Source organism: Quercus lobata, chromosome 2, assembly GCF_001633185.2.
Source record: "Quercus lobata isolate SW786 chromosome 2, ValleyOak3.0 Primary Assembly, whole genome shotgun sequence".
NCBI lineage: Eukaryota > Viridiplantae > Streptophyta > Magnoliopsida > Fagales > Fagaceae > Quercus > Quercus lobata.
Genome location: NC_044905.1, coordinates 78,958,911 through 79,029,358, shown reverse-complemented (window position 1 = coordinate 79,029,358; position 70,448 = coordinate 78,958,911). Strand labels below are relative to the sequence as shown.

Below are 70,448 nucleotides of genomic sequence, written 5' to 3'. Positions count from 1 at the left end.
GCTCTGTTAACCATAAGACGAAATAGGGGAACCAATGGTTCCCCTGGGATGCTAGAATTTCACTATAAAATGAGGGGTAGGTTACGAAGAAAAGGCAGAGATTTTTGGAGAGAAAAAACTATCAGTAGAGTTTTGTAAAAGAAGGGAAAACTGAGGGAAAGTTAATAATATTGCTTTCCGGTATCCTGTAAAAAGCCACTATTGTACATACTCGGATTCAAAGAGAATCAAACTTTGCAAGTTTTGAAGGCTGAAATAGCCACTCAAGATTATAATTTTTGAACTTGATTGAACCTTGTATCACGTCTTAGTGAGCATTCTGTAACCATAACAAAGAACATATTAATGAAATATGTCTCAGTGATTCAAAGATCCTTATAACATTATTTTGTGCTCCTTTGTTGATCCTATTCTTTGAATTTACCTTGTTGTTTTGATATGTCTTTCAATACGAATATCCTTGCTTGTCATTTTACGTATATTGTAGGAAGTATCCCCTGTGCATCACTTGATTCTTAAACAGCCTGTTAGCTGCGGTGAGTCAAGGCCCGGTCCACCAAACCACTTATTAGGCCTGGGATCCTTGGGCCTGAGTGTCACAAAAAAAGGCACCCTCATAGACTCTTTCCTTCTAAAAAATAAATAAATAAATAAATAAAAATTCTAGACTCTTTGATTTTTGTATGTAATAACTCACTTGAATGAATATTTATGATGTGGTCCCACATTTAACTTCAAAATTAAGAAATAAAACTCTCTCTAAAAATAAATAATTTAGGACACGTGGTGCAAAATTAGACTTCAATTGTAGAATCTAATTGAATTTTCTCTAAAAGCTTTGCATATATATATATATATATATATATATATGGGCTAATTACAACTTACCCATATGTGGTTTAGTCGAAATTTAAGTTGTCTACCTGTGGTTTGAAATTGTTAATTTGCCCATCTAAAGTTAGCTCAGTTAGGGTTCCATAATTCATTTCTGTTAAAAATGAGCCTAATTATGTATTTTTACTCTCTTTTATGTCTCTCTCCTCTCAAAACATAAAAGATTAAAAGAAAACAAGATAAAAAAGTTAGGGTTTTGTAAAAATTAAGAACAAACATTGCCAACACCATAGAAGACCTTTCCAATATTTTCTTCAACGTTTGGTTTAACGATGTCAACCACATAAATGATATCTTTAATTTATGACTAAACGTATAAGTTAGAACTCATTAATACATAATTCTTTTGGCCGATAATCTTGTTGTGGTGGTTGGATCTGGATGTTAAAATTTTCAATATAATTCGTAGTATTTTTTTTAACTCTTTAAAAAGTCTTGTGAGAATATTATTAGGTAGAAAATATAAATTGTCCATTTTTTAAATTTTTTTTCTATTCATTAATTATAGACTCTTTCCTTCTCAAAAAAAAAAAAAAAATTCTAGACTCTTTGATTTTTGTATGTAATAACTCACTTGAATGGATATTTATGACGTGGTCCCACATTTAACTTCAAAATTAAGAAATAAAACTCTCTCTAAAAATAAATAATTTAGAACACGTGGTGCAAAATTAGACTTCAATTGTATAATCTAATTGAATTTTCTCTAAAAGCCTTGCATATATATATATATATATATATATATATACTAGTATTATGCCCGTGCGATGCACGGTTTAATAAAAAAAATCACATGTGAATTAAATGTCTTAGATAAAAAATCATATATATATTTTGATGTTAAATATAGATCATAAAAAATGAAAACTTATTTTAATTAGAATTGAATGTAAAAAAATGGGGTTTATTTATGAAATACTCTACTAATTAAGTAGTGAGAAACTTGAAACTCTAAATTAATTATCCTAATACATAATAAATATAGTGTGTTTGAATAAATTATATTGTACATCATTAGGTATCCACCACAACATGTGAGTATTTCTCTCTCTCTCTCTCTCTCTCTCTCTATATATATATATATATATGAGAATTATTTATCAAAAGAGAATAACTCATGATTTAGAAAGTAAGCCAACATATGAATCTACATTTCTTAAAAGAGTTTAAAAATTTGTCCTTCCAAATTCATAAAATGCAAATTCTAGGTCTCTAGCTCATAATAAGAGTAAGACAATACAAAGTATAGAAAACAAAAGGTCCTATAAACAATATAAGACGCAATATATATGTATACACGTACCAAAGACATACACCCATAGAAAATAACATTTATAGATTTACCAAAATGCTCTATTTATTATTATCATTGAATTTATTGCTCCTTACTCATGAATTAGAATGCAGCTTTGTGAAAAAAAAAATGGAAAAGAAAAGAAAAGAAATACATACTTTTGTAGCTAGAGGAAGAGGCGTTTCCTTGGGGATTCGGGGATTCACAATTTGGCATGATTTTTATTTCACAAAGAAGAAGATATATTACAAAAGGAGAAGATAAGAATAAAGAAAAACCTAAAAAATTTCATATCTACAATTAAGCTTTTGTATTTATCTAAAAAATTAATAAAACAATAGAGAAAAAGTTGATAAGAATAACTATATAATTTTTTTTGAGAAAGTTGATAAAAATAATTAGGTTGTGTTGTTTCTATCTAAAAAAATATATTTTTTGATAATATAATAAAATCTATTAAAAAAAATAGTAAAAATATTTTAAAAAATTAAGTTGCATGGAAAATGTATATTATGTAACTTTTTTTTTTTGGCAAAAAAGATATTATAAAATATTTTTAAAAATTATGATAAGTTTTAAATTTCTAAAAGCTCTTAGTAGTAAAATTGTAATTATATATATATATATATATATATATAGCACTTGAAAATATTTCCATTATACTTGCTAACATGTATGCATAGTAGCAGAAGTGCTAATCATATATAAATTTCTTGTATAAATGACCAAAAACAAATTCCATAAATTACAAAAATGTAAGTATTTAGATTGCAATGTAAATGTTTATCTATAAATTACCAATTATAGTCATTTTAATGTGGCCATAAGTGAGGAAATAATCTGCCTAGTCAATTAAGAACACCAAATCAAAAAATTATATCAATAATCAAGTTGAATTGCATTATCTAAATTTTTTTTTAAAAATCATATAATTTAAGAAATTATTAAATAGATACTAAAAAAAAAAAAATGAAGATATACCTTCTCACATAAATCTCCTAATTTCATATGGTAGATGAGTTCCATCTCAAATAGATTCAATGAAAAAATTTTGACCAAAATAAAAATTCCATAAATTAAAAGATATTCATCATTATTGATGCCAGGAGATAGCATACTGGATGTTGCTTTCTGTGGAAGTACTGCAAATCTAAAAGAATCTAATATACATTACCATGAGACGATGACATACTCTCTAATGACAGCCAAAAATCAAGCTTCAAATCATTTACAAAAACACCTCCAGTACTATAGATGCGTGTGACTAAAGATTTCAAAAGTAAATACATCATCCACTGGGGCTTCCGTTTAACAAATACAAATAATACTAATAATTAATTCTTAAATAGTAGAGTAGAGTAGACTTAGTAGAGTTTTAGTTTAACTTAATTTCTCTTGGATTCAAACTTAATTTGTGGAGGTATAAAAATAATCATGTTAACTCAATTAAATATCACGTTGCTGTTTAGTTATTTATTTATTTATATATACGTGTAGCAATAGATGTAGTAATTTAAAAGAAAAAAAAGGATTAGATGAAGATGAAGATTTTGGATTGTAATCAAATTAAAAGAAATAGAGATAAAGAAAAGAATTTGGATTGTAGTTAAATTAAGATTTTTATCAACTTAGAAATAATAAGAGAAAAAGATAAGGAAAAAAAATTATATCCATTTAGTAGACTTAGAGTTTTAGTTTATCTCAATTTCTCTTGGATTTAACTTTTCAATATCACGTTTTTGTTTTTGTTTCTTTTTTTTTTTTTACGTGTAGCAAATAGGTGTATTAATTTAAATGAAAAAAAAAAAAAAAAAAAAAAATTAGATGAAGATAAAGATTTTGGATTGTAATCAAATTAAGAAGATTTTCAATATCACTTTGTGGAGGTATAAAAATAATCATGTTAACTCAATTAAATATCACGTTTCTGTTTTAGTTATTTATTTATTTATATATACGTGTAGCAATAGATGTAGTAATTTAAAAGAAAAAAAAGGATAGATGAAGATGAAGATTTTGGATTGTAATCAAATTAAAAGAAATAGAGATAAAGAAAAGAATTTGGATTGTAGTTAAATTAAGATTTTTATCAACTTAGAAATAATAGGAGAAAGAAGATAAGAAAAAAAATATCCATTTAGTAGACTTAGGCTCTAATTCTCTTGGATTCAACTTTTTCAATATCACGTTTTTGTTTTTTGTTTTTGTTTTTTTTTTTTTTGTTTACGTGTAGCAAATTAGGTGTAGTAATTTTAAAAAAAAAAAAGGATTAGAAATGAAGATAAAGATTTGGATTGTAATCAAATTAAGAAGCCTTCTTCATATCACTTTTTTTTTTTTACGTGTAGCAATAGGTATAGAATTTAAAAAAAAATAAATTAAGATGAAGATGAAGATTTTGGATTGTAATCAAATTAAGAAGAAATAGATGAAGAAAAGAATTTGGTTTGTAATTAAATTAAGATTTTTATCAACTTAGAAATTTTAGAATAAGAAGATAAGAAAAAAAAAATTATATCCATTTTTTCTTTTTAAAATCAAAAAATCTAACAAAATTTCTTCAGTTTGGTGCTGCCACTTGGTGCAACCACGGGGTCTAAGCCCAATTTTTATTATATATGATATGATATGATATGATATGATATGATATGATATATATAGTTATATATATATATGGGTTAATTACAACTTACCCATATGTGGTTTAGTCGAAATTTAAGTTGTCTACCTGTGGTTTGAAATTGTCAATTTGCCCATCTAAAGTTAGCTCAGTTAGGGTTCCATAATTCATTTCTGTTAAAAATGAGCCTAATTATGTATTTTTACTCTCTTTTATGTCTCTCTCCTCTCAAAACATAAAAGATTAAAAGAAAACAAAATCAAAAAGTTAGGGATTTGTAAAAATTAAGAACAAACATTACCAACACCATAGAAGACCTTTCCAATATTTTCTTCAACTTTTGGTTTAACAATGTCAACCACATAAATGATATCTTTAATTTATGACTGAACGTATAAGTTAGAATTCATTAATACATAATTTTTTTGGCCGATAATCTTGTTGTGGTTGGATCTGGATGTTAAAATTTTCAATATAATCCTGTCTATTTGAATTTATTTACCCAATTCATTGTGAAGTCTATAATCCTCTAGAAGAATGTAATATATAATAATAATTCAAAGGCAAACCAAAAAATCCAAAAAAAAATACCCATCAATAAGTTCAGACTTCAAATTTGTTGCACCTCCATAGCTCATATGAGAAGAAACAAAACGGAGCTGTGCGGTGAGCACAGAGCGAACTATTCTTTCGCCTTTTACAAAAGAGAAGAAACAGAAGATGGCTGGGTTTGTAATTGGCTTTTGGGGTTCGTTAAAGGTGGGTTTGGGTGAGAAGTTTTTACTGAAGGAAGACTTGGGCAGTTTGGCGCAGTTGGATTTGTACTTATATACAGTCATGGAACTTGGCAAAAACACAATACTGATCAACTTTAGATTTTTGCCGTATTCATGGGATGATGCCCAAGTCTGTTGACATTAGCATTGTAGAGCCTAAGATTGCAAGAAAAATAGTTCTTGACAACAATAATTAGACTAATTGAGTTCCAGTATTTTCAATATAGATACTAAAATTTAAAAGAACAAAGGTAGGAAAAATTAAAATTAAACAATAGTGGTAGGTGATTGATCTTGACAGAAGCTTCTATGGTGTTGGTAATGTTTATCCTTAATTTTTACAAAATCCTAACTTTTTGATCTTGTTTTCTCTTAATTATTTATTATTATTATTATTAATGTTTTGAGACAAGAAAGGCATAAAAGAAAGTAAAAATACATATTTAGTCTTATTTTTAAGAGAGGTGAATTATGAAATCCTAATTGAGCTAAAAGAGAGCAAAAATATATATTTAACCTCATTTTTAACAGAGGTGGATTATGAAACCCTAACTGAGCTAACTTTAGGTGGATAAAGTGCCAAAATTCAAACAACGGATAAGCAACTTAAATTTCGACTAAATCAGGAGTGGGTAAATTTTAATTAGCCATATATATATATATATATATATATTTCTCCCCTTTTTAAAATTTTTTACATAATAATCTTGCAATGACCTCAGTCCCTTGCCAAAGAACCCGCCGCAACTGTAGAGATCTATTCAAATTTTTTTAATCCATTCATGCTAGATAAATAATACTAGTAGCAAATAGCCTATAAACAAGGATTACAATTCTACAGAAGGAGGAGCATTCCAAACTACAAAAGTCCTCGGATTGTAGCATTCTATCAACAAAACTAACCATATAATTCATCGTAAACGGTTATCCAAACTCCTCTAACTCATCCAAATTTAAAACTATTTTATCTCAATCAATACAACATATATTCATATCATTAATGTTTATCCAAAACTAATTAAAATAAATTAGGCTCGAAACAGTGTCTCATTATAGGTCTTTTTCGTTCTTCTTTTTGTTGGTGAGTTGTGATTTTCGTGGTGGATCAGTTCAGAGATGAAGAGATTAGGAGACAACGTTTATGATAGCTCTTCGCAATTCAAGAGACGCTTTGGTTCTTCTCCTGAAGACTCGTAAGTTTCTTTCTCTGTAACTTTTTTTTTTTTTTTTTTTTTCAAAATTTTTGGTTTAACCTCTCTTATGTGTTTTGCTTGGTGAGTTTTTGTATGATGGTATTTGCTGAATTTATATGGGGTTTTGTGAGGGAAAGAGATATGGGTTATGTAATATTTCTGTACTATTGTTTGAGTTTGAATTGTGCCCTTGGTATACGTGTTTGTGGATTTGAAGCTATGGGCAATCCCAAGTCCCAGATGGTGGAGAAGGAGGTAGTGTTACCTGGCGGAAACCGAAAATGACTGACGCCATAACCTATGTCAAGGCGGTGAAGGACACGTTTCAAGACCAAAAAGAAAAATATGAAATGTTCCTTGAGGTCCTGAAAGATTTTAAGGCTCAAAGGTACACTCGTTGCATGAATGAAGTTTTTGTCTTGGATTAATGGAACATTGCATCTAAATGTTAACAGATTTTTCCATTGTTTGTTCTTGCAGAACTGACAACGTTGGCGTCATTGACAGAGTGAAGGAATTATTTAAAGGGCATAATTACTTGATTTTTGGGTTTAACGCCTTCTTGCCAAAGGGGTATGAAATAACCCTTGATGATGATAAGGCTGCTCCACAAAAGAAGGCGACTGAATATCTAGAAGCTATAAGCTTTGTGAACAAAATAAAGGTGAAATTATTTTTTTTGTCATGTTGAATTTCAGTTGCAAATGTTGGTCCTTGACACTCCTTGTGGTTTAATGATGACCTTTGTTCCTACAGAAACGCTTTCAAAATGATGAACATGTTTATAAATCATTCTTAGACATTTTGAAAATGTACCGGAAGGAGCACAAGAACATAAATGAGGTCTACAGTGAGGTAAATATATGTTGTGGCTCTGTTTGTTTCTCTGCTCTTGTTTAATTGGAAAGTTTTCTTGTTAATGTAATTTTCAGTATTCTTAGTGGTTTATGTTTTTCAATTTCAGGTTTCCACTCTTTTTGATGGTCATCTAGATTTGCTTGATGAGTTCACAAAATTTGTTCCGGGAGCAGAATCTGTTTTAGCACAGAACTCATTTCAGTCTGCCACTCCTGCATTGCGGAAAAGGCATGTGGAAAAGGTTATTTTTTTAATACCTTCTTTGTACATTTCATCTTTTTATTCTTTTCAGTAGATTCTTAATAGTGAGCAAATAAATCTATTTCTTTCAGAATCCTATCCGGCGGGATAGGAGCATTACAAATGCTGATCGTGATCTTAGTGTTGAACACCTTGAGTTAAACGAAGGCAAAAGAAAATCTGCCAGGAAAGTTGAAGGTTTTGGAGTGAATGCAAATTTGGCTTCTTATGATGACAAAGATACCTTAAAGAGTCAGTCAACAGTTGAATTTCTAGGTCCTCCACAAAATAAGGTTGAATTTCAAGAAGCTATCAGCTTTGTGAACAAGATAAAGGTGAAGATATTGTTTTGCTGTGTTGAATTTCAACTGCAAATACTGGTTCCTTGCAGTTTAATGTTGAATTTTTTTTTTTTTTTTTGGGTACAGAAACGCTTTCAAAATGATGAACATGTTTATAAAGCATTCCAACACATTATGAATGTGTACCAGAAGGAGCACAAGGGCATAACAACTAAGGCCTACAATGAGGTAAACATGTGTTATGGCTCTTTTTTTTTCTTTTTCTTTTTTTTTTTAATTCTAAAGTTTTCTTATTCATGTAACTTTCAGTAGTCTTAGTGGACTGGATTTTAATATTCTCAGTGGTTTTTGTTTTACTATTTTCAGGTTGCAACTCTTTTTGATGATCATCCAGATTTGCTTGATGATTTTTCAAGATTTGTACCAGATGCAGTCTTTAAATCCAATGCTGATTGTGATCTTAGTCTTGACCAGCTCAGGCTGGACAAAGACAAAGCAATGCAAAATTCCCTGCAATCAAATTTCGATATAATTGTTTTCTGTTTGAATTTTGGTAATTCATTGAGTATAAACCCCTTTACTAGTTGAGCTTGGTAGTGTACTACCATAGTACCATGTCCAATAGGCTAGCAGGTGGCAGGTTTGGGTTAAACGCATACTTTGTACTTTGCATTTTGGGTCAATAACTTCATTGAGAATTAAACATAGTTACAGGCATACTGTTTGTTTTTTCCTTTTTTTTTTATTTTTTTTATTTTATACAAATACAATAAATTTATTTATTTTATCCATAAGTTACACACCCATCAAGTAGATATAGGTTTTGAATTTTCAACTTAACCTCCCACCTAACACTTACAAGGAAGCAGTGTCAACTGAGTTAGGGCACACAAAAATACCATAATTTTAATAACACAAATTGTTTTATAAATATTTTAATAGTTGTTGATATAGATTGATACCGATACGAGGGTAAAATGGTAACTTTCATTAATATTTGTCATGATTGGCACACGTGACCAGCTCAGTTTGCTCAATACATTGTTCACAATGGCTGATCTATTTGAGTCTTTAAAAGGCTAATCAAAATGTCAAATCAATTAGTATCGCATTTATTATACTCAATAACCTACATAACATTTAATACGATGTGAATTGTCGCCCAACAAAATTTCCAACCACTCCCAAAGAACTTTTGAGACCTACATCATAGCAACTTGTCACATCAACTAAAAACAACATAGGAGAGGAATGATGTATTCCATAGGCCAAGCATGTGCCTGTCAGGGGTATAAATACCCCATTGCCACCTTCTCATGATGCAATCTCAGAGCCAAAAACTCACTTTTTTGTAAAGTCTTCTTCCTGGATGTTAACTTGAGCTTCGGAGTGCTCACTGCCACCCTTACCAAGGTTACAATGCTCATTTTGTGCGAGTGCAGTATTGGCTAGAATTTTCTTTTGTAAAAGCTTCTCTCAAAGCCCTCAATATATTCTATTCACTTACAAATACATAATATTTTTAGTGTTAATCGTAGACCTGTGTAACAGTTATATTGTTTTAATAAAAATTTACGACTTTTAGAAAGAAGTGGAGATAAAAAAAAGTCTGGCATTGCTCATAATAATATACAAACGAAAAATTACAATTCAACTTAGGAAAATAAAATTACAACTCAAGCAGGTTTAAACACAAAAACATGAACAGGAGTTTTTGCACTACGTTTTTCAGTTTTTGATGTGGAGCAAGAGTTTGTACTTTTGCTTCCTACAGTCCGATGAGTGATAAGTTGGTACTCATGGTGCTCGGTGTTCATAGTACTATCTTTTAAGCTGCCTACTGGGCTATAGGCCCAAAGCAAATTAAATAATGCAGTTCTGAATTGTGAAAAATTTAAGCCCAATTGGGATTACAAAAAAAGCCCAAAAGCCCAATTGGTCTCGTTACCTTAGCGCAATGTTAACAATACAAGGGGACTTCTACTAGTATAGCGTTGGCCCAACTTACTCCGCGCCGCGCGAGGGTGTTTGTTTACACTTTAACAACTTAAATTTACTTAAGTCCATTTGGATTGCAGCTGAAAATTGAAAATTAAAAAATATTGTAACAAAATAATTTTTAAATATGTAAATAGTATTATAGGACCCATTTTTAATAAAAAAAATTGCTAAAAAGTGAGGTTTGTGGGTTCTGTAACAGAAAAGTTACTGAAAAATTGATTAAAAGATGCTGAAAAAGTTGCTGAGGTGTGCACTGTTCACACATTTCCAATCAACAATCACGGCACCCAAAAAAAAAAAAAAAAAGGGTGAAAGACGTTTTGTGTCCAGACGTGGACGCAAAACGCAGTGCCCATACGGAGGCTTAACTCATTAAATAAAGGTTTTTTAAGGGTAAAAAGAGAATCCTATATTTTCCTTTCCTTTCCTTACGAAAATGATTTATATTAAAAGAAAGATGAAGATACAGTAATCTCAAAAAACCAACCACCACATTTTGAATTGGTTAATTCATTTGCAACTTGTTTATTAATCTATTCACCCACTTGAAGGAAAGTTTTTTTTTTTTTTTTTAAAAGGCATTCCATTTTGACTTGATCCCATATGATTTCTACAACTTGAGCTATTTCTGAACCTGGGTTATTCTTTGAGTGGCTCACATCTTCAAACACAGTTAGGGCATCTCTTTCTTTCTATATACCATTTTTAAAATCTTTCATCAATAGTTTGCTCCCACAGCCCATTTAACTTCCACAACTTGAACCGCCTTGAGTAGATACAGTTGATAATACAATTTTTTTAAAGAGAATACTATTTATGTTTTAACTTTTATTTTTTGAGAAACATGTTAAAAGATTTAAATACTAACACTCCACAGTTACTGTAAAGTAATACTATGGACCATGGAGTCCAAAATTGAACAAGTTTTTTTAGCCTTGAAAAATAATTACAACTCTGTGGGACAAGATGAAAATGTTTTAATAGTGTCATCTAAATATATATATATATCACTATCTTATCTTTATCCTATACATTTTTTTTTTTTCCAGGCATATTCAAAGGTTTGTATTGTTAGCATATAATAGTGATGGGTGATCCCATCATAATATGGTGTACCTTTACTTATGCAATAACCCCCACTTGGTGGATGATGTTGCTTCACCAATTTACAGTAAGAAATAAATTTAATGTTAAGTTGGTTATATTAGATTTTTTTTTCTCTATTATTGTGTTGGTGATTCCCATTTTAATGGTATTACTGTCCGCACCGTTGGAACTAATATGTATGTGTAAACTATGAAATCATTTTATTTATACATTAAAAAAAAATGTTTTTATTGACACATTTTCATACCAAAATGATATTTAGCTCATTCTCAAAAAAAAAAAAAAAAAAAAAATGATATTTAGCTATTCAATGAAGACAACTAGAGAAGTAATTATATCCAATGTTACCATAAAATTTGACATGCAAAATATGGCATCATATTTAATGTAAATTTTTTTTTTTTCCAAAACACTTTTGTTTATAACATTATATTAGGCTCATATAAATAGTATTCTCTTATTCCCCTTAAATTCCAAGATGCACTTTCTTAGTGACTTTAGTAATTCAAATTAATTGACATTAAAAGATAAATAGAAGAAAATACATGAACCAATTCTGATTTAAACATGTATAAAAACTAGTATATTATTAATTAATATAACTAGAATGCAGACCTTTCAAATTATTAGTAATTTTCTAGATAAAGTATTTAATGATTCTTGTATATCTTATTTTCAGTTGATAATATGACTAATTCAACTATTAGTTTTCTTTTTACCAGAGGCCTTATGCATTTAGTTGCCTATGTTCCATACTTTCGGCATATTACTCCTTAAATAACACTAATTCCAATTTTGACATGTTTACCAATTATTTTCTAACCTAACGACATGCTATAGGTTCGAGCAACAAGATATTATTCCATACATTTAATCTTGATTCTGATTTTAACATACATAAACTCTATCTATTAACACAACTAAAAATGTATAAAACATCAATACAAAAAGAAATTATTCAATACACCCAATATCACACAATAATATAATCATGTAAAAAAAAAAAACCATGGGTCCAAATCCATCTTGACTCAACTTGTCTCACGAACCCAATAACCAAAACCATAAGCTTTTTTCATTCCAAGTTTCTAACACATAGATTTCCTCACCTTCTCTCTTTATTTATATATATATATATATATATATATATATATATCTCTCTCTCTCTCTCTCTCCTGTACAATTCGCAAACATGAGAAGGAAAATTTTATTTTCTCATGTTTGTTCTTTGTAGGCAATCAAGCTCTTGTAGAGATATGTTTACTCTAATCTCTAATTTTAACATTTATAAAAACTATTTATTAACATAACCGAAATATAATACATCAATATAAAAGGGAAATTATTTCATACCAAAGCTAGCTTAATACAATTTTAGGTCTAAGGTCGTAATTTTAAATAGAGCATTTTTATATTTAATTAATAATTTTTCATCTCAATCTAGTATTTAATGATTTTTGTATATCTTATTTTCCACTGATAATATGGCTAACTCAATTATTGAGATTGAGCTTTTAAAAAAAATTGGGAATTTTAAGTTGATAGTTTTCTTTTTACTGGAGGTCTTAGGCCTTGAGTCGACCTGAAAATTGATAGCTCTTTCTCCCTTTCTCTGAAAAACACATACACAAACACACACATATATAAATCTTTCCTGTACAATTATCTAATGTGAAAGGGAAAACTATTTTCTCATCTTTAATCATTGTAGGCGAGCAAGCTCTTGTAGAGATCTATTTACTTTAATCGTCTCAATACATTGTTCACCACTAGAGATCTGTTTACTTTAATTGTCTCAATACATTGTTCACCATAGCCGGTCTAGTTGAGTCTTTAAAAAGCCGATCAAGGGGTTAAATAAGTCAATATCGCATTTATTACACTCAATAACCCTTTTAGCATTTAATGCAATGTGGATTGTCCCCTGATAGAAGTCCCAACCACTCTAGAAGCATCGAGGCCAACAAGATGGGCAAGAACTTCTCACATCAACCGAAAACAACATAGGAAGGCAATGATGTACTCCACAGGCCAATCACATACCCGTTAGGGGTATAAATACCCGACTACCACCTTCTTATAGGGATGCAAGTTCAGAGCCAAAAACTCACACCTTTTTGTAAAGCCTTTTTCTTGGATACTAACTTGAGCTTTAGAGTGCTCATTGCCACCCCTATCAGGGATGCCATGCTTATTTTGTGCAAGTGTAGGACTAGCTAGATTTTTCTTTTGTGATAGGTTCCCTCAAATACCCCACAAAATATTTTAACCACTTACAAATACATAATATATGTAGTGTTAATGGTAGAACTATGTAACAGTTATATTGTTTAATCAAATTTACAACTTTCAGAAGAAGAGGAGAAAAAAAGTCTAGCATTGCTCATAATAATATACAAACGGCAAATTACAATTCAACTTAGCAAAATAAAATTACAACTCAAGCATGTAGGTATAAACACAGTCACATGACATGAACAGGTGTTTTTGTACTTTGTTTTTCAGTTTTTTTTATGGGGAACAAGAGTTTGTACTTTTGCTTCATACGATCCGATGAGTAAATGAGTTGGTACCTCTAGTTGGGCAATCTCCAGATTCTCCACACAGCTGCTTTATTGGGATTCATAGTACTATCTTTTAAGCTGGCTACTGGGCTATAGGCCCAAAGAAAATCTAATAATGCAGTTCTGAATTGTGACAAGTTTAAGCCCAATTGGGATTATAAAAAAAACGACCAAAATCCCAATTGGTCTCATTAGACTTGCTCTTAGCGCAATGTTCACAATCCAAGACATCTACTAATATAGCGTTAGCCAAACTCACTTGGTGGTGGTGGTTAACAACTTAAATTTACTTAACTGATTAAACAAAGGACTTGTTTCTTTTCCTTCAAGAAAATGATTTCTATTAAAAGAAAGATGAAGATACAGCAATCTCAAAAAACCACACACCACATTCATTTGGTTAATTCATGTGCAACTTGGTTTATTTATCTATTCACCCACTTAAAGGAAAGTAAAAAAATTTAAAAAAAAAAAAAAAAAAAGGCATGCCATTTTGACTTGATCCGATATGTCAACTTGGGTATTCTTTGAATGGCCCACATCTTGAAACACAGTTAGAGCATCTCTTTCTATGTTCAATTGTAATATTTGTCATCAATAGTTTGCTCCCATAGCCCATTTAACTTCCTAAACTTCAACGACCTTGAGTAGATACAGTCGAGAATAAAATTTTATAAAGAGAATACTATTTATGTTAAAAGATTTAAGGACTTTCACTCCACAAGTAATACTATGGAATATATATATATATATATATATATATATTTTTTTTAAGAAATAATACTATGGACTATGGAGTCCAAAATTGAACAAGTTTTTTTAGCTTTGAAAAATAATTACAACTTTTTGGGATAGGATGAAAGTGTTTTAATAGTGTCATCTAAATATATATAAACAAATATCACTACCTTATCCTTATCCCATACTTTTTTTTTCCAATTTTCCAGGCATTTTCAAAGCTTTGTATTGTTAGTGTATAGTAGTGATGGGTGATCCCACCATAATATGGTACATTCTCACTCACGCAATAATCCCCACTTGATGAATGATGTTGCTTCACCAATTTGTAGTAAGAAATAAAATTTACGTTAAATTGGTTATGTTAGATTTTTTTTTTTCTCTAATATTGTGTTGGTGATTCCCACTCTAACGGTATTACCATCCATACCGTTGGAACTCACATGTATGTGTAAACTAACTATGAAATCATATTATTTATACAAAAAAAAATGCTTCTATTGACACATTTTCATACCAAAATGATATATAGCTATTCAATGAAGACAACTAGACAAGAAATCACATCCAATGTTACCATAAAATTTGATATGCAAAATATGGCATCATATTTAATGTAAACTTTTTCTTTCCAAAATTCATTTTTTTATAACATTATATTAGGTTCATACAAATAGTAAAAAAAAATTCCAAGATGCATTTTCTTAGTGTCTTTAGTAATTGAAATTAATTGACATTAAAAGATAAATGGAAGAAAATCACATGAACCCTAATTATTATTTTAACATGTATAAAAAAACTAGTATATTATTAATTAATACAACAAGAATGCAAAACTTTCAAATTATTAGTAAGTTTCCATCTCAATGAGGTATTTAATGATTCTTGTATATCTCATTTTCAATTGATAATATGTCTAACTCAATTATTAGTTTTCTTTTCATCAGAGGCCTTATGTCTTGAGTCGCCCATGTTCTATACTTTTGACATGTTACACCTTAAATGAACACTAATTCTAATTTTGACACGTATACCAATTATTTTTTAACCTAACGACATACCATACTTTTGAGTAACGAGAGTACGAGACATTATTTCATACACCCAATTCTAATTCTGACTTTTACAACACAATTAAAAATGTATAAAACATCAGTACAAAAATAAATTATTCAGTACATAACACAACAATTTAACCATGTAAAAAAAAAAAAAAAAAACATGGATCCGAATCTCTTTGAACTAAAACCCACTTCAGGCAGTATGTACAAAAACCATGGGTCCGATTCCATCTTGACTCAAATTGTCTCACGAACCCAATAACCAAAACCATAAACTTTTTTCTTTCTAACACATAAATTTCCTCACCTTCCCTTTATACTTCTCTCTCTCTCTCTCTCTCTCTCTCTCTGAAAAACATATACACAAACTCACGCATATATAAATATATAAATCTTTCCTGTACAATTCGCCAACGTGAAAAGGAAAAAAACTATTTTCTCATCTTCTTTCTTTGGAGGCGATCAAGCTCTTGTAGAGATCTGTTTACTCTAATCTCTGAGCCTCAGAGCTGTGAGTTTTTATTATTAATTTTTTTTTTTTTTTTTGGTTTTTTGCTTTTGCTTTCAAAATTGCTTTGTGTGTTTGGTTTAGTTTCTTTGTAATTTTTTTTCTGGGTTCTTTGTGTTTTTTCGTGGTAGATTAGTTCGAAGATGAAGAGGTTACGAGATGACGTGTATGGTAGCTCTTCGCAATTCAAGCGGCCGTTTGGTTCTTCGCGTGGAGACTCGTGAGTTTCTTTCTCTATACGCTTTTGGGTAGAATTCGTTTGATTCGTTTTAAGTTCTGTTTGGTTTGCTAAAAAAATGTTTCGTGTGTGTGAGGGTAGGTATGTGTTTGTATTTTGGTGGTTGTGTTGTTAGTTTGAATGATGGGATTTTGCTGAAATTATCTATCTGGGGTTTCTCTGAGGGAAGAGATATATGGGTTTTCTTTCTGTACTGTGGTTTGGATTTTGAATCATGCTCTTATGGGTTGGTATTGTAATGGGTTCTGCTTGTTTCTTGTAATTGGATGTTATTTTTGGGGAAGTTCTGTGAGAGAATCTTTGAAGTTCATTGAGAGAAACAAAAGCTTGGAATTTGTTCTGTTGGGGATTAATTGTTAAGAATTATTATTTTTGATGTTGGAATTGGTTGAGTATCAGCAGAAAGTTATAAACTTTTTAGATAGTTTGAATATGTTTTGTGGTTATACTAATATAGATGTTAATGAATCGTGGTTATACTAATATTTTTTGAATATATATTTGTGGGTGTGAAGCTTTGGGCAATCCCAAGTTCCACCAGGTGGAGGAGGAGGAGGAGGAGGTGGTGGTGGTGGTGGTGGTGGTGGAGGAGGAGTTGGAGGTGGAGGAGGAGGAGGAGGAGGAGGTAGTGGTCTTGGTGTTCCCTCGCAAAAACTAACAACAAATGATGCCTTATCCTATCTCAAGGATGTGAAGGAGATGTTTCAAGACCAAAAAGAAAAATATGACATGTTCCTTGAGGTCATGAAAGATTTTAAGGCTCAAAGGTACACATTGCATCTAAGAGGTTTTTGTCTTGGATTGATTAATGCAACATTGCATCTAAATGTTAACAGATTTTTACATTGTTTGTTCTTGCAGAACTGACACCGTTGGTGTCATTGCTAGAGTGAAGGAATTATTTAAAGGGCATAATAACTTGATTTTTGGGTTTAACACCTTCTTGCCAAAGGGGTATGAAATAACCCTTGATGATGATGAGGCTGCTCCACAAAAGAAGGCGATTGAATTTCAAGAAGCTATAAGCTTTGTGAACAAAATAAAGGTGAAAATATTTTTTTGTCATGTTGAATTTCAGTTGCAAATGTTGGTCCCTGTGGTTTAATGATGACCTTTGTTCCTACAGAAACGCTTTCAAAATGATGAACGTGTTTATAAATCATTCTTAGACATTTTGAATATGTACCGGAAGGAGCACAGGGACATAAATGAGGTCTACAGTGAGGTAAATATATGTTGTGGCTCTGTTTGTTTCTCTGCTCTTGTTTAATTGGAAAGTTTTCTTGTTAATGTAATTTTCAGTATTCTTAGTGGTTTATGTTTTTCAATTTCAGGTTTCCCTTCTTTTTGAAGATCATTCAGATTTGCTTGATGAGTTCACAAAATTTCTTCCAGAAGCAGCATCTGTTTCAGCACAGCATGCTTTTCCGCGGAACTCGTTTCAGCGTATCAATGAGCGGAGCTCTGCCACACCAGCATTACGGCATGTGGAAAAGGTTAATTTTTAATGCCTTGTACATTTCATCTTTGTATTCTTTTCAATCAATTCTTAATGGTGAGCAAATAAATCTGTTTCTTTCAGAATCGTATCCGGCGGGATAGGATTGTCACAAGTGCTGATCGTGATCTTAATCTTGATCACCCTGAGCTGGACGATGACAAAGGAATGGTGAAAATGCACAAGGAGCAGAGGAAACGTGTTGAAAAGGACAGCAGGGATAGGAGAAGCCGTGATCAGGATGATAGAGAACCTGATCACGACAACAATAGGGACTTCAACTTGCAGCGTTTACCTGACAAAAGAAAATCTGCAAGGAAAGTTGAAGGTTTTGGAGTGAATGCAAATTTGGCTTCATACGATGACAAAGATACCTTAAAGAGTGAGTCAACAGTGCTGTTTGATTGAGCCATCACAAATAAAAATGCCCATCTATATATGCTTTATATTTGGATTGTATGGTTTCTTTTTCTGGCTTTTTACTTGAAGAGGAACTTATCATTTTGTTACATATCACATGATATTGTTTTAACCCCCCCCAAAAAAAATGATGTGATATGCTTGTGATATATATTGTTTTACTTGATTGTCGTTGGTAACATAGGGTTTGTTTGTCAATGTTAATTATCTTTTAGACACTTATTAAAAAAAAAAATTTGTAGTAAGAAACATCCCCTGCCATGCCTTCTGCTAAAAAAAGATTATCATTTTGCAGAAGCAGACCAGTTGTTCCTTCAAAATTGGTTTTTAGTTGTGTGCATATATAATGTATGTATGTCAGTTTAATGATTTTCTGGTTTCTTTCTTTTTATGCCAGGCATGTGCAACGAAGGATTCGTTTTCTTTGAAAAAGTTAAGGAGAAGTTGGGCAGCTCTGATGACTACCAGACATTCTTGAAGTGCCTTGATATTTACAGCAGTGGAATTATTGGACGAAATGATTTACAAACTCTGGTATGTCTTATACCATTTTTGCAATTATTCCATACTTGAGGTCATGTAGAGCCCATCTTTATGCACATATTGATCATCTGCAAACTCTATACTTGCATTGCCTGTTTGTTTAATTATATTATATGTTACAATTTAGTGTTTGATTTTAGTTCTATAAAATTGAAAATTTTTTAAGTGATGAAGCATAAGGATGTTTGTCAGTTCTACTTATATAAAAGGGATGTTTATCGATTCTGTAAAATTGCTTGGAAGTGTCTTAGTGGCTTAATCAACACATTTAAAGCACAATCTCACTCAACATGTCATAGTTTCTTAATTTTATATGAGTTTCTTACTGCTTGAATTTTTTTTTTTTTTTTGTTTTGTTTGTGGAGGGAATTTTTTTTTTTTTTTAATAACGTAGTAAGTGTTTCTGGCAAAAATTCTTAGGAGTTTTATTTAGAAATAGGATGTTTTGCTGGGCAGGCAGTCAGTTATATCTTGTACTTCTAGGGAGTTCTGATTAAAACAATGGAATTCATCTATCTAATCCTTGAATTACTGGGAGAATATATTTTGCTGAAATATTTTAAATGTCTTTATCACTATAGCGGGCATAAAAAATGCTTAAACCTATGAGAATGTTCTATCCTCTCAATAACATGTACATCTTTTGTAGACAATCACATAATATTTAATAGTGTGGTATATCAAACTCGTAACGCATCATATTTAAGACTTATTTCTCCGTCTTTTGCTCTTTGTATTTCTCAGTTTATAAACCGCTACCTTTTAATGAAAATATAGTGGTTCATCAGAGTTATAAAAAAGATTTTGCGTCAGTGGTTATATTAAAGTTCAAATTTTCTTTTGCTCAAAGGCCTCAAGAAACTACAGTTGGTATATACTGGAATTAATTGTACTTGAAAAACAGAGTAGAAGATCAATCTTATATATATGGAATTCTCTAGTTGTGTTTCAGAACTAAAGTTATCACTTGTTTTTCCAGTGTATATATGTAGACACTAGCTTTCTTTGGGCCAAACTGTTGGTAAATGTTCTGTATTGGTGTTAAAGCTTGATTGTTGAAACAGCTGCTGTCCACAATCCTCCTAGTTAGTAATATGATAAATTGACCTTTGCGGCTACTAGTTAATGACAAATGCTATTGCCACTCATTTAAAGTCGTGTTGTTTCAAATTATTCTCATTTCAGGTGACTGATATACTTGGAAAATATCCGGATCTTATGCATGGGTTTAATGATTTCGTTGAGCGCTGTGAGAATATAGGTAATTGTTGATTATTGCTATCTGTTAAGTTCTTTTTCCTTGGTTCTTTATCCATTAGGTTGTTTCTGATGAGTATTTCTGTTACAGATGGGTTTCTTGCTGGCGTTATTAGTAAAAGTACGTAAAATGACACATTGTTTCATTTTTTCTTTCACATAGAATTGTAGATATCATCAATCTCTTGACACATTTTTAATATATATTTATATTTATCTTTTACAGGACTTAATTTAACCTGCTGGATGATTTTTCCAGATGTTTTTAAGTTTTCTTTTGTATTCTGTTAAATCTTATGTAATTAAACTGTTGATTGCAGAATCAGTGTGTAGTGATGGACATTCTTCTAGATCGCTGAAGGTAGAGGACAAAGATAAAGAGCAGAAGCGTGAAACTGATGGAGCTAAAGAAAAGGAAAGATACAGGGAAAAGTATATGTTTAAATCCATTCAAGAGCTTGACCTCTCTAATTGTGAACGTTGTACTCCCAGCTATAGGCTTCTGCCAGACGATGTGAGAATTTTTTTTTTTTTTTTTTGCCTAGATGTTATCAATTAATTCTTTGATGATGTTTTATTATTTGGTGTTTGTCACTTGCAGTATCCAATACCTTCAGCAAGCCAGAGGTCAGAGCTTGGTGCTCAAGTATTGAATGATCACTGGGTATCAGTGACTTCTGGAAGTGAGGACTATTCTTTTAAACATATGCGTAGAAATCAGTATGAAGAAAGTCTATTCAGATGTGAAGATGATAGGTAAAAGACTTGATAAGAGTCTTCATCAGTTGTAAATTTTCTTGCTATTTGTTAATATATAATTTAATGAGGTTTTTTTTGTGTTTCTTTATATCTTCATTCGACTTTTAGGGCACTTACATGTTAATCTAGTTGAGCAGATGTTTAAAGATAAGGTTTTGAGATCTGATGTAGTTCTTTACTGAATATTCCATTTTCTTTTTAATGTATTATCAGCTATTTGCAATTGTGAGATTGTTTTTGACCTTCTCTAGAGTGGAGCTTGATAAATTTTTTTTTTTTTTTTTCAACTTTGGCATGTAATGATGGGATTTATTTATCTATTTGGCATTAAATTTAGATTTGAGCTGGATATGCTGTTAGAGTCTGTCAGCTCAGCTACCAAGCGTGCAGAGGAATTGTTGAACAGCATCAATGAAAATAATGTCAATCTGGAGACTCCTTTCCATATTGAAGACAACTTCACTGGTTAGTATTTACTAGCTTAGTGTTTACCAATAAAATTTCGAGGTTTACTAATCTTTACTTCCAATTTTTTGAGTTTTATGGTTTTGTTTCTTTCTGACTATATTGGATTCCCCCCCCCCCCCCAACTTGCTTATCATTGCAGCTTTAAATTTAAGGTGTATTGAACGTTTATATGGTGATCATGGACTTGATGTGTTGGATATTTTACGAAAAAATCCAACTGTTGCACTACCTGTCATATTAACTCGCCTAAAGCAGAAACAAGAGGAGTGGACAAGGTGCCGCTCTGATTTCAACAAGGTTTGGGCTGAAATCTATGCTAAAAACCACTACAAGTCACTTGATCACCGCAGCTTCTATTTCAAGCAACAGGATTCAAAGAACTTGAGCACAAAATGTAAGTGGGTTTTTAATTTTAAGATGTCATCCATTGCAAATGTTACAAATGTTACATTATTATAGTGAAACTTATTTTTGTTACATATTCTTACTATTGTTTATCAACTCCTATTCTAATGGTTCCTCCTTTTTAATACACAGCTTTGGTGGCTGAGATCAAGGATTTGAAAGAGACAAAGCAAAAAGAGGATGATATTCTTCTGGCTATTGCTGCTGGGAATCGGCAACCTGTAATTCCACATCTGGAATTTGATTACTCCAATATCAGCATTCATGAAGACTTGTATAAACTTGTCCAATATTCATGTGAAGAGGTTTGCTCAACCAAAGAACAGGTGAATAAAGTTATGAGACTTTGGACGACCTTCTTAGAGCCAATGTTAGGTGTTCCTTCTCAGTCTCATAATACAGAAAGTGCTGAAGATGTTGGAAAATCTAAGTGTCGTGCTATGAATTGTTCCGTATCAATCGTAAGAGAAAGTGATGGAAGTCCTAGTGGTGGTGCTATTGTAATGAATTCTCAGCAACCAAAAGCTGCTAGTAATGAGGATGAGAATACCTCACCCGAACTAGCAAATTCTTGTAGGACTATGGAAAATGGGGACACTGTATCTAAAGAAAGTAAATTTCTTAACGGAGATCATGCATGTAGAGATGATACAATTTGTAGCATACAGGCTGCCTCTGGTGAACGAGTTGCCCATTCCAATGCATCATTTGCTACTGGGGCAGAGATCAGTCATGGCAAAACCAGCTTGGAAGCGAATTCAGGTCTGTATTAGGGCTTACTTCCACAATTTGTATCCTTCTCCCAGCTTAGCTATTTGATTGAGTTGGCCTAGTTATCTTTATGATCTTCTCTTTTGGTGGAATTTAATCATGCTGCTACTGAGTTTTTATTTTTTTGATGAATTTCAAGGCTGGGTTGCAGCTCCACCCAGACCTAGTCCAGAGATCAGCCATGGCAAAACTAGCTTGGAAGCGACATCAGGTTTGTATTAGGGCTTACTTCCACAATTTGTATCCTTCTCTCAACTTAGCTATTTGATTGAGTTGGCCTAGTTATCTTTATGATCTTCTCTTTTGGTGGATTTTAAATCATGCTGATACTGAGTTTTTATTTTTTTTATGATGAATTTCAAGGCTGGGCTGTAGCTCCACCCAGACTTAGTCCAGAGATCAGTCATGGCAAAACCAGCTTGGAAGCGACTTCAGGTCTGTATTAGGGCTTACTTCTTCAATTTGTATCCTTCTCTCGACTTTGCTATTTGATTGAGTTGGCCTAGTTTTACGATCTTCTCTTTTGATGGATTTTATTATGCTGATACTGAGTTTTTATTTATGTATTTTTTTTTTTTATGAATTTCAAGGCTGGGTTGCAGCTCCACCCAGACCTAGTCACACTGCTAGTCAAGAAGACCTTGTATCTAAGGCTAATGCTGGTTCTATACCTTCATCTGAGGTATGATTTTACAGTTTTGGCAATATAATCAGGTGAAATGTGACTCCTCATTGTCTTATGATGGTAATTGGGAACGAAGCCGAATATCAATTTGCTTGGTTGGCACCCCAATTTGAAAGAATTGTACCCATTTGCCGGGGCCTTCTAAATTGGGAATTAAATGATGTGAAAATTAGGTGTGATTATGAAATTGTTTACATTGGTTGCGCAATGGAAAACCTCAATTTCCCTCTTAATTCAACTCTCAATTTTGATTGTAGGGGGTATATTGATACAATTCTCTCAAACTGTGTTAATTGAGCAAATTGATAGTTTGGGAGGACATTGTAAATGGGGTGAAAGTTTAGGGTGGAAAAGTTAATTTACCCCCTTTGTTTTTGGTCTGGGCAGTTCTTGTAACTTCACAGTTGATTTCATGGATCCTTTAAACTTATGTGTGATTCTTTAGGAAGCTCTCCCATTTGAGCTTTCCTTTGGCAATTTTGAATTTCTGTTTATCACAGCTAGAGTAGATAACACATTGATTCATATTTTTTCCTCCCTTGGGGTTTTAAGGGGATATTATTGATAATAATATATTAATATGCATCTCTTTGGTGCTTCAGGGAGGTGATGCTGCCAAACCAGTTTTATTGGCAAATGGCGTGATTGCAGAAGGTAGTAATGTTAATGGATGTCACGAAGCATTTGCAAGACCCTCGAAAATTGAAAAAGAAGAGGGTGAGTTATCACCTAATGGTGATTTTGAGGAGGATAACTTTGTTGTCTATGGAGGCTCTGGTGAGCTGTCTATGCCTAAGGCAAAGCAAAGCAGGCAATATCAAGCCGGGAAAGGAGAGCAGATGAATTGTCAGGATGCTGGAGGAGAAAATGATGCGGATGCTGATGATGAAGATAGTGAAAATGTTTCTGAGGCTGGTGAAGATGTCTCAGGCAGTGAGTCTGGTGGTGATGAGTGCTCCAGAGATGAGCATGAAGAAGAGGAAGATGCAGAGCATGATGAAGCTGATGGTAAGGCTGAGAGTGAAGGTGAGGCTGAGGGCATGGTTGATGGACATGTTGGTGGAGGGGATGGCTTGTTGCCATTGTCAGAACGGTTCCTTTTGTCTGTGAAGCCTCTTGCAAAGCATGTGCCGGCAGCATTTCTTGAAAAGGAAAGAAAAGATTCTCGAGTTTTTTATGGAAATGATGATTTTTATGTTCTTTTTAGGCTTCAACGAGTAAGAAAACATTATCGCTCAAAGTTGGTAATTATGTATGGTTATATTTTCAGTGTAATTAAGACAACCTACCTTTGAATTTGTCAGATTTTATATGAAAGAATTTTATCAGCAAAAATGAATTCAACGGGTGCTGAATTGAAATGGAAAACTTCGAAGGATACTGGTTCTCCAGATCTCTATGCTAGGTACTCTAATGCTGCATCTTTAGTTTTATTCAAATCATAAATGCTTATGCATAACAATTTTGGTATATGTATGTTGCAGATTTATGAGTGCACTGTACAGTTTGCTTGACGGATCTGCAGATAATGCAAAGTTTGAGGATGAATGTCGAGCTATCATTGGAAACCAGTCATATGTTTTATTCACATTGGACAAGTTAATCTATAAATTAGTCAAACAGGTTTCGTCACATCTCTATTCACTTGCTCATTCCTTGCTTTTCAGCAAAAGTTCTGAATTGTGGTTCTCCATGCAGCTTCAAACTGTTGCAGCTGATGAGATAGACAATAAGCTTCTTCAATTATATGACTATGAAAAATCCCGGAAAGCTGGGAAGTTGATTGATTCTGTATATTATGAAAATGCACGTGTCATCCTTCATGAGGAAAACATATATCGATTGGAATGTGTAAGTCCTTTGTCCTATATTTGCTTTCTTTGATAGATCATATTTTGCCCATATGTGATTTATTTATTTTATCCCTTATGCAGTCCCCTGCCACCTCCCGATTGTCCATTCAGCTGATGGACAGTGTGAGTCAAAAGCCTGAAGTGTTTGCAGTTTCCATGGATCCTAATTTTGCAGCTTATCTGCAGAATGATTATTTGTCCGTCTTTCCTGGGAAAAAGGAGCTACGTGGGGAGCCACGTGGCATTCTACTGCAAAGGTACTAATCTTGCAATTCCTATTTACGCACTTCAGTAATGTATGTTTTCTATGTTCCAAATGAGATTACTTGGCGTATGGCATATTTATACATCGTCTAGGATCCACCAATATAATGCTTTTTCTTTTTTTTTTTCTTCTTTTTGGTCAATAGTCTTCTGAACCAGTGGTTTTAATCCCCCCTCCAAAAAAAAGGGACAAAAAGGAAAATACTTGGCATATGATTGGTACTTGATATCCTCTTTGGTCTGAGTATACACAATAGGTTCAGGGTGTGTTGAGAATAATTCCTGTTCATGCTTGTATTACATGGGATCTCTTTTTTATTCTTTTCCTTCAACTTGATTTCAAGATGGTTTTGGAAATCTTGTTTATTAGATATGGTGTAGCCTTTTTTTTTTTTGGAGGCCATGATAGGGTGGAACTTGTGAGGCTTATTTGCAGGAAGAAGCTTACATATGCTTCAATTCCAAGATGGTTATTTTTGAAAACTTGGGTTGATCAAGTAGGTGTAACTTGTTGCTTACTGTTGATAATTGCAGGAACAAGCGAGCATATGCAGGCCCAGATGAATCTTCTGCTTTATGTGAAGCCATGGAAGGTGTCAATGCAGTCAATGGTTTGGAATGTAAGATAGCTTGCAATTCATCGAAGGTATCTACATTGAAATTGTATAGATGATAAAGTCTGTTTCTTATATATTCTACATGTTTGCTCTTGCTCTTTTTCTAAATTTGCATTGCTTTGTTATGCTTGCTTTGAAATGATCACTAGGCGTAAGTGAAATGCAGGTGGTTATGTGCCACAAACTTTATGCATGTATGTTTAGTTTGTTTTTGCTGGTTTTTGTCTTCATCAAAGTATCTTGTGGCAGATCTCCTATGTTCTTGACACAGAGGATTTCTTCTTCCGACCTAGAAGGAATAGAAGAAATTCATCTAGCAGCATTTTGTGTCGTGATGTGGAAAGAGTACAACGGTTCCACAGTTTCTTATTGGCTTAAATTGATAGTAATGCAACTTGGACAATCAAGGTACGCATGTGATTGCATTTGTTTAAATCTTGAACAGTTTACTTTTAGTTCTTCCATAGCCTAGCACATAGTAACTGGAAATTCGTCCTGCTTTTGTATGTTTGTAGGCCTTTGGCATGATGAAACCCAGATAAATTTTTTTTTTTGAGGTGACATCATTCTTGTACTCTCGTGTTGTACGTCTATTTGCCAAACGACACCTGAAGTTGATAGCTCGAGAATGGCTCGGCAATGTATTATGTGAGGTCAAACGAATGGCATTTAAGCCATATGTAAATAAATAGGGTTGATGCATAATATATTGTACAAATAAATCTATTCTATTGTTATTGCTCTTTTTGTAGATAGGAGCATTTCTTTGTATTCCAACCCCCCCCCCCCCCTCTCTCTCTCTCTCTCTATGAATCCACATTTGACAATGGATCCTAAATCCTAATGATGGATCCAGGTTAGCAGAAATGGAGAAATCTTTTCACTTAGGCGCCCAATTAGCTCCACATGGTGTGAGAACAAGTTTATTACTCAGATAGAGTTGCTCTGGAAATAACAATTATAGCCCATGTTTCAAGTTAAAGTTCAGTACTATCATTTGTCTCAGCTCCAGAGGGGCCATAACAAGGACCAGTGATTTGCGTTGTAGTGAAAGGTCTGTGTTCTAACAAAACAAAGTTAACCTTAGTGGATAACATGGATAAAAAGTTGCAATTGATACCTGTTCAACCTCTTGAATCTCTTGCATCTTCATCTGGAAACTTTGCGCTGTACAAAACAGAGAATGAAGTCCTGGGCTACAACTTAACTAAGAAGAGAAGTTATATAACTATTTTAAAAAAATTTCCTTGATAAAAGAAGTAATTTTATATTATTTCTTGATAATAATAAAAAGTTGTAATTTTATATAATTAACAACTTGATGAAGTAATAAGTTGTGATTATAATCATAATATTTAACCTCAATAGTTAAGAATAAAATTGGGACTCTGGTGTAACTTAGTTGAGTGAGATAGTCATTTTGAACATTCTGTTTGTTTTAGCAAGGTAAAAATTAACTGAAATAGTACAATGAGACCCATGAATAGTACTAAAAAGTGCAGTGAGACCTATGAATAGTAGCAAAAATAAGTTGAATAGTAAAATAAGTTGGCAAAAATAATTTTTGCCAAACAGACACTTTCTGTTTGGATACCGCTTATTTTGCTAAAACTAAAAACTTATTACTGAAAGTACTATAGATAAAAGTAAAATTTAGTTGAAATAGTATAGTGGGGCCCATGAATAGTAGTAAAATAAGCTGAATAGTAAAATAGTTTTCATTTATAATCTGTATCCAAACAGAGGCTTAAGTATAGCTTATTTTTAGAAATTATTTTCCACTAATTTCTTTTTGAAAAATAACTCTACCTCACAATAAGCTAAATATTGGAAGTTAAGGTCATGTTTGGTTTAATAATTTTCATCACTCAATTTCCGACACTAATCACTCAAAATACCCTGTCCGTTTGGCACTATCACTCACTCGTCATCACTTAATATTTTTCACACTGTTTGTGGGTCTCATACCTATCACACAGTGCAGGTTTTTTTTTTTTTTTTTTTTTTTTTTTTTTTTTTTTTTTTTTTTTCAGTATCACCAAACCCTGTGGAAAAAAAAAAAAAAATCGATCAGATCACCGAACCCAGTGAAAGAAGAAGAAAAAAAAAAACCCAGATCAGAAGGAAGAAGAAGAAGCCAACTAAAGTCTGAAACGCAATCCAGTGAAGAAAGAAAAAAAAAATGGTCAAAAGTTGCAGCTAAAGTCTGATAGTGGGTCCCTCCATGTAGTGTTATTTACGGAAATGACATTGAGTTATGGAAACTAAAAACAGCTAAAATGTGTTTTTAGTTTCCATAACTTATAACTCAAAAATCAGAAAATGGAGTGATGAAAACAGATTATGGAAACAGAGTTATGGTGGTGCCAAACAGACTTCTAGCTATAGGTCCCACCATTTTTGAGTTATGAGTTATGAGTTATGGAAACTGATAAACCAAACACCTCCTAAATGATTTTTTTTTTTTAACTCATTTAAAGTTGCTACCAAACATAAGAAAATTATATAATTTTATAGAAAATACTTTTTGGAAAATGACTTATTTTCTATAAAACATTATTATCAAAACAAATAGAGCATATGAGAAAGATTGTCTATCACAAAATTGCTCCTATAATACAATTATTGTTTCTACTTTTATATTATCATCTTTAAAAAAAAAAAATTTTAAAAAAAAAATTGTACATGAGAAAAGAATGCTGACAATTTTTTTCCCCTTAAATATGGCAATCGAGTCCCTCTAAGTAAGCCATTTAAACATCAAGTCATCAACAAAAAGTTTAGAAGAAACTTGGGTGAAAAGAAACTATAAAGTTAATGTTGAGTGTTATCACAAAGAGGAAAATAAATAAATAAATAAATAAAGATATGGATTACGTGTAATTTACATCTTGTACAACACACTATCAAAATTATACCTCTAAAAATATTTTTTATTTGATAAGCATTTTCACAATATACCATCCCATTCTATTTTCTCATACAAATACTCTTCTATTCTTGCAAGATATCAACGCTAGTGAAAATTACGAAATATGTCATCACTTAACTATCCATGACTCCATATATCATATTTTTAATAGTTTTGAAATTAAAAAAAAAAAAAAAAAAATCCTATTGATTGGATAGTAAATGACATTTTCTTAATAACTAAAAAAACCCGGAAATGTATAATCCAATAAGTTACACCATATTCATTTAAACTTGACTTGGAAATTGGGTAAATAGCAATCCAATCTAAAATAAGATTTAAGATATACTTCTAAAGATAATAAGGTTCTTTACGTAATGCTAAGTTACTAACTAAAAAGGTTTCTTTAAAAAAAAGAAAGTTACTAACTATTTTTTGTTGTTGTTGTGTTGCTGTTGTGGTGAACACTAACTAAACTATCTCGTCCCTTGAGGGGCGATGGGACATCCAATAAATTTAGACTAAAATATCTTAATTTTACGAGTAAAATATTGAAAATTACGTGTTGGTGAGATAGTAAAACTTTTTACTAGACCCTACTCTCTCTCTCTCTGAGCTTGCTTTCATGTCCATGGATAGGGTATGGATCGGGTATACTCATACCCTACCCAAAAAGTTTGCCCATGGTTACCCGATTATCAATACCAATTAATATCCATACTCGAATCTTACCCGAATATATTATCCATGGATATCCATACCTTACCCAAAACCCATTTAATTTTTTTTTTAATCCAAACATTTTAATGTAAAAAGTAAAAACTAACCAATCTTAAAAAAGAAAAAACTAATCAATAAAAACTTTTTAAAAATTTTTTATTGATTAGTTTGTATCTGCTTCTTTTTTGTATTTTGTTTTGTTTTTTTTTGAGATAGGGATAGAAATTTTATTAGATAAAAAATTTTAAAAAAATATTCAACCCCAAAAAGAATTATCTGGAATGGCTAGTTTATGACTTTGGATACTAATTCACCTCCCCAGCTCCTATGATCAATCAAACTGTCTCAAAGAAGACTAACCCAAAATTGGGTGTCTGAGATTTATTGAAGGAACCATATTAATAAATTTTCCAACAGTAACATATAAAGCTTCTCAATTAATCCACATGTTAACATATAATTAAAAAATTATTGGCAAATGTTACATGTAAATGTTCAATAGAGTTGCTACCAGCAAAGAGAAGGCAACTTGAAGGAGAAGTTGGTGGGCAAGTGACCGGTCCTTCTTATATAATTTGCTTTCTCGGAAGTTCTCACAGCTTTCTCATTCAGTTTAGCCTCTGCATTTGCACATTTTTCTTCAGTTATTCTTCTAGTAGCAGCTTGAGAGAGAGGTGGAGATTGGAGAGCTCTTGAGAGAGAAAGAGAGAGAGTGATGGTGAGGACTGAGGAGAGGCAGAGAGAGTGTGAGTGACGGTGAGAGAGGTTTAGGGTTTTTTTTTTTTTTTTTTTTTTTTTTTTTTTTTTAAATACGGGTCGGGTTTGGATAATATCCATACCCTACTTGGTTAAGCTCTACCCATGAAGAATCGGATATTACCTGAAACATTTGGATCGGGTAGGGTTGGGTATCCATTACCCAATGGATATGGCCATCCCTACATGTCACAATGAGAAAAGCCTCAATTCTAATGGTTTCACAAATAATCAATTGTTTGGTTGATACAAAACTAGAAAAAATCCCCAATTAATTCTTTAAAGCATTAAGTACATAATGATTACATTTAAATGTAAAATGTAATTTTCTTTTGATTTTATTCATGAAATTATAAGAAGAGTTTTCTTTCCAAATTCAAAATACTATTTAAAATAGGAGTTTGGCTTCCTTCTAGTATTTTTTGTGTATTAGAAACGACTCAAGATTAGCATATATTCTAAAATGGTCATGTGTCAGTGTCAGTGTCATATTTTTTCTTTGCACAAAGATGAAAACCTTACCCTTAAAAGTGTCCATATGCTAATAATAGAAGAAACTGTGATGAAATTTTTGTATGATTTTGAAATTCAAAGAATATTCTAAAGCTTCTGACTAGGAATTATTCGTTGGTGCAATAATGATGTCATTTTTGGAAATTTTGTTGATGTCATTTAGGTGTAATAATAAAATTGTGTTCATGTCATTTATCTTTGGAAAAATATACAAAATCACAACTTTCCAAAATTGGTGAAAAATAATAATAATAATAATAATTTCAATTGTAGATCTTTTCAAAATTAAAATAACCAGCCACTTAAAGATATGTTGTAAAAAGTATTGTGAAAACATTTTTAAATTATAGGATTTAAAATGTAATTTTATTTATAAATAAAAAAATGAAAAGGGCAATTTGATAACTTAACATATAAATAAAAAAAAGGACAAGAGTTTTAAAAATATGGGCGTGGAAGAAAAGAGTACACACACACACACACACACACACACACAAACAGAGAGAAAGAAGAGAGGAGTGTTGAGAATTTGAGAGAGGCTTTTGTTTGTTGTTTCGTAATATCCACTCCCTTCCTATCCTCATTTCATTTCTCTCTATATATCTCTTCTTCTCTTATTACTTTCTTACTTTTCAATTCTCTCTCTCAGAGATATTTTTCAAATTAGGGTTTTTGCCAAAATTCCAATTTCAATTTCAATTTCGTTGTTTCTCACAAATTTTCCCAATGGCCGATTCAATCGCCACCTCTCCTGCCCCTGCTTCTCTCCCCAGAGACCTCACCAAGAAAAAGAGGGTAAATTTCGCAATTCTTCTTCACTCTGTTTGTTTCCCTAGAAAATTTTTAAATATTTTTGTGGCATTTTGTTGTTTCAGTTCGTTCTGATTGTGAAATTTTCGTTTTTTTGTTTTTATTTTTTTATAGACGAACAAGAAATTGAAGCAGAGCAAGCTCGACGTTCGGCGTGAACAATGGCTTTCTCAAGGTACGCTTAGCCTTTTTTTTCTCTTTGTTTTCTGAATTTCATGATGTTTTTAGTCAAAATTGAATGTAAAATTATAATTTTTATTCAAAATATTGAGCAAGAAATATCTGTGTTATTGTGTTTTTATTTTTTATTTTTTTTATTATTATACATTTTATATAAATAAAACTGTCTCTTAGCAATTTAGATTCTTTTAATATATATTTTTTCATTTTGTGGGTGCTTTTATTTTATGCTTGCTTATTTTAATTTGTGTAAAGAAAATCAGTATTTGACAGATAGTGCATATAGGTTGAATAATAAAGGTAATGTGTGTTGCTGTACCATGAAATTGAAATATCAGTCATGAACTATTGGAAACAACAATAGTGTAGAGAAAGAGTGTAAATCTATTATCACCTATAAAAAAAAAAGAATGTAAATCTATTATTATTATTAATATTTTTTTGTTGCTAAATGAAATGAAGTGAAACACCAAGAACAGTTTTTTAAATTGGTAACTGGTTCGTCTTCAACCAAGAACATGACTCTGCACTAGCCAAAATCTGTCCATGGTTGTGGAAGAACCATATAGAATGAAATATGAATAACATTTTAGCTTTTTGAATTTTTGTATAAAGAAATTGGTCTTATATGCTTGTTCTTCTTCCGAATGTTTGAGTTGGTCTTTTTTGCTTGAATTCAAACCAATATTTGACGGGTTTATCTCAATAGATGTCTAAAACACCAAATGCTAATGGCGCAAAATTGCATGATGCTAAAATTTTATGTGTACTTTCTTCCGTTTCCTCTGTCAAGTAGAGGGTAAAAACTTATTTTGTACAACTCTTGCTACAGCCTTGACTACAAGAGATAGAAGATTGATCTAAGTTCTAGTGTTCTAGATTTGATTGTCCTAGAGTGTCTCATGATGCTGATCATATTCTCTACTTCAAATGGTCACAAGCTTAATGCTAGATGTGAAATGAACTTGTGAGTATATGGCCTTTTATGTTTATAGGAGACAATGATGTTTGATAAAGACTCATTTTTTGGATTGGCTGGCAAAACTTATATTTGCTAATTCCATTTGTTCATAATGGACTGTTGTAATGCAGTCAAGAACAAGGGATGCAAGGTGGATTCAAATGGGAAGGATGAGTCTCACTCATCATCCATGCGAATAGCCAATGTGCAGAATGGATCACTGGATAATTTGGAAATAAGATCGAGAGGAGAGGAAAATGAGGGCTCAAGCATCCATGATAGTGATTTGGAGTCCCTGATGAATAGCCCAATTGGAATCACGTTGGATCACAATGATTCAAGTAAGGGTCTTACTGGGAGCAGCAGCAGTATCACAAGCAGTGGTTGTTGCTCTGGAAATGTCAGCGAGGAAGAAGAGGATGATGGGTGCGTGGATGACTGGGAGGCTGTTGCAGATGCTTTGTATGCAGATGACAATCAGCACAAACCAATTGCAGAGTCTCCTGCCGAACCTGAAACTAGGGTTGAATCTGATAATCTTGAAGTACCTAACCATAATCCTGGAGTGGACTTGTCCAAAACAGAGAGTGGGAAAGTGGTACCTGAATCACGTGTGAATTGTCGAGCATGGAGACCTGATGATGCTTGCCGTCCACAGAGTCTGCCCACTCTCTCCAAGCAGCACAGTTTTCCAATGAAATCAGAATGGCATTGTGGCCGTGGAGCTATCACGTGGACGTGGCAAAGGCTCTCATCCCAACCTTCTTCATGTCCTATCTGCTATGAGGATTTAGATGTCACAGACTCTAGCTTTCTGCCATGTTCATGTGGATTTCATCTTTGCCTTTTCTGCCACAAAAGGATTCTTGAGGCAGATGGGCGATGCCCAGGCTGCAGGAAGCAGTATGATCAGATAAATGTCAATATGTGCTTCAATGAAAGGGTCGCTCCTTTCCAATTATCTCGTTCTTGTAGTATGAGTACTAGGTTTTAGAAAGACAGTTTCCATTCTTTGAATATTACTTTCACACTCTCTCTCTCTTATGTTGCAGTCTTTTTTTTCCTCTTTTAAATTCTAGGACTTCAATTTTCCTTGAAGATGATATGAGTATAGTGATAGAGGGGTTTGAAACATTCAAAGAACTGAACTGGACTTTTATTGAGTCTGATCCTTAGCCGTATGCTGTTTTGTGCATGTTGATTTAGGAAACTGATGGATTTCTGTGAATACCCCCTATAGATACTTTGAAAATAAAAAAAATAAAGTACAATAGTTTTACTTTCCAATTTCTTCACTCTGGGATATGTCCTCTTGATTTTTGAGTTGAAGTTTATTTTTGTGTAATATTGCTGCTGGTGTTTTGTGTGATGGTTGAAAGACTCCACTGAATCTTCTGCATTTTTATCTTCCAAATTGTGATGAAGGGGGCTGCATTTTCTAAGGAAGAAAAAAAAAACATTGGTGGCTGTGTTGTAATTGATTCTTGGTTGAATGTGAACTTAATTATATGTTCCCATTTTTATACTTTTTTTTTTCACCTTCATCTCCGGTCATTTATATTGTCTAACAGATTGTATATTTATGTTTTTTTTTTTTTTTACTTGTCAATTGCATAAACTATAGGTCTTTAGGCTGGAGGAAAAGAAATTAGAGCTGGGGGCAGGGTACCTTGTCTTTGCTTGTTTCACAGCTAATTGTAGAGGATGATGCCAGCTTGACGTGCTCGTTGTGTATCATGAAAAACTTCTCAAATGTATTTATGAATGAAAAACATGTACTGCGGTTGTCATCTTTAACTTTTTACTCATTCTGTAAAAAACTTATTAATTCTCATTACATTCAATGTCATAAGCCTTCAGAGTTGCAAATTCTAACTAAGCTGTGCATTTTATCAAGCCCTGGATTATATGGATTAAGATTCTCTCTATTCATGGAGAGAGTTCCTTCAGGGTTAAGATTTTACTTCTCATACCAGTAAGAGTGTACATGAAGAGGATCTAGATACATCTTTAGATTTGTATATATAACTTAAATCATGAAATGATGGGGATTCTTTTCCTAAATATATGTGGTGATTGTGGTGAATCAAGTCGTTTAGACTTTAGATGCAATGGGGATGGGGTGGTTTTGCTTTTGTAGAATTGCTACTTTCATAATTTCCTCGCATTTAACTCCCGTAGCACAGCCATGAGCCCATCCGTTTGCTAAAGGGAATGAAATGGAGAGGACCCGGATCCGTATGCGGATCCTTGTCAGCTTTTCACGGTTTCAAGTTCTGCTACTCATTTAAAATGGTTGTGTTATTCTAACATATAATCAGATCAAGAAAAATATTCATAAAAATATTTTTAAACTGCAAAGTGACTAATTCATGTTTTTGCTTAATTGTGCTTTCTATGTAGTTGCTATATCCAGTCCGGTATTGCATCCACAATTAGATCTAGTTGGTTCAGACATATTTCCTCTATAATGGATTACCTTTCCACCCCGTTCATAACTTTACCAGTCACTTTCAAGAGATTCCTGTCTATAATTACTTGTTGTATGTGTGAAAGATTATAGACACAGAGGTGCTTGAAGAGTTCCTTCTTATAATTACCTGTGTAAAAGATTATAAACACAAAGAAATAGTCAGGTGTTTGAAAGAGTTTTGCACTTGAATACTTCAGTAGCTCGAAAAGTTCTGCACATCTACATTAGGGGGAAAAAGAGAGAGGAAAACTTCTATCTTTTGGCTGTCAGTTGGGGCAAGTTACACTAAGACCTGGTTGCAATTTTGAAGTGAGAGAAAACGAAAGGATTGTTTCTGGCGTAAATTTTAAAAAGAAACTTCTTGATTAGGTGTGAAACAGAAAATTAGTGGAAAAAAAAATGGCGGTTAAAATATTGGGCGCAGAAAACATTGACTACCAGACCAAACAAACAACAACAGTGAAAACCGAGAAGACTGCATCACTGCATGGCTGTCATGTACAACTGTCCACGTTACCAAGTATGTAATCTTAAATTAAAACCAGTTTTATTTAGCTGGGTAATCTTGGTTTCTGTAGAAACCACCCAGCATTACATGGGATATTTATACAGAATCTTGGAATGTCTTGATATTGATTGACCAGCAATTTAATACCACAATATTTTACATAATTTTTGCCATAATCCGCTATATTACAAGTTGTGAGTAATGAAGAAAAAATTATGAGTTTATGCGAGTCTACATCTGCATTACTCATATAATAAATTATATAAAAAATTGTGTAAAAATGGGTGGTACTTGCTCTTCATCGATACCAAGTCCGCGGCGAATTGCAAGTTGCAACACAGGACTTTTATTTATTTATTTATTTTTTTGTTACCATAACTTTGGACTTAGACTTAAGTCACCTAACTTTCCCACTTACCAATACAAACAGTCACACACGGAGAGAGAGACCATAAGGCCCAATCCATAAGCATTGAAACTTGAAAGTATTAAGTAATAAATAAGAGGCAAATATAAATAAAATTTGTTCATAGCACGTGGTCACATGGGTGTAATAAATTAAAGGGCATATAAATAAGGAGGATGAATAAATGAAATCTGTGAAGTGCACTTGGTCACATGTCTGTCTTCAATGGAAATATGTAATGAAAATGAAACGCACAAGGTGGTCTCCAAGAAGCTCACCAAGTTGAAAATTAAAATAAAGAAATAAATTAGGAACGGAAATGAAGAGGAAAATTCCAATACACTAACCCAATATAACTCAGTCAAACTCGGCCAACCTCTCTTATCAAAGCCGTGTTCTCCTGTGTTATTTATGTATCTAAACGTGTTTCCTTCTTCTCCACTTCTTGACCTTTTCTAGAGTTCCGCGTCTTCCCTTATATATAGAGTCTTCTCTTCTCTTCTCACTTTCATTTGCATTGCAACCATTGTTTTTGTTTTACAAGGTTTGCAACTTTCTTAGTTCAAAAGAAACATACCAAATTGACAAACCCAATTGATTTTGTTTTGATGATGTTTCTTCCTAGAGCTGTTTCTGTTGTGACCATTCTAGTTTTCACTCTTCTATCCTATGGAAATGCAATTAGATCATTGCCTAACAAGTTGGCATGTGGTGGTGATGAAGCACGCATTGAATTTGGCATGTCTATGCGATTCTCAGAGGCACCGGAGTACCAAAATGGACCCAAATGTGCTGTCTTGGCCAGAAATGGAATGCTATTGGCATGTGACCCTTCAGTTGTTCAGATAGCTATGACTATTGATTTGGAGTACTTGAGAGGCACTGTTGCGGCTGTCCATTCAGTTCTCAAACACAGTTCTTGTCCTGAAAATGTTTTCTTTCACTTCATTGCTTCTGATTCCAGCTTGGTTGATTTAGCTGAGCTTACTCGGATTGTACAATCCACATTCCCTTCTTTGAGTTTCAAAGTTTACGTCTTCAAGGAAAGTATAGTCAATAATCTAATCTCTTCCTCAGTTCGCCAGGCTCTTGAGAACCGATTAAACTATGCAAGAAGCTACTTAGCTGATATGCTTGAGGCTTGTGTCAAACGTGTGATCTATCTAGACTCTGATGTCATTGTTGTGGATGATATTCAAAAGCTATGGAGCGTGTCTCTATCTGGGTCAAGAACAATTGGAGCTCCAGAGTATTGTCATGCAAACTTCACCAAGTACTTCTCAAATGAATTCTGGTCCGACCTTGAGTTTTCCGAGGTTTTTGCTGGGAAAAGACCGTGTTATTTCAACACGGGTGTGATGGTGATGGATTTGGTGAGGTGGAGAGAGGGAGACTACACAAGAAAGATTGAGAAATGGATGGAAATTCAAAAGGAGAGGAGGATTTATGAGTTGGGTTCTCTTCCACCGTTTATGTTGGTATTTGGTGGAGATGTTGAGGCCATTGATCATAGATGGAACCAACATGGGCTTGGTGGAGATAATGTGGTGAGTAATTGTAGATCTTTGCATCCAGGTCCTGTGAGTTTGCTGCATTGGAGTGGCAAGGGGAAGCCATGGGCAAGACTTGATGCGAGAAGGCCGTGCCCGGTTGATTATCTATGGGCTCCTTATGATCTCTACAAACCCCATGACCAACCACATCACCACCACCACCGTTACAGGAAACAAAAACAACAGCAGTTGATATATTCTTCTAGAGCATTATAATTTGTATGATTCTTTTTTATTCTTTCTACAGTTAGGAACATTCATTTATGTGTATAGAGAGAAATACCAAAGCACAAATTTTGCAATGAAATTGATGGAAATATAGCAACTTTACAATTAAATGGAGTAGGCAGCTTCTCTTTTTGGTCAAATTAGTTTTGTCTATGTTGTATACACTGTATAGGTCTGTATCGTCAGTCCAATTTTTTCCGTCGCCATCTTTTATTTGTCAAACGTCCTAATAATCCACTAATCCGGGGAAGCCATCATATAGAACACCAAATTTTCATTGTCAAGAACATCTAGAAGCTCAACGGTCAAAATTGTTTCTGTTCAGGTTGCAATTCACATAGCTGCTTATTATTTTGTCACGCTCAAAAATACTTGTGCACTAATGAGTAGGGTATACATTCTCATATGTCATCCTTAATCAGGGTTTACAGTTCTTGAATCATGAATGACTCTGGAGACTAATGTTCAATGAAAGACCAATGAAGCGGCCATTTTACAATTCTATTGCAAAGAATAAAATTTAGTTTTAGTTCCTTAGGATGTATATCTTAGGTTCTCCAATTAAATTCAACCATGTGATTGCATTGAGCAATTAATTACATTGTTGAATATATTTATTCTCGAAAAAGACAACATTGTTTTTGCACCGTTGATCAATACAACCACGTGATTAAATTCAATTGAAGAACCTAAAGTACTAGTACCTAACAAATTGAATCTAAATTTTAGCCACAAACTAAATCCCAATATTGGAATGATAATCAAGGTTGTAATTTGATATTATTTGTCATTAAGTAAGGAACCAAAACTTTGTTGTAGCAAGTTCAATTTTTCTGAGAAGTTTAAAACATGACCATGCACACCCAGAGTATCTGGACAACCAAGACTTCCTGCTCGTTGTATAAAAAAAAAAAAAAAAAAAAAAATCACTTCCTGCTCGTGAGGTGTGATTACTGCGATACTAGATGGAATTCTTTTTAGTCCAAATGCATTGCTATTTTGTCTAGCGCATCACAAAGTCAAACCAGATTACCACTTCAACCTTTGATAGAATGGCACGGGATAATTCAAGAGCAGATGGCATTGATATGACTCTACAATGAACAATAAATCTGGCATTCTTCATGTGACCTACATGATTGATTAGGACAGTAGTTTCAAAAACACCACTCAGAGTTTTGCCTTTCATGTGAGGTAAGTTGGAAAATTGACATGAAAGAGGTACAAGCAAGAATTAAATGTGGTATTATTACATGGTTTTCACTTGAACAATATTATTGACGTAGATAAACAGAAGAAAAAACAAAAAGAAGAAAAGAATTTACACTTCTTCTGCCTTTTCTTTTTCTGATGGTCATTCCTGAATTCCTTCCCTTTACAACAATCCAATAACACAAGTTAAATGCAACCTATTTTCCAAGCCTCTCAAATGATGACCCAACAGCATACACCTGCCAGCAGAAAAGTGAACCTTAGTATGTGATCCCGGATGGGAATCAATTGAGTTAATAAGACAGAAAGAGGCCTTGACTGGCTACAACGTCTAAGGTGTATGTAAGCATGGACGTGTGTGTGTGCTCTCCCATGTGCATATGATGAGTGCACATAAGTGACTCGTTCAAAACTAACCCACAGAAAACCAGAGAAAAAGCAATTTATTAAGGGAGTGACAAATACTAACCAGAAAAGTAGCTTTGCTAGGTAATCCCGGGAAGTGCCTATGGTGTCACAAAGTTCATCATCACCATCTGGGCGGTTCTCAGTACCTGCCTTGACTGAATCTAACATAAAATCAGAGGTAGTCTCATCTTTAAAGAATCTATGCAATATGTTCTGAACAAGTTGGTGAATAATGTCTTCGACCTCTAAAGATGATGGACGAGAAAGTTCAGCCACCTGTTGAAATAAACAATGTATGACAAGAGGACATTTTAGTTATAATAAAGGCTTAAAACCAGGTGGGCAAGAGAAAAGGGTGATTGAACATTGGAGGCTAGAAGGATGGAGAAGAGTAACACTATCTAATCAAAGGAATTTAGGACATTACCATATCAGAATCCAAGGATCGCAAATACTCTAACAAATTGTTCCTATTTTCTCTGTCATATTCTATTTTCAAATTTTCCTGCTTCTGGGCATCAAGTTCCTGAAACAACATACACTAGTCAGCTTAAAGTGAGACTATCTAAGCACCTTAACGTCTCAAGCAAATCACATTCATAAGCATGTTCGGTAAGTTTCACATCACCATTTATGCATGGCTGAAAGTAGGCCAGCATAATGTTGATTGCAACAGCAAAGTGCATAACAACAGCAAGTTACATTTAAAGCAGATAGAAAATGCATCTGGCAAGTCCAGCTGGGCTACTGTGAGTTAGATAACTGGAAAGCTCTAGAGCCAATGCACAGATTTTTTCAAGATTCCTCTAGTGAAATCTAATGTGTAATACTTGAATACTTGATAACCTCTTCTTTTTTTTTTGGTGGAGGGGGGGGGGGGGGGGGGGGAGTATACTTAGTGACTGATATTTTAGAGGTACGAAAGCAACTCATGCAAGTTTGAAAACTTCATCATTCCTGTTCCACAGTCCCTTCAATTTACAAGCAATAGCTACAATCTTGAAGGCTGTATGATGAACTCGAGATCTTCATATAAGAGATACAAGCTTAACATGCAATGTAACAGAGAAGAGATTTGAGGAAGAAAATAACTTATATTCAGTCCCTTTACATTGAATATTTGTTATTGACTCTTTTCAATCAGTCATTAGAGGGGACTACAAGTCAATGACTCCTGAGATAAATGGTATCATTCTATATAATGGTTTGTCCTAATCATACATGGATAAAAAATACAAAAAAATTCAAGTCATGTAATAATTACAATACTTAATAGATGCAGGTAAGAAAGAAAAGCACATAAAGTCAAGTTCAACCAGAGTAGCGACATTTTAGTTCAATGTTGTGCAACCATAAGCAAATTGGAAAGGACAAATTCCATTAAGCAAATCAAGGAAACAACAATTCAAGGTCTTCCATTTGGAAGAGGCATAGGAAATGCATTCAATCACTTAATTAAAAGACCATGCTTTGCAAACCTAGAAATAGAGTAATCTCTAAGATCTTGTTTACCTAGAATTAAACCCATATAAATCTTACCTTTCAAATCAAGTACCCATAAAATACCAACTAAACAACCACCTAATACCATTTTTGAAAATTCCTACTTCAAACGTTCCCAAATCATGCAAAATACAGACAAAAATTGCAGAAATAAATTCTCCAATACAACAATCTCAGCAACAAAGTAACAGAATTACACAATATACAAGCAAAATAGCACAAAATATGTTCTCAAATCCAGTATTCAAAGCAAGAAAAGTGACAAATTATGCGAAATAGAGAGCAAGTTAAACAAGATACATTCTCAAATGCAATGTTGACAACAACAAAGTAACAATTTCTTCGAAATACAGAGAAATATTACCAAAAAAAGAAAACCCACACATTCTCAAATGCAGTATTCATAGCAACAATGTAACAAAATTACACAAAAAACAGAGCAAAATTACACAAAACACATTCTAAAATGCAGTATTACAGCAATCAAAGTAACAAAATTACCCAAAATACAGGGCAAACACTGACCTCTTTTACATTAGACAACTCCGATTGCAACTTTTGGATGTAATTTAATGCCTCTGGTGACAAATCCCCGAAAATTTGAGGTGCTCTTCTCTCCAAATCCTCAATACTTATATCACCACCACCCCCACTATCCCTCACCTTACTCTCTTCCTCCACCTTATTCTCCTCCACCTCGCGCCTCCGCTCAGAACAATTCAAATTCTCCAAACTATCCGGCGAAATCTCCAAGTTCCTCATCAACGATATCCTATACTCCGCGTTCCATAGCGTATACCTAACCATAACACCAATCAATCCAATCAAAACCAATCCAAATTTTCATATAAGTTTTCTTCTAATAATTAATAAATGTAAAGGCTACAACAATTGTGTAAAAAAAAATTTTATACTTCTTTTTCCAATAATTAACCCAATCCAATTTTGGGATACCTTTCTTTTCTTAATAATTAACACATGGAATCAATTTTTTTTTTTTTTTTTTTCCTAATAATCCAAAATTTTCGATTTTTTTTTTCTCCTAATAACATTAATAAACGTAAAAGCAATACAAGAATCACTTAAATTTTTTGAATTTTTAAATAAAAATATTAAAAAAATTGAAAGAAATGGTTGTGGTGGTGGTGGTACCCGGTGATGACGGAGGAGACAAGGAGGCGATGAAGTGGCCGCTTGGAAACGGAGACGGTGACGGAGAATTGATCGGACGGGAGCAAGCCTAGCATAGTGGAAATGGTCTGCTTCATGGAATCCTTGGCCGAATCAGAAACCGCCTTCGATACGACCGAAGTATCCAAGGGCTCGATCTTCTTCAACATGTTGGCGATGACAGAGAATCCGCGGTCGAGCTTTGAGTTCCGCGTCGAGATGACGAAGTCGTCGGAGACGCCGCCTCCGTCGACGCCGGAGATCAGGCAGTTGACGGCGGACGACGCCGACGCGGCATAGCGGGGCCGTCTGAGGTGGCGAGAAGGTAGTTGAGGTAGTTGAGGGTGAGGGTGAGGGTGGAGGAGGGGTTGGTGGTTGTGGAGGGGTTTGAGTGACAGGTCGGTGACGCGAGAGAGAATGAAAGCTCGAGCAGCTGAGGCAGAGGCCATATGAAATGAAGATTTTTGGTGGGCGGAGACGAAACGAAGAGATTTTTCTCTTCTCTTTGGCTCTCTATCTTTGTTTGTTGATAATGATGCCTCTACGGGCTTCCTCGAATCTTTTTTTTTTACTTAAAATATTACCCTTATATCTCGGCCTCAGTCTGATCTTTTTTTTGTTTGTTTGCTTTCGTAAGTGGATGTTTGGTGAAAACATTAACATTTGCCCTTGGTTTTGTTTTTAATTGCAAGTTTCTCTTTTCTTTGGCTTAAAATTGCAAATCAATCCATACATCTAATTTGGACATGCTTTTTTTGATGGGATTTCATGACATGCTTAGTTGTAAATGGGTTTAGTAGACTAATCACAAATTTGGGTGTAGGTTTAAGTGTGTCACTAGGGTTTTTTTTATTGTAAATTCCACAATCGACAATGGTGGTCTACTTATAAGCGTGGAACTAGTAGGTAGAATGCTATTATAGTAACAAATAGGTAAAGAAGCCACTTTTATTGCCTCCTCCTATGTTTTTGTTATAAAAAACCAAAATTTGCATATTTCATATTGAAGAATAATCAATGAAGAGTTCTTTTTTTTTTTTTTGAAGAGCTTATATTCTCAATTTCCTTTTCTTTTTTCTTAAATACTATACTAATAGTCTATTTTTTAAACCATATGCTAAAGTTTAGTCTTTGAGTGATTTTAATCTCTAATGTTTACTACAAATGAGCTTTTAGTGATTTTTAGAGATGGCAAAAATTCTCAATCGCACTTCACTCTGGGCTAATTTTTCTCACTTTGATGGAGTGAGGATGGGTTTTACTTGCCTTGTCTCAAATGTATATATACTACATAGTACATATCTAAATTATTTATACAAAAAAACAAATCACTTATATACATGGCCTAGTAATTTATATATTTTTCTACATATTCTATTACAATATTCAAAACACTTGCCTATCATTTTCTCTTACTACTCTCATGGTCACATTTTCCTTTCTTTTTTCTTTTTTTTTGTGTTTTTGTTTCATCTTTATCTCATTAATTTCAAAGCCATTTTATTATTATTTTTTATGCAAGATAAAAATTCTACTTTAACCTAATCTAAGTGTACATGTGTGTGAAGTTCACTTCTAAAGATTTGAGCCCCGACCCTTTCCCCATACACCCCACAAGTACTTATTCTTGTGGAGTGACCATCGCGCCAAGGGTGTGCGGTAATGTCATAACCACTTTATTGAAATTGGTAAAATACTTCTAATTTGCCCCAAATGACTTGCCCTGCTTTCATCCCACACAAGGTTTTTTCTGTTTTGTGTGTGTGTGTGTATTTTTTTTTTTTTGTCTCGAAGAGATAATAGGGCATTAGGGCACCCATGACCCTACCTTGCCTTGTCCTCCCTCACCCATTTCTTTATTTTCCAATAAGTTTATATGCACAAAATATTTTTTTAAAAATAATTATAACATATTTTTCATGATTAATACGTGATAGACATGGGATTATTAAATTCATGGGAGATTAACAATATTTCAATTTCAATTTTGACTAGAGTGGTTATGAATATTGTACGGTGTGCACTCGTTGGCCCATCTTACATAGGCCTGATTGTGCATGGTGTGCGGTTACTAGCCCATTGTGGGCCCAGATGGTGTAATGTGCATGGTAGATTTAGTCGAGAACTGTTTCGAGCCTTGGAGTTGCTATTATTTAGGTACACTCCTGAATACCTTGGTAGTGCCTTGGGGAATGTTGTTATTGAGCACTATCCGGCGTCTAGCTCTAGTTCCAATATCCAAGTTCCTGTTCCCAAAGTGAGGTCCAATCCAGTCAGGAATAATCAAAATAGGCCCCACCCACATGAGTGTCATCAGAAAGTAATCATTATTGACCCACTATGGAAAGACTATAAATAAGAGGAAAGGATGGGAAAAAAGGGTTAGACAAGAGAAGGAAAAGACTAAGGAGGAGAGAGAGCAAGTGAGGAAGCCTAGGACTAGGAGTAAGAGTGTTCAGCAAGGGAAATAACCCATCTTTGTGAGCTTTTATCTGTCCTAAGAGACTACCCATTGTAGGAAACCCATAAAACCACAATAATAAGTAAATTGTGAGCCCAATCGCATGGTCGGCCCATTAGCCGAGACTTGGGCGCATACAAATATAATTGTATCTATAATGTTGTTTTTTTTTTTTAAGAAACAAACATACACGTAAGGAAGAGGGAATAAGATTCTAACATAAAGACTATTTAAGACTTAAGACATTATCTTATTTGAAAAAGAAAAAAAGAAAAGAAAAGAAAAAAGACTTAAGACAGGATCTTTAGTGGGTTTACTTTTAATTTAAAATGAGGGTAAATTGCAAATTACACCTCTAAAGTTTGGGAGTGATTGTATTTTACACCCTGAATTTTTAGAATTTAGATTTTACCTCCTGAAGTTTGGAGTATTTGAATTTTACACCATGACATTTCAGAATTTGGATTTTACTTCCTAAAATTTAGGGGGTTTGGATTTTACACCCCAAAATTTTGAAACTTTAGGGTTTAAAATCCAAATACCCCTAAACTTTAGGGAGTTAAAGCCAAATACTCCTAAAATATAAGGGGTAAAATCGAAATTCTAAAATGTCAGAGTGTAAAATCCAAACATCCCCAAACTCTAAGGGTAAAATCCAAATTTTGAAACTTCAGGGTGTAAAATCTAATACCCTAAAATTTTAGGGGTGTAATCTACAATTTACTCTTAAAATTATCATGTGTAGACTGTGTTGTCAGATGCTACATCCCCCCCCCCCCTCCTGGTCTTGTTTTTGACCTTTCTTACTTCATTCTTTCACTATGGAGAGAAGTAATTTGAACCTTAATATCTCCCTTAAAAATCTTAAAAGGTGCTAGTTGAACGATAAGACTCTTGATTACATCAATATTAAATATAGTCTACGCTAATTGAAGACTTGTTAAAATGTTAAGTTACAATAAAAATGTAACTTACCATTTTTTCATACTCATAACTTACTTGTTCTAGTCAATAGTCTTAGATCTCAACTGACACATTTTGGTGTTTCTAATGAGGACATCCAAAATTTAAATTCTCCACCTCCAACTATATATATACACACACACATACAAAGACTTTATAAGTTAACTTAACTGGTAAAGTCTTTGTAAAGTCATGTATTAAATTGCCCCCCCCCCCCTTTTTTTTTTTTTGACATGTAATTGTGTCTTTCTTTAATTACTCTAAAGTAGGTAAAACTCTAGCAGTGATATTTTTGTCCATTGGATTGCAAGCTAATTCTAAACTAGTCGCTAACCCGTGTGATGCACAAGATAGTTAAACAAAATTTATACACATTCACTTTTATTGGTAGAATCATTTGAAAATAATTCTAACTAATACCCAAATGTAAGAGGCACATTGACTTACTATTTAAAGTAGCCTTCTGAAGAATTTACACATATTGTGCAACTGAGCCTTAATTTCTCATCAACAATAAAAACATGGAAATTCAAAACATGGAAAGAAAATAAAAATTACAACAATTAATTCCATTATCTTTCATGCTATACTTTGTAATTGTACGGAATTAAGTCAACTCAATTTAAGTAGTTGTAATAAAATTGGCTTCTACTATTCTCTTTTCTATAAAGATATGAACATATTGGATTTCTCAAACAATTACCGATATTGCAATAAAATGATTTATTATTGAAAATAAGAAATAAAGAAAATCTGTCTATAGCTTAAGAAACACAATATAATAAAATTAAAGAGATAAAATTTTTGGAGGACAAAATATTATAAATAATTTTAGAAACAGATTATACACTTAAAAGGGTTAGTAATTTTTAGCACTTACCCCCCACTATTAGTATACAGATACCAAGTGCGGTCGTCGTAACCCTTTGAAAGAACCTTCCCCAATTGGACCCTATCAAAAAAAAAAAAAAAAAAAAACACCCAATTAACAAAATTGATCCAAAAGGGTCTAAAAAGCACACAAAATCAATTCAAAAAACAAAAATATGAGACAAAGTAATTACTTTCTGCTACCAATGAAATCGTCTTTTGTATTGCTGTTCCAAACTGCAACACTTATCTCTCTAAGGCCTTCAATTAACAAAAACACAAACTTTTCTTGGAATACCGTAGTATTATGACCATATATACACATACAAAAAAAAAAAAAAAAACAAAATCAGCATAACTCACTATAACTCTATAGAAGCCTAAAAAATATAAAGAGAAATTAAAGGGGTTGAATTTGATATTTATGTTTGGAGAGAGAGAGAGAGTTTGCAGAAACTGTGGCTTTATATTTCTTAACTTGAGAGAGGGGTAAGGTTGCTAAGGTTTTGAGGGTAAGGTTGCTAGGGTTTTGAGATGTTATAATATTTTTATTTTTATTATTTATTTTTTAAATATTGTGCTGACGTGGAAAATTGTGGTGCCAGCAGAGGCTTCGGTTATATATATATATAGATGATGCAGACCTTCCTAAAAAATTAACAACAACAACAACAACAACAACAATAATAATAATAATGATGATGATGATGATGCAAGATTATATTTTTCCTTTCTATAGACTTGTATTCTACAAAATAAAATAAAAATTCATTTATCTAATTTTTTAGCGTTTCATTTTTAGAGTTAATTATGAACTAGTATTTTTTTTTTTTTTTGAGTAAAAGGAACTATGTATTTGTATAATATGTGAGCGATGCTTCTCCTCCATACAAGATTTTTTATGCTAATTATTAGCCCACGTTGTATCAATGACCAAATCAATAGAGGTTTGTTGGTGCATACAATATTGGCAAATGACAATGTTGTTCCGATGTTTTGGGGAGCAAGGGGAAAAAATTTAATAGAAAGGCTTTAACACTCACTGACCTTATCCAAAAAAAAAAAAAACACTCGCTGTCAGAGAACATGATAGTATTAACAACAATAAAGTCTTATTAGTCTCAAACTTTTGGGGTTAATTATATTGTAAGTTTGTAACCCTCCTCCTTCTCTCAAAGGAACGTGTGAACTAAATATATGATACTAAGTACGTATACAGACAGAGTTATTCTTAATTATATCATTTATTAAAATTGTTTATTTATTGGCTGAGCCATTTTCTTTGTAATTTAACAATATCAAGGGCCACAACAATTGACCAACTAAAAGTCAGATTAGAAGAAATTGAATATGGATAACCGTGGAGAGTCACGTATCTATGTCGGTCCAGTTTCTTTCAATGAACCGCAAAACTTCAGGGTGTGGACCAATCACTAAGTGGTGGGTATGGCTCCGATGCCAACACCACAGCACCACAAATATTTATATTTTTAATCCTTCTTCCGTAAATTGATACGGTAATCAGATAGATGTCTGTGACCCCATTTTCCATGTTGAACTAGAGATAATGTCTATAATGCCATTTGGTAGGTCCTAATTGTCTAAGATGCACTCTTTTTATATCTCAATTAAACCAAGCCCTGAATTACAGAAACCACACAGCTGAGAGGTGAATATCATAAAACAGCAAGAAGGGTGTTGTTAGAACAGTTTTCAGAAAGCTGCTTCAATTAGACCCTCAATTACTTCTCGTGTATTACGAGCTAGGAAGCATGGATACTTCATTTAGGACGTCGTACCTGTATCGTATCAATGTTAAACTGGCAAATTCATGTTATAATTTTCAAAAATTGCTTGTGTTACTGTGTCATCCTGTACTTATGTCCATGTTCATGTTAATGTCCATGCTTCTTAGATTACGAGCATGATTCATTTTCAAAGTATACTTATACAGTTATACTAATGATGTGATCATAAAAATGGCTAAAAAAATATGGACATATGGATTAGAACCAATTCCTTAATATGAGATAATAGCTATGTTTAGTGATGCTTGTAAATTGTAATTATTCCCTGAATTTTGAAGCCAATAGTAATGTTAGGGACACTATGTTTTTCAACTGCTGACATAACATATTGTGATTGGAGTAACATTATTTTCACTTAGATCTAGCATTAAAACCACTTCTATTATGCATCAATCACAATAGACTGTACCAAATTTTGTGAAAGAAGAAGAAAAAGAAGTTGTCTTAGACTTATTGTTAACGCCAAATTAGATTCTTTGTTTGCAGGATCAGTTATTCTTGGAAAGTGAAAGGACAGGCAGGCAGTTTCTTTTCATCACGGATGTGAGCTAATGTCACTTAGTGATGCTCTCAAAGCCAGGTTATCCACAATGCTTCCCTATTAATCTAGGACAAAAAGTAATCAATTATTAGCTCCTCTTGTATCTGCAGAGAGTACGCGGTGACACCTCTCTGCTTGTTCCATTCTTCTCATTTAAGTATTTATCTGATATCTTTGCTTTCTTCTAAGCAAGAAGGATGCTAGTGTCAATTTGTTAAAAGACTCCATAATTACATAGATCAGGGGAGAGAGTTCAGATTTGTGAGGTAAGTAAATTGGGATTTTTCATATATACAATTTTTCAGTATTTTAATCTGTAAGTGAATCACCTTTAAATCACACATGGGAAGAATGCATGATATTGGTAACAGACAAAGCATGATATATGACTGATGTCAAGTATAGCAACTATTTTTTACCATTAAAAAGTCACTATAATCAAGAGTCTTGTAGTTTAATTGAAACTTATCCATACATAAAAGTGTTTAAGGGTCTAGAGAAGAAATGATTTGAGCTGTGAGGTTAGTAGTATATTATAACTCTCTTTAAAAAAAAAAAAAAAGAAAAAAAAGAAAAAGAAGCCACTATAACCTCTAGGACCAAATAGGACAAAAGTGGACCGAATAAGACCGAATAGAATCAAAGTGGACTGAAAAAGTCAAATGGACCGAATAGAACTAAAGTGGACTGAATAGGATCAAATTGAACAGAAGTGGACAAAATGAACTTAATAGGACTAAAGTTTACCGAATAAGACCGAATAGAACGAAAATGGATAGAATGGACTGAATAGGACTGCATGGTCCGAATAGAACTAAGGTGGACTGATTAGGACTAAATTGGACCGAATAAGACAGAAGTAAACAAATTAGACTGAGTTGGACCGAATAGGACCAATATGGACTGTATAGGTAAATTTGCTATCAAGTTTTTGTCATTTTTAACATTGGAAGATTTAATATAGATATCCTTTATTTAATATAATATTTTTATAATACTGCATCAACTAAAATATTATATTATAATATATAATAGACTAATATAGTAAATATTAGTAAATATTAATTTAATCTTTAATATTTACACTATATGTCAATTTATTTTCTAACATTTCAAATGTTTCTGTTTAGCCCCTAATAGTAATATGCCCAAATAACCTTTTTTTGAGCATTCCGGCATACCCAAATAACCTCCTTTGGGCATGTTGCACGCTCATGGTAGTCCCACGTGCACACTACCTTGGCCATGGCAGCCATGCATGCATGCCGTTAAATGATGGAAGAAAAATGTAAACATTAAGGACCAAACTCGTAATTTATCCTAAATATTAATTAATAAAGGGTAATGCTAACGAGTGCCATAATTAAGAAACCAATTAAAGAAAGTTTTTATGGGAAAAGAAAAATAAGCAATTAATGTTTTGACGGCTTTTTTCATTTCCCATAAAAATGATGTCAAAACTTTTTTTAATTAGATTCTTAACCAGTGCCTTAATGGCTCTCGTTAGCATTTCCTATTAATAAATGAACACTCCAGATTTAGTACATATAGTTATAAAAAAAAAAAAAAAAAGATTTAATACATATACAAAAAAAAAAAAATGATAACCATATTAATGAAACAAATACGATTTAATCACGTTTTTGTTTATCGAAATTTGAGGTGTGGAATGAATGGCGGGAAAACAAAACCACTGAATCTCCAGACCTTAATAACTGTCGTTTAAAAGTTAAAACCGCATGATCATCATTCTTCATTCATCACTCCGAAAAAGTTAGGTGGTCGTCTGGTTTTCACAAACAACTTCCATTTAGGTACGTTTCTTTTACTTCACCGATTTCTTATTTTCTAACTTTTTAATGTCAAGTATTGGGCTTTCCCTCTGTTTGGCAGCCGAGAAACTGCAGGAAAGCAAAAGAAAATTAGTAAGAAATGTTTGAGTCTTATGTTAAAAGTATATATATATATATATATATTTTTTTTTGTGGAGTTTTTATCTCAGCGAAAGCATTGGTTGAGTGGTGAGTTTTGCTTTTTGTTGTGTACCAAAATAATGAACAGCCTTGGATCATGTTTCTACTACGATCTATCATCAAATTAATATGGGGTTTCATTATGTTGATTTGTCATGTGTTAGAAACGGTTCATGCTTGAGAAAATTATCTGTGTATTCTTGTATAAAGTATGAGTACTATATGTTTGAAGAAATGTTTGAATGAATAGAATCTATTTTATTATGACTTGTACCTCAGAGCATGATTTAAGTATTTGTATATGTGTGTACTTGCGATTCCTTTATTATGTTTTTATATGGTGGTTGAAGTAATTTGCCTGATAGAGGTGCTGAATGCTGATATTGTCATCCTAAACATTCAAACTGGTTGGCATCTTCTAAGATGGATGTTGGCTCCAAGTATAGCATAATATGTTGTTAAGTTTAAACGTCTTGTAAAATGGAAAATTGGGTTGGAAACATTAGATAGTGTTATGAATGTAGACGTGTTAGATGTTTAATTAGTGTCATGTATAGGATCTGATCCATATTTTCTTTTTGTGGGTAGGTAATCATGGTGGTGCAAGGGGCAAGTGATATAAATCTCAAGGGGCCTAGAAGTAAGAAGAAAAAGCTGGATGAGTATAATAATTGGAGGCCATGGCCGGACCTTCCTGAGCCTATGCTTGATCTTATCACAAAGTCACTAGGGCCTATAGACTATCTCATGTTTGGGTGTGTTTGTAGAACATGGAGGTCGTATGTTGCGACATATAAAAAAGGTTTTTTGGCATCCCAACCTCCACTTGTTCTCTTCTTATCAACACATGCTAGGAGAGCTTGTTACTTCTATAGTATCTTTGATCGAAAGTTATACAAGGCAATACTGCCCAACCTTATTGGCAAATCATGTTTGGGGATCACTTGTGGATATTTGGTCCTGAAGGACAAGGAAGAAAGGACAGATTCTCAATTTGGCTTCTGAATCCTTTTAAAAGACATGAACTCCGTTTCCCTAGCCCTCCTAAAACTTATTGTCACTTCATCCTTGCTGCTTTAGCTACGCCTTTGCCAGAGTTTGTACTCATAGCTTTTTGTAGATGGCAACCATATTTCCAGTTTCGTAGATCCAAAGACGTCCATTGGACTGTATATGATTATAATGACAAATTTAACAGCAGTCCTAGACACAATCCTTGGATGATTATTGATGGAGCTGTCTTCAAGGGCAAGGTATATGTTTTAACCAGTCGGCTGAAATTGGGATACTAAATCTGAATTCTCATCCTTATGTGACTCTGCTGAAAGTAAAAGGCATTGCAGATTTGAATTGTCGACTGCAGTTACGGTTACTGGCTTCTGATGAACAGCTCCTGATGAATCGTGGAATAATTGAATTTGACTATCATTCAGTTTATGAGCTAAATTTTTCAAAGATGCAATGGGTTCAGTGGCAGAGTTTAGGAGATCAAGCATTGTTTTTGGGTCATAGAACGGGCTCAGGATTGTACAACATAACCAGATGGAAAGGTCACCGACAATGTGCTAATTGCATATACAAAGTTGGTAGTGCAACTAACAAATACGGTGTACAATTCTTGGATATAAGATATCCCAAATCTTTTCCAATCATGCAAGCAAAACGTATGCCAGATTTTAACCTAGGCAATTACCCGTTCTGGTATTTTCCACATCTGTCTTGCAGTGTGGATTCTTTGGTTGATGACTAGTTGGGATTTCTTCTTGTTCGTCTTCCCTAACCTCTATTGAAGCAGTCATTTGGACAAGACATTGAAAGTGTTTTATACATTTGTTTTTTATTCCCTTATTGATGACTTTAGAACTCTTTTTGATGGCTAATCATTGAAGAGAATTACTTGCTATGAGGTTTGCTTGAGTTTTCTGCTGCCCATTTTTGCAGCTCTCAAATGGTCCACTAGTGCAAACTGCACAACTATTTTTGTGATAAGAAAATCCAACAATGTTTTGTCTTCCAGCCAGTAAAAATTTCTTCATGTATTTTTTGTTTGTTATTGGTATTGGCTTGATAACACAGATTTTTAATAAATTAACGAGCTTGAAACCTTGTACTGATCTATCACAGAGCTGGGAAGCATAAATGTGACTGGATGGAACACCAAAAAAAACCAGGGTTTTTTAATTTCAAAGAGAACATAAGATGTCAGTAGATAGATGAAGACGGAGAAACATATGGCTGGGCTTTTTTTTTTTTTACTAATTGCAACTCACCATTAACTGCTTCTTTCTAGAATGTCAGAGTTGCTGAAACTAAGTACGAATGGATTCAAAAAAAAATTACAAGTAAACTTTAATCCTCCATTGTATCATTGGCATATGTTTCTAATTACAATTGCACTAAAACATGAATATTTTTTTGCACTATAAAACATGAATATGTGGTACTCAGAAGATGGTGATGCTAAGCCTTCCACCACGACTATAACAGCACTAGGCTAGTTGGCTCACTGGATGTTTTGAGGGAGGAATGTAACTCCTCTATAGTTGGCTCACTAGAATTGTTGTATGCCTTGAGTCACCAGAACTAAAATGAGAAAGGACCACCACACTCCATTGAAGAACATATTTTACGCAGATAATTGAAATATTAGTTCCTAGGAGGCTAGGAGGTTCTCTCGTAATTCTTAGGGCTTTGTGAGGTGTTCATACTTCTAAGTGTTTCCTTATGGCTTTTTAAAGTGGTTAATCTCCATTATACAGGTTTAGTGAACTTTGATTTAAGTTTTTAGTTGTTTGTCTTAATTGATTCATAATGCTTCGCCTTTAAACCAATTTGATGTCTAGTATGATAACTTAGGCTTCGATCTGTTAATTATTAGGCGGCCTAAGCTTTGATTTATTTTTCTTGCAATCAATTTTAGTGTACTTATTGATAACTTAGCTTCTGAGAAATCATTAGCATTATATTTCACTTGGAGAGATACTTGATAACTTAGGATTTTATTTACTTGCTTTCCATATTTCATTATTACCTGCATTTCCTCTATTGAGCATCAGAACTCATCTTAATTGAGGTAATATCGAACCACATCCCTTTAAGTACGAAGTCAAATAATCCACCACGAACCCATAATCAACCATTTCAAAACTCGAACTAAGGCATCAAACTAGTAATCAATTTAAGCAGGTTTAAAACAAAATATTCTCAAGCAAATTGACGAGCATAGTGAGAGATATGCTAGAAACAGCTATGAAGTTTAAGCACAGAATAACAACGAAGCTATGACTGACATGCTTGAACATGGTCTTCACGCCATATTAGAACAAATGGCTGAAGAGCTACCGAATACCTCAGGGCTAGTCTTTTTAGATGTGCCATAGAAAGTATAGCAACACTTCAGCCTACCATGGTGACTTTTGGGACTAAGCCAAGATTTGAATGAAGAAAGCTTCCAAGTTATGTGTTTAGGTTTTTTTTTTTTTTTCCTCACAACTTTAGACATATATAAGAATTATTTTAAGGGCCGTCTTAGTTAATGAAACTTGATGCAAAGGTTTTATTCATGCATATATATTGTGACTGGACACAATTTGCTCTAGTTCATCTTTCTCTTGAAGAAGCTGTTGCGTTTGTACGCCGTAGGGTTTTGTAACCAAGGAGCTTCTTGATCTTCATCATGTGGATGAATTGAAGAATTTTGCAACCAACATCCTTCTCAAGTTGGTGTGTCAGTCACGTACTGGAATCCGTACATCGATTGGTTAGTCACATACTTGGAGCCGTGCATTGAAAGGAGAGATAGTCATTACATTACAAGTCCAATTGGGTATTGGGATAAGGGTTCAACTATAGGTTGGTATAAAGTATTAGGATTTTTTTACTTGTAACCGCTTATTTTGATAATAGTGGATTTTCGGGAGTGGTGACCTTAAATTCACCCGGTGAAGTTTTTGCCTTAGAGATTTTCTCCATTTGTAAACAAATCACCGTGTCAAATTTATTTTTCCGTTGCATTTAACTTAGTTGGTGATTTGTTTGTGCTACCATGCGTATTGCATGTTAATTGACCTAATTAATTAACTTAGCTAATTAATTGGTTAATTTATCATAAGGGGTCAATACATTCTTGGCCTATCACCTCGGATTTTGGCACATCTACCTTCAAGACCTCTTCTAACTTCAACCCAATTGCCCATCCCATTTCTTTCATTCTGCTCTTTAAAGGAAGATTGAAGATTTGGACCCAAAATGGAGACCACTTCAAAACTATCTCTTTTGGTGTTAATTCCCCTTCGAACTCTTGGATGAGGACCAGCTGTTTGTCGTAGTTCCACAGGCATAGGTCTAAGACTTTCTTCTTGTCCTTCCTGTCGTTGAATTCCACCAGAAAGAGATCCTCCTCTATTTTAGAGATTTGGACTCCCTTATTTGGTTTCAATAGCATCCTCATGGTTTTTCTCAGAGCTTCCAAATTGATGCTTCTATGCACCAAAATCTTCATCACTACACAGTTTTTCCCTATTTCTCTGGCAGCCCTCGTGCAACTACTCCCAAGCACTATATCTTCATCCTCCAACTTAGTAAAAGAGAGCTTATTCTAGAGTTTCTCAAGTTCCTCAACCATTAACTCTCCTTCCACACTTTACCTCCTTTGTGTGGAATTGAATCGGTGAAACATGCTACCTAAACAGGACAAGACAAATAAAGGAAAAACACGACCTCACTCAATGGAGGTCACTCCACCTCTTGCAAGTGATAAACTACAAGACACCTACTGCGTCCACACACTACAACAAATTTGACTTTTTTCAAGGGTCAAAACCCTTAAAAAAAGTATTAAAAACCGTTGAAAAAAATTATTTTAAGAGTCCAATTGACCCTTGAGAACCTTCGAAATACATACTGTCGAAAAAGAAATTTTAACGGCCTTCGTGACCCTTAAAATAAGTGCTCTAATCTTATTTTGAGGGTCAAGAGACCCTTAAATAACCTTTTACCAAGGTTTAAAAAAATTATATCTACAACCCTTGATAAATAAGGTTATTTAAGGGGTCTCTTGACCCTCAAAACAAGATTTTATTTTATTTAATAAAAAAATAAAAAAAAACCACAATCATGCACAAACATATATATATATATATATATATACATACACATACACAAAAATTCATAATTGTATGAATTTATATGATACCAAAAGTCAAATTAACCCGATCAATATTTATATGATCTAATTCAATAGTCAACAGGGGCAAGAGTTTTAAATTGTAAAAACAAGGTTCTTTGCACAATCTATCATGGTAGTAGGTGAACAGAACAAACCCTAATACATCCTATATAAGGCCAAAGTTGATGAAAGGAAATAAAAATCGGTTACATGCACAGCTTTATATACATGACCCTTCCCAAATTCTAAATTCTTCACATGTTTCCTTATATCAGCAACCCAAATTAACAGCAAAGCCACCTGAAAAAAAAAAAAAAATGAAAATTTCACAATCAGACTAAAGGAACAGAATATCACATAGCAAACTAGTACCAATAGCTCAACAAGTCATTCCAAATTTATCCAATAGTACTAAAACAATGACTAGCTTGAGATGATCTTCATACCTTAGTGATCACTACTAGATTGGGCTGATTGTGAGGTGATACAACTCAACAGAGCAACTAAAATTTGTAATGATAAAAGCAATAATGAACTGATCCATAGTAGCTTTTAGGCTAACCCATTAACTATATTCTCACACTACCAAGAAAATTATTATAGATCAAGTGCATAAAATTTGAAAAGTGGAGACGAAAGCTATATTCTTTCAAATAGCAAGAGCTCAAAGTTTTCCTTGAGTTATTTCTATAAATCAAAAATCTGTAAAATGCAAGTTTAGGTTATGAAATTTAATCATTGTCTATTAGGTGACAACATATTGGTTCCACTTTCTTATTAATATCACTTAGTACAATGAGGAAACAAATTCAGTTGGAACAATATTTCACGGAAGCTTTCAAAAGGGAGAACAACATGTAGCATGTGCAGGTATTTTTGTATGAAACACACTAATAAAGAAGTTCGGGAAAAAACACATTAAGAGAGAAATTGGAATACAACCTTTGCAGATGAAACACAAGTAAATCTACTAGCCAACCAGAACAAAGATAAATCTCAATGCAGCAAAAGATGTATAATTCACAACAACCTTATATAACGGCACTAATAGTGAAAAGACAAAAAAGAAATTATTACCCCAAATTGATGTCAACATAGTCACAAAAAGGTTCCACTCTCTTTGCAGCCTCTAACAAATGTCTGGATCATTTGCACAAAATTGGACAAACAATGGCTGATCCTCCTGCAATTAATTTAAAAAAAAAAAAAAAGAGTATAAATTTACGAAGGTAAATTGATAAAATATTAGTTTTAAATACCTTGCAAGTGGTAAATTCCTGGTCACAGTACTTTTCAGTCTCGGTAAAAATGCGAGAGTGCAACATGGGCGTATAAGCTGCCTCAGTAATGGCCAAGGACACCACTATCTTGCCTAATACCACAACAGAAAAAATAACTGATATTAGGACTATTATGTGTTCCATTCAAGTGGAATACCACCAAAACTTATCTTACACTGTTTGGCAAGCTTGAACCAAGACACAGAAAATTCTGAAGCATGATTCGTAATAAAATTGACATCAAGAGGCAGAAAATTCAAACATTGTATTAAACTTCTTGAACTCATTCTCTGGTAGGGAAGGTATGACATTCAAAGGGGGGTCTTTTTTGTAGATGGAATAACCTTTGGCTGGCCATAAAATGCAAAGTATACATATTAACTAGATTAATACACCCATACAGAGTAAACAACAACAACCACGATGCAGATCATAATTGGCAACCGATAGAGAGTAAATTTTAGATTTACGTTGATAAAAAGGGAAAAGGACAATTTTCCAAAATTTATGACACGACATGCCTCCAATAGTTTTTGTTGCTTGTGCCCCAAAGGTTTGAAGGAATTGTTATTTCGTCACTATGATAATACATTCTCATAATCTAATCTAGACACTTTAGAACTCCCTCAAAACTAATTTTGGTGGTGCAATCTTCCATTCCAGAAAAATATGCTATAGTACATACTTAAACTCAACCAGTAAATTACCTTATCTTTAGGAGTTTTTCCAATTGCATTGCGTAGGATCTGTAGTGCAGCCTTGAGATTTAACTGCCGGATCTCAAATTGAGTAGCTAAAAGCCATATTTTTGTGAAATAGAATTTCTAATGATGAATGAGCTTCAGACTCTCCCTAAAAAAATTATAATTTAATATCATAAGTACAATCAAATAACTTAAGAAAACATGCACAATAACTTATAAAGAGAAATAGAATGCATATAAATCTACTTGCACTGAAATAGCTTACGTAACTGTATTATCCGATTTGAATTGTCTTCTTAATGAGAAATCAATGTATCCATTGGGGAAACCTATATTACAGCTGATCCTTAATGAGAAATAGATTTGGTTCCAACTAAGTAGTACCTCCTCCATGTGCTTGAGACAAGAGGGTTTGTACAAGCTTGGATGCTCCCATCTGGAAACCAATGGATTGACTCAAATGAATTAAACAGGACTTCATTCAGCCAAATCACCAGTGCAGTATGGTAGAGTGAAAAACCTGAGTTGCACATTATATATTACAATAGACATGATAGATATTGTATTTTTTAAATTCCTAGTGCAATATGAATTCTTACTACTATAACACAAGCAGTAAGTTATTGTTCCTCTCCCAATGCCTCTTAGTCCTTTATGATCAATCAAGCGAATGGCCTTCAAGCCCCGCAGGTTCTTTTTGCATAAATGGTTTGAACCTCCACATGAAAAAGGCATTGCAAACACAATCAAAGACATTACTAATAGCACATTGGCAATACAAAGCACACGAATTCTCACATCAAGTCACTGAAGTATAAATAACATCAATCTAATCTGAAGAATCTGGCTATAAAGAACAGTACCGAAAGATCTTTTTATCATCCTTAAAAGATTCAAAATTCACAATCTAAAGCCCTGAATACTTCCATTTTGAACTATCATTAAAACCCAAAATCATCATCGAGTGAGTAGATCTGAATAATGCAATAAATCCTTAGCTATAGAAATTCAAGATCTAGATCAAATTCCAGGACTTAATCTTTCCACATAGAACCTAAAAATTCAAGCTTTACTTACTATTTTTCATCCAAAATCCAATAGCAAAATCAACCAATAATTTAAGCTCAAATCAAACCAGAATGAACAAGATAACCGAGTTCAAAATCCAACACAAAGTAACAATTTAAGCTAGAAATTTAAGCAATTGAATATATACACACACACAAAGCCAATTCAATCCCAAAATCCTCTCCAATACATCATTCTTTTCCTACAATTTTTAGACAACCAAATAGATTCTCGAATGAATCAAAGAAATTTAATAGAACTCAAATTTCAGCACAAGTTAACGGTTAGGGATTCGAGCTAGAAAATTTACCAATTGAAAACACCAACAATAAAATTATAAAAATTAAAAAAAATTAAAAAACTAAAAATTTTCAACAAAAAAAATCTCAACAAAACCGATACAATATAAACTCATTTATTTTCCTACGATTTCTCAACAACCAAACAGATTCTAAACGAGTCCAAAGAAATTTAATCGAGCTCAAATTCCACCACAAAGCTAACGAATTGAGCTAGAATTTCAAAGTAATTGAAATAAATATAACTTTTTAAATAAATAAAAACTCAAACAAAGCCTATTCATTGCAAACAATTTCTCTGAGTAAATCTATAGAAATGCAATGAAATGAAAAGCCGTAGAAGATCGTACCTATAGAATCGGATATAAGTCTCTGAGTGATTGAGAGAGAAAAGCTTGTTGTGGAAGCTGATTCAGATTCCGATATTCAAAGTACAAAAGCAATGGAAGTTTGTGAGAGAGTGAATTTTCTGATATTTGAGTTTCTGAGAGAGTTTTCTGAACGAAAATGGAAAATGACTACAGTGTGAGAGAGAGAACGAAAATGTGTGTTTATACCTCTCTATCTTTTTTTTTTTTAAAAAATGGGAATATACCTCTCTATCTATCTCAAGGGATGAAATTATTTTAGATATCTATTTTAAGGGTTGGGTTAGGGTTGCGTTGAAAAAAGGTAGATACTTGAAGCCAGCTCACGCGGGAGAGCAAAAACTGCCTGCTTTTATTTAAAATATCGGTGGTATGGAGTAGTTTATTTCAAGGATTCTTCTAAAAATTTGTGACCCACAAAATAAGGTTGCTTTAAATCAGGCCTGGCACATTAATTAGCATTTATTTCCATGGTGTTTTGTGAACCCTCGAAAAATGTGGGTCGAAACAAATCAAGTTTCTTGTAGTGACATGCTCTAGAGCATGAGAGCACTCGTGTTAAAGCAATTGAGAGGTTTGTTGTTTTAGTAATAATGATTTAGATGATATCATTTGGTCATTATCTTCTAGAGCACCAAAATAGTCGAATCTCCCATGTGCCTAAATATACAACTAGTAGATTCATAAATCCATATTTCTAACTTTTATACACGATTTCTATTATGACTACTGACAAAAAGAGGATAGAAAGTAGAAACCATAAACAATTACCCAAACCCCATATGAAAATCCACCTTTCCAAAACCCCCAAACCCAAATCTCCAAATTAGTAAACCTAAGATGAGCGTGAGAGTTATTAGGCATACAGAGCGTGAGCGTGAGAGTGAGGGGAATTTTAATTTTTATTATTATTTTGTTTGACGGTTGGCATTTGATGTGTGGCGAGTAAATTGATTTTTTATTATTCTATTTGATATATCAGACTTTTCCACCTAAGAGATTGCGGTAGAGGCCAAAATGACAAGGTATTAAAAAGTTAGAGACCAAATTGACACAATTGAGAGATTATAGACTAAATTGAAATATGATGTAAAAGATAAGGATTAACCTTGTAATTTACCCTAAAATAAAATATTTTTAAAAGGAAGCAGTTTAGCAATATTGAGCCATGTTAAGAGAAATACAAAATTTTTTATAGCATTTTCCATAACTTATTCGGATGGCAAACTATAATTTGAACAATATTTATTTTCTCTTTCATATCAAAAAAAAAAAAATAATAATAATAATAATCTGTAGGCCCACCATGCACTACACCATTTTCTTTCGCTAATTCTAAAATTTATTAAGAAGAAGAACAAACAACAAAATCTATCTTCCAAGTTTCCGTGACAAAAGCTGACTAGCTGAACTACTGTGCCGATAATTAGCACCAACCAATTACCAATCCACTGATGTTAACCCGTGTGGCATGTATTGCCAAGTCCAAGTTGGTCATTGTTCCTCCCAAAAAAAAAAAAAAAAAAAAGACTATTATGTGATTCAAAAATACCCTCATAAATGAAGGGCAACTTCATTTAGAAATAAGGTCATAAATGTCAAATAACAAATTTCATTTTGAATTCAAAAAAAGAATTCCTAAAATTTAGGATTTTTTCCCTTCACATTCAAAAAAGAAATTACAGTTACTGCTTATCTCTAAAGTTTATTATTTTTATTTTTATAAAAATAAAATAAAATATATTTCTAAATTATAATAGATACAAATTATTAACCTTTACCAAAAAAATAAAATAAATAAAAGAGCCTCTGAACACACGCTTTATAAGATTTTTCCCTCCTTTGGACTTGACTTTTATATGATTAAAAAATATCTAGAAATACACATAAATCTTAAGTTAAACGAGAAAAAACTTGAGGACAACCAATAAAAATATACTCCAACTCCACTTAAAATGCCTACAAGACACCATCCTACTAATCTATGTTTTCAAAAAAAATTTATCCAAAATTAAAAAAAAAAGGAAAATTATGACAATTATCCTATATATATAGTATTAAGTGCAGTCGTGTGTAGAGAGATGAATTCTAATAACCTAACAACTGCATAAATTGATAGTTAGGATGTAAGTGAGATTTGGGTTTCTTAATAGTGTTATTATGCACTATTGTATTTCCTTAATTTTATAGTGATTTTTTGTTGTTGTTGTTGTTGTTGTTGTCCATGGAGGTGGCAGTTTGCTAAACCACGTAAATTATTGTGTTTTTTGTGTGTGCTTATTATTTATTTTCCTCTTATTTACTGTTATTAATTTGAGTCCTAAGGTGTTATTTGCACAAATACTTATTATGTTAATTTTAATATCTAGCTCACCACTTGTGATAGAGAATTTGCTAGGTTTATTTTTAATAAAGACAAACTATTTTGTAACAAACTTATTAATTTGTTGTTAACATATTGTAATACACACACACATATATATCACGAGCCTTAATTAGTTTAATAATTAATTTAAGCTAAAACTCACAATATACATTTTGACGAAAAAAGAGAGGAAGGAGTCAAATATAAAGCTATAAACAACAACAACAAATATATATATATATATATATATATAGATTAAAAAAAATAAAGATAGAGATTAAGAGTACTAGTCGCTATTTGTAAGGTTGACTAAAATAATTTTATAAAATCTTAAATTGATTAAAAAAACTACACCATTGCATGATTTTCTCTTGTATGACTTCAATTTGTGTTACAATTTGATGAAGAAGCCATTGCTTGAATGTGCAATGACTTAAAAAAAATTTATCAAACAGTTTCAGATACTGCAAAAAAATAAAACTACTTAGAAACCATTAAAAAAAAAACACAAAATATATAACTAAACAATAGAGAAATATAAAAGAAAGATGGGTTACATTCAAAAAAATAATTTCAATTATTGCAAACTTTTTTATCTTGTAAAAAATAGCTAAAGAGAGTTTAATTTGGTAGTTCATGTATGAATTAAAAAAAAAAAAAAAAACTTGAAAAACCATAAAATAAAATTTTGTTTTTAACAAAGTAGAGGAGAAGAAAATAACATAAGAAGAGTTCATACCTGTACTTGACTTTAAAAAAAAAATATTGGGGTTTGCATTACTTTTATAGTATTTATGATTAACCTCATAAATTTGGAGATAAATTATTAACGTTTGAGTTTAAGGTGGTGATTAGTTAAACAGGTTAAACAGATTCTATGAATTGAATACAAACACAATACATTTATTAAATGGACTAGTTGACACATTTATTAAATGGATCAATTATGTTAACTCAAATAGGACATGAACCCGTCAAACCTCAACTCATAATCTGCTAATTTCATGTCATATCATATTATTTGCAAGTCGTTTTGGATTTTCTAATATATATTTGCATGTTCCAATTTCCAAAAGCAAGTTTTTGTTTTGTAACTACACGCGCGCGCTCTAATATATATTTGCATGTTTCAATTTCCAAAAACAAGTCGTGTGCGCTCGTGCACACACATATATGTAATCAATGAGTAATAATCAAATGTAAGATAGCGTTAGACCCATGGTAAAATGGTCCATAACCCGAAATGCTCTAGATCCAGATTTGGTTCCACCTTCATTCATGTTACTAATTCCGGATCATGACAAAAGATGGTGAGACAACTTGGGGCCACAAAAGCTAAAGCTTCCACATAACGTTTAGTTTTAACCGCAATGGAAGCAAGGAAGTTGATGCAGCTAGCTGGGCTTTATTCCTTTTCTCATGGTTATATAAAGGCCAGCCAAAACTGAGGTCAAACACACAAGCAAATCTTCTCTCCCATTACCCTTGTCCAAGAGTATCCAACCTTCTTTAGCTTTGTTGTTTTTCTGAAACATGGATACCAAGGCAGTAACTGGTCCTGTGCAGAAACCAAATGCCACAACTCCTGCCCAGCAACCAAGCCAAGCTAGCAATGTGCTATTACAAGCTACTCCATTGTTGCAACCTGGCCAACAATTGGGTCCTTTGCAGCCAACTTCCAACTTGGGTTCTGTGCAGCAAACCAGCAACCCAGCTGGTACATACCAGCAACCCAACCCACAAACCAATTATGGTGCAGTGCAGCAACCTAACCCACAATCCAATTTTGCACTGCAGCAGCCAACCCCGCAAACCAATTATGCATTGCAGCAACCAAACCCACAAACCAATTATGGTGCAGTGCAGCAACCAAACCCACAAACCAAACAAGTTCCATTTCAGCCATCCAACCAACAAACCAGCCTTGTTCCTTATCAGCAACCCGACCCACAAACCAATCTTGGGGCTTGGCAACGACCCACCCCACTGGGTTCTTTGCAGCCATCCACCCTACTCAGCAAGCTGGCACCTAATGCCACGCACCAACTGATCAGAGGTGACCGAAGCATGCTTACGATGTCTGATGACAATGCGCTGGTCAGTCATATTCTGGGATCCCATACTCCAGATGGCCGAGACGTTGATGTTAAACCCCTTCTTCGCCTTGTTGAGGACATTCTTAGACGTGCCACTCTCACTCCAGAGACCCTCTTAACAACGGTATAATACTACAGATTTTACTACATTAAATAAGCCTTACAAACTAATGTATTGCCAATAAAAAAAATGGTACAAATATTCATTTATTACATTATTTAAGTTATACCAATCATATTTTTATAATCTTTATCACATTCATTTATAAGTTTATACATATGCGAGTTCACACCATCAAGCATGATGCAGCAGATATATATGTATACAAGTAATTTTTTGGTTGGAAATCTATATATGTAATTTAATTGAATTGAAAGCATCCAGTTGTATATTCTTTGTTTTCATTTTCTAATTATTGCTTGTGTTTTTGTACAGGGTTCCCAAACATACCTTGATTCAGGCTTTGATGACAAGTCCCTCCATACGAGTTTTCTTGCCATGCTGGAAGCTCTGTCATATACCATTGACCGAATTGCCTGCGAGGTTATAACAAATCACGATTACAAAATCTTGCCCTATCTATATTTACATCAACATAATAATAGAAATTAAAAGTTTTATTTATTATTTATTTATTTATTTATTTTATTTTTAATTTTTTTTTCCTAAAGTTTTTGAAAACAATAGGTCTATAAAACAATTGTACGTCTACCTAAACTGTTTGTAACGGTATATAAATGGATTTTCAGCTTGCATACAAGGCTTTGGGTGGCACAGATGCACACCAAACCACAGTGGCAATATGTAACATGGTATCACACTATGGATGGGACGCTAAGTTGGTGCTGGCCTTAGCGGCATTTGGATTGAACTATGGAGAATTCTGGCTTCTTGCACAGATTTACTCGACAAACCAACTTGCCAAGGCAATGGCAATCCTGAAACAAGTGCCTGGCATCATTGAGCACGCTGTCCCACTGAAACCCCGGTTTGATGCACTTAATGATCTAATCAGGACCATATTAGAAGTGACTTGGTGTGTCATTGAGTTTAAAGATCTACCATCCATTTATATCACAACGGACGTACCAGCATTAGCCTCAGCCATGATCCATATTCCAACTGCTGTGTATTGGACTATCAGGAGTATTGTGGCCTGCGCATCTCAGATTTCTAGCTTCACTAACATGGGTTACGAGTATGGCTTTTTCCTCTCCATCCTAATTTACAATTCTCATGCAAATCCTTAAATTTAGATACTGTGTACCCGTTTGAATTAGGCTGAAAGCTGCGTTTGTTCTTTCACCTTTTTTTTTTTTTTTTTTCGCTTTTAGAGACAAAATATATTGTTAATGAACAGTATGCACACTGTTCACCAACTGTAGCAGTTCACGTGGGACCCACAACTATTTTATTAAAAAATATTAAAAATGGGTCCCACAGCACTATTCACACATTTAAAAATTATTTTGCTACAGTGTTTTCTGTTTTCAATTTCAACAAAAATAAGTTCAATCCAAAAGGACCCTGTATATCCTATAAAAGGTTTATTGCATTTCTTAAAATTTTTTGTATATTGTAATTGATTTACACACTGATAACAAAGAGATCTAAACTGTTTTATAAGTAGTGTAAATACTAAAATGTTTGTAAGGCATTTAACAATAACATTGCAAAATGGATATTGATTGCAGGTTTGCGTTATCCACCTCAGAAGCATGGGAGCTATCCACCCTTACCCACAAGCTCAAAACCATACTTGAACATCTCAAGAAGAAGATGGAGGAATGTGTTCGATACATTGGTAAGCCAGTTTTATGATGCGTTATAGACCATGCAATGCCATATTTAGAAATGAATGCATAAAAGTATCTTATACAATTGCATACAATTAGTACAACACTCTTTTGTACATACATGGACTTGACATATTTCTGTTACATAAGATACCACCTATATATACTGAAATTCTCCTATTCAATACAGAGGAGAGGAAGGATGTTGAATCTTATGAAATGCTTGTCGAACTCTTCAAAATGATCCACATTGACAACATGAGAGTTCTCAAGGCCTTGATTTGCCCTAGGGATGATGTGCTAGCACTTGTTGATGGTACCACCAAGAGAAGGGTCAGCTCTTCTAACACATATCATTAACATTAATATTGCACAATTAACAACATTACAATTTCTACTATCTGCACATTGCATTTATATACTTGGTCTTAATTTTTAAGTTGTGATAGTATATTTAGTTATATGATTATTTATATATGGCTGTTTCATTTTGGGAAAACCAGGTTAACCTTGATGTTCTTAGGAGGAAGAATGTGTTATTGCTCATTTCAAGTCTAGATATCACCCAAGATGAGCTGTCAGTTCTTGAACAGAGTTATAACGAGTCTAGGCTCCATGAAATGAGGCTTCAGAGTCCGTATGAGGTTGTGTGGATCCCCATTGTTGACCAATTGACTGATGTCAAGCAAAGGTATTTTGAAGTGTTGCAGGCTCCAATGACATGGTACTCAGTGTACCACCCTTCCATAATATCAAAGGCATCTGTCAAGTTCATCAGGGAGCAGTGGCACTTCAGGAACAAGCCTATCCTTGTAGTCCTAGACCATCAAGGGAGAGTGGTGTCCCCCAATGCAATTCACATGATGTGGATTTGGGGAAGCCATGCTTTCCCTTTCACTACGTTGAGAGAAGAAGTTCTTTGGAGAGAAGAGGCTTGGAGGCTTGAGCTGTTGGTGGATGGCATTGACACAACCATATTGAACTGGGTAATTATATATGTGTGTGTGTGTTCGTGCGAACATACTCTTTAAGAAAAAAAAAATGTTAGAATAATGATTATATAATTAAATTAACTATTTCCTAATAGTTTAAATTTTTTGGATAATAAGGATTTATTATAGTAATTCACATTTCCCTCTTTTTCATTGAACAGATTAAAGAAGGAAAATACATTTTCTTGTATGGAGGCGATGACATGGAGTGGATTCGGAAATTTACAAAGGAAGCAAAAGCAGTTGCAGCGGCTACACGCATACCCTTAGAGATGGTGTATGTAGGAAAAGCCACAAAAAGGGAGCAAGTGAAGCGAGTGATAACGAACATTGTACAGGAAAAACTCAGTACCTGCTGGCAAGACACAGCCACAATATGGTTCTTTTGGACCAGGCTTGAGAGCATGCTGTACTCAAAGATTCAGCTAGGCAAGGATGAGGAACACGACCTTGTGATGCAACAAATCAAGAGGGTGCTTAGTTTTGACAGAGAGGGTTCGTGGGCAGTGCTTAGCAGAGGGTCTAGTGTGTTGGTTAATGAGCATGGAAACATTCTCTGGCCTGCCTTGTTTGAGTATGAACAATGGAAAGAAAAGGTGGCACTGCAGGGCTTTGACATTGCTTTTCAAAACTATGTTGCTGCGCTTCGTGGTGATTCTCACCCTTGTTGCCGCTTTGAGTTCTCAAACTATGCTGGAAAAATCCCAGAAAACATGAAGTGTCCTGAGTGTCACCACTACATGGAGAAATACACCACTTTCCTCTGCTGCCACGACGAAGGCATTGTTCCAAGCTTACTTGCACTAGCCACTAATAATTAAACCCACTAGCATTTTCCTTAATTAATATAGCAGCTATATGCTTATGCTGCTGATGCTAAATAAGAGAACAATATATATAGGATATGTGTTTTATTTATTTATTAATTTTTTTCTTCTTTCATCTTATATATATATATTTAAAAGAATTGAGTGTGAGATGTCCACCCAATTGCGACTTTCTGGCGGCTTATGTATACGATTTGAAGGAATAGATAAAAAAACACGTGTATTGTAATAATCTTCTTTGATTATATTAAAGATTCTTTTGCAGTAAACTATAAATACAACTTTATAAAGAGCTTTTGAATGTTTAGTATGCGTTACAAATTGAGAATGTGCCAATACGATGTTGATCCTTTACTTTCGAATCTTTATTGATATTTTCCCATGGAGATTGAAACGAATTCCATTAGTAGCCTACACATTTTGTTAAGGGATGACATGCAATTTAAACCGCCACCACTGGTGCCTGTCTCACCCGCCTTTAATTGACCAGTTTTACCCCCGTATAGTAAATCAGGTGGGGATGAGGTTAATATTTTCTTAGATACCCGCCTGTTTATATTTAAAGTATTATAAAATATTTTTTATAGATTTATTATAAGGCGTATGTATGTGATTTTAGCCTTCTCTTTTTTTTTTTGAGGGGAGTGCTTTTAGCCTTCAAACTTTAAATTTATGATTTTTTAAATATTGTATCATTGAATTTATGTTTTTATGTTTCAAGATTTAAATTGTTTATTTGTTATATTATTATGTTTGAATTGTTTTTGTATTTCTTAATGCTTTTATTGTTGTAAAATTATGCTTTGAGAATGTTTTGTAATATTAAATTTTTTTTTAAGCTTTATGAGTTTTAATTTAATGTATTCAAAATAATTTTTTTTAATAAATTATATATATAAAATTGAATGTGATGAGATGGGTATCAAAAGTATCCGCTAGAATAGGGTGGGAAAAAAACCCGCCCCAAAGCAAGAGTGGGGCAGGGGTGGGGGTGGGGAGTGGAGAGTGGAAAACCCACCTTATACTGATCTTGTTGCCATTCCTGTTTTCGTGTCTTGTAAATTGAAGGTATGTTGTTTGATCTGCATGGCGACACCTAAAATTTGGTTTACCTTGTTTTTTGATAATTTTTTTTTCTTCTCTTTTGCAATAATAATAAGTAAGATAATGCCCTTTTCTACTTTTTGATAACAAAGATAAGTACAAAATTAAAATTTATACTAAGTTTTTTTTTAAAAACAAACGCACACCCCACAAGAGAGAGGGGATGAGGTTTTAATAAAATGGCAAAATTAAGTAGGTCAAAAAGTATTTATCACCATTTTCTCCCTCTCAAAAAAAATATATATATATATATATAGTCCACCTTTTCTTCTTTGATATTAATGAAAAAAATGATAATTATTATATGTCTAAAATTATTTTAAATTTTTTCTAAAATTATATTTTATTTAATATATTTTTCTATTTCCACAAAAATACAAAAATTTATTAAAAAATTACATAGATGTTTATCACTATTTTCTTAATTAAAACTCACATTCTTGATGAGAGCCCATTTAAAGTAATGATTTAATTTTTCTATAAATCTAAATATCTATATAGTATCACGTCATTTAAAATCATATTGTTTTGTTTGGAAAAATTATAATTTATCCTTAATGGTTTGGTCTTATCACAATTTAGTCTAAACTTTCAATTTTTCTATTTGATCCTTCTGTTTGGATGAAAATGGAATCATTATAATTTCATCCAAAAACTCTTTAAAAAGAAATGAAATCAAATATGAAAAAATAATGGATAGAGTAGTAAGTAAATTTTACCTTTTGGGTTATTTTCTTATGAGAGTTACAGATACATTTTGAGCTCTATTAGAGTTCTTGAGCCAAGTCATAAACTTTTACAAATGACATTTTTTGATCTTATTTTCTCACTACAAAAAAGACCTATACCAACGCTTTGAAAAGCGCTGGCATAGGTAGTACCTATTCCAGCGCTTTCAAAAGCGCTGGTATAGGTCTTGAATCAATGTAATTTAAAAGACCTATACCAGCGTGCTTTTGAAAGCGCTGGTATAGGGCGTATGTCTTTCCCAGCGCTTTTGAAAAGCGCCGGCACAGGTCCGGTGACCCTATACCCACATTCACTGCCCAGCGGTTTGAAGCGCCGGGAAAAAAAACGCCGGGATAGGTATTTTGACCCTATCCCAGCGCTTTCTGGGGCTATCCCAGCGTTTTTGAAAACGCTGGGATAGCCCCGTTTTTTTGTAGTGTCTCCTTTTTTTTTTCTCTCTTTTGGAAGGTAAGAGATATAAAAGGGGGAGCAAAAATACATATTTACCCCATTTTTAACAAGTGTACAAACGGAGCTAATCTCAAGTGGGTAAAGTGGCACTTTTCAAACCACGGATAAGTAATGTGAATTTGGGCCTAATCACAAGTGAATTTACTGTAATTACCTCTAAAAGAATTGAGTATGAGATGTGCTCTCAATTGTCACTCTCTGGTGGCTTATGTTTGTGATTTGAGGTGATAAATAAAAGTTTTGAGTGTTGTAATGAATAATCTTCTATGATTATGTCGAAGACTATTTTTTTTATTTTTAGAATCATTATAATAATAAT

The 70,448-nt window shown here is 33.3% G+C and overlaps 6 protein-coding genes and 1 long non-coding RNA gene across 16 annotated transcripts; 5 read left to right on the top strand and 2 right to left on the bottom strand.

Moving 5' to 3' along the window:
• Positions 1–6,350: 6,350 nt before the first annotated feature.
• Positions 6,351–8,852, top strand: LOC115976758 (paired amphipathic helix protein Sin3-like 2). Of its 3 annotated transcripts, none has more exons than XM_031098237.1 (9): positions 6,351–6,507; positions 6,699–6,777; positions 6,995–7,165; positions 7,258–7,441; positions 7,534–7,632; positions 7,742–7,876; positions 7,968–8,210; positions 8,304–8,405; positions 8,544–8,852. In XM_031098237.1, exons 2-9 carry the CDS (start codon positions 6,701–6,703, stop codon positions 8,763–8,765), a joined length of 1,233 nt encoding a protein of 410 aa, XP_030954097.1. In that variant the 5' UTR covers positions 6,351–6,507; positions 6,699–6,700; the 3' UTR covers positions 8,766–8,852. The 3 variants fall into 3 exon arrangements, with proteins under 3 accessions (XP_030954097.1, XP_030954096.1, XP_030954095.1); XM_031098236.1 differs by having other exon boundaries at positions 6,694–6,777; XM_031098235.1 differs by having other exon boundaries at positions 6,628–6,777.
• A 7,044-nt stretch (positions 8,853–15,896) lies between these two features.
• LOC115976756 (paired amphipathic helix protein Sin3-like 2) lies at positions 15,897–26,821 on the top strand. Of its 3 annotated transcripts, none has more exons than XM_031098232.1 (26): positions 15,897–16,159; positions 16,293–16,376; positions 16,910–17,161; positions 17,256–17,439; positions 17,521–17,619; positions 17,729–17,890; positions 17,977–18,274; positions 18,710–18,846; positions 20,041–20,116; positions 20,204–20,233; positions 20,433–20,626; positions 20,714–20,868; positions 21,209–21,336; positions 21,479–21,733; positions 21,877–22,506; positions 22,655–22,726; positions 22,879–22,950; positions 23,106–23,197; positions 23,803–24,417; positions 24,505–24,605; positions 24,685–24,823; positions 24,899–25,051; positions 25,135–25,310; positions 25,852–25,963; positions 26,184–26,342; positions 26,450–26,821. In XM_031098232.1, exons 2-25 carry the CDS (start codon positions 16,300–16,302, stop codon positions 26,310–26,312), a joined length of 4,338 nt encoding a protein of 1,445 aa, XP_030954092.1. In that variant the 5' UTR covers positions 15,897–16,159; positions 16,293–16,299; the 3' UTR covers positions 26,313–26,342; positions 26,450–26,821. The 3 variants fall into 3 exon arrangements, with proteins under 3 accessions (XP_030954092.1, XP_030954093.1, XP_030954094.1); XM_031098233.1 differs by having other exon boundaries at positions 16,288–16,376; XM_031098234.1 differs by lacking the exon at positions 20,204–20,233.
• Positions 26,822–31,301: 4,480 nt separating this feature from the next.
• Positions 31,302–34,532, top strand: LOC115976755. Of its 2 annotated transcripts, XM_031098231.1 has the most exons (4): positions 31,613–31,629; positions 31,759–31,819; positions 32,657–32,791; positions 32,917–34,080. In XM_031098231.1, exon 4 carries the CDS (start codon positions 32,976–32,978, stop codon positions 33,777–33,779), a length of 804 nt encoding a protein of 267 aa, XP_030954091.1. In that variant the 5' UTR covers positions 31,613–31,629; positions 31,759–31,819; positions 32,657–32,791; positions 32,917–32,975; the 3' UTR covers positions 33,780–34,080. The 2 variants fall into 2 exon arrangements, with proteins under 2 accessions (XP_030954090.1, XP_030954091.1); XM_031098230.1 differs by lacking the exon at positions 32,657–32,791 and having other exon boundaries at positions 31,302–31,629; positions 32,917–34,532.
• Positions 34,533–36,614: 2,082 nt separating this feature from the next.
• Positions 36,615–38,093, top strand: LOC115976753 (probable galacturonosyltransferase-like 10). The gene has a single exon (XM_031098228.1). It carries the CDS (start codon positions 36,781–36,783, stop codon positions 37,939–37,941), a length of 1,161 nt encoding a protein of 386 aa, XP_030954088.1. The 5' UTR covers positions 36,615–36,780; the 3' UTR covers positions 37,942–38,093.
• Positions 38,094–39,016: 923 nt separating this feature from the next.
• On the bottom strand, positions 39,017–42,812 carry LOC115976754. The gene is made up of 5 exons (XM_031098229.1): positions 42,229–42,812; positions 41,602–41,875; positions 40,001–40,099; positions 39,635–39,849; positions 39,017–39,404 (listed from the first exon to the last, which is right to left on the bottom strand). The coding sequence occupies exons 1-5, from the start codon at positions 42,693–42,695 to the stop codon at positions 39,329–39,331; spliced, it is 1,131 nt and encodes a 376-aa protein (XP_030954089.1). The 5' UTR covers positions 42,696–42,812; the 3' UTR covers positions 39,017–39,328.
• Positions 42,813–56,035: 13,223 nt separating this feature from the next.
• Positions 56,036–59,952, bottom strand: LOC115976752. 5 transcript variants are annotated; one of them, XR_004088367.1, is made up of 7 exons: positions 59,731–59,952; positions 58,613–58,729; positions 58,284–58,449; positions 58,017–58,161; positions 57,289–57,401; positions 57,107–57,212; positions 56,036–56,329 (listed from the first exon to the last, which is right to left on the bottom strand). It is a non-coding gene; the product is annotated as an uncharacterized LOC115976752 (long non-coding RNA). The 5 variants fall into 5 exon arrangements; XR_004088370.1 differs by lacking the exon at positions 58,613–58,729 and having other exon boundaries at positions 59,731–59,951; XR_004088368.1 differs by lacking the exon at positions 59,731–59,952 and having other exon boundaries at positions 58,279–58,449; positions 58,613–59,710.
• Positions 59,953–63,646: 3,694 nt separating this feature from the next.
• LOC115971682 (protein SIEVE ELEMENT OCCLUSION B-like) lies at positions 63,647–67,819 on the top strand. Its single transcript, XM_031091696.1, has 7 exons — positions 63,647–64,333; positions 64,646–64,753; positions 64,960–65,408; positions 65,905–66,014; positions 66,197–66,339; positions 66,510–66,992; positions 67,160–67,819. The coding sequence occupies exons 1-7, from the start codon at positions 63,647–63,649 to the stop codon at positions 67,817–67,819; spliced, it is 2,640 nt and encodes an 879-aa protein (XP_030947556.1).
• The last annotated feature ends 2,629 nt before the right edge of the window (positions 67,820–70,448 follow it).

Excerpts from the sequence above, each read along its gene's own strand:
- LOC115976758 (XM_031098237.1), top strand. The coding sequence starts at position 6,701 with ATGAAGAGATTAGGAGACAACGTTTATGATAGCTCTTCGCAATTCAAG. Across the intron at positions 6,778-6,994 it reads GGTTCTTCTCCTGAAGACTC|CTATGGGCAATCCCAAGTCC; the intron begins GTAAGTTTCTTT and ends GTGGATTTGAAG. Across the intron at positions 7,633-7,741 it reads TAAATGAGGTCTACAGTGAG|GTTTCCACTCTTTTTGATGG; the intron begins GTAAATATATGT and ends TTTCAATTTCAG.
- LOC115976756 (XM_031098232.1), top strand. The coding sequence starts at position 16,300 with ATGAAGAGGTTACGAGATGACGTGTATGGTAGCTCTTCGCAATTCAAG. Across the intron at positions 22,507-22,654 it reads CAGCTTGGAAGCGAATTCAG|GCTGGGTTGCAGCTCCACCC; the intron begins GTCTGTATTAGG and ends ATGAATTTCAAG. Across the intron at positions 23,198-23,802 it reads GTTCTATACCTTCATCTGAG|GGAGGTGATGCTGCCAAACC; the intron begins GTATGATTTTAC and ends TTGGTGCTTCAG.
- LOC115976755 (XM_031098230.1), top strand. The coding sequence starts at position 31,561 with ATGGCCGATTCAATCGCCACCTCTCCTGCCCCTGCTTCTCTCCCCAGA. Across the intron at positions 31,630-31,758 it reads ACCTCACCAAGAAAAAGAGG|ACGAACAAGAAATTGAAGCA; the intron begins GTAAATTTCGCA and ends ATTTTTTTATAG. Across the intron at positions 31,820-32,916 it reads TGAACAATGGCTTTCTCAAG|TCAAGAACAAGGGATGCAAG; the intron begins GTACGCTTAGCC and ends GTTGTAATGCAG.
- LOC115976753 (XM_031098228.1), top strand. The coding sequence starts at position 36,781 with ATGATGTTTCTTCCTAGAGCTGTTTCTGTTGTGACCATTCTAGTTTTC.
- LOC115976754 (XM_031098229.1), bottom strand. The coding sequence starts at position 42,695 with ATGGCCTCTGCCTCAGCTGCTCGAGCTTTCATTCTCTCTCGCGTCACC. Across the intron at positions 41,876-42,228 it reads GTCTCCTCCGTCATCACCGG|GTATACGCTATGGAACGCGG; the intron begins GTACCACCACCA and ends TGTTATGGTTAG. Across the intron at positions 39,405-39,634 it reads CTAGCAAAGCTACTTTTCTG|GTGTATGCTGTTGGGTCATC; the intron begins GTTAGTATTTGT and ends TTCTGCTGGCAG.
- LOC115971682 (XM_031091696.1), top strand. The coding sequence starts at position 63,647 with ATGGATACCAAGGCAGTAACTGGTCCTGTGCAGAAACCAAATGCCACA. Across the intron at positions 64,334-64,645 it reads CAGAGACCCTCTTAACAACG|GGTTCCCAAACATACCTTGA; the intron begins GTATAATACTAC and ends GTTTTTGTACAG. Across the intron at positions 66,015-66,196 it reads GGAATGTGTTCGATACATTG|AGGAGAGGAAGGATGTTGAA; the intron begins GTAAGCCAGTTT and ends TATTCAATACAG.